General features: G+C 27.7%; 5 protein-coding genes across 9 annotated transcripts in view; 4 read left to right on the top strand and 1 right to left on the bottom strand.

Moving 5' to 3' along the window:
- The first annotated feature begins 1,312 nt into the window (after positions 1-1,312).
- On the top strand, positions 1,313-6,454 carry LOC119681760 (tetraspanin-13). 2 transcript variants are annotated; one of them, XM_038095035.1, is made up of 4 exons: positions 1,313-1,652; positions 2,028-2,195; positions 3,304-3,642; positions 3,750-4,195. In XM_038095035.1, the coding sequence occupies exons 1-4, from the start codon at positions 1,593-1,595 to the stop codon at positions 3,822-3,824; spliced, it is 642 nt and encodes a 213-aa protein (XP_037950963.1). In that variant the 5' UTR covers positions 1,313-1,592; the 3' UTR covers positions 3,825-4,195. The 2 variants fall into 2 exon arrangements, with proteins under 2 accessions (XP_037950963.1, XP_037950962.1); XM_038095034.1 differs by lacking the exon at positions 3,750-4,195 and adding an exon at positions 6,108-6,454 and having other exon boundaries at positions 1,315-1,652.
- Positions 6,455-18,634: 12,180 nt separating this feature from the next.
- Positions 18,635-52,947, top strand: LOC119678757 (uridine phosphorylase 1-like). 2 transcript variants are annotated; one of them, XM_038090799.1, is made up of 7 exons: positions 18,635-18,853; positions 28,826-28,920; positions 49,751-49,874; positions 51,452-51,799; positions 51,860-51,998; positions 52,072-52,265; positions 52,351-52,947. In XM_038090799.1, the coding sequence occupies exons 2-7, from the start codon at positions 28,868-28,870 to the stop codon at positions 52,531-52,533; spliced, it is 1,041 nt and encodes a 346-aa protein (XP_037946727.1). In that variant the 5' UTR covers positions 18,635-18,853; positions 28,826-28,867; the 3' UTR covers positions 52,534-52,947. The 2 variants fall into 2 exon arrangements, with proteins under 2 accessions (XP_037946727.1, XP_037946726.1); XM_038090798.1 differs by lacking the exons at positions 18,635-18,853; positions 28,826-28,920 and adding an exon at positions 43,383-43,612.
- Positions 52,948-59,796: 6,849 nt separating this feature from the next.
- Positions 59,797-64,142, top strand: LOC119678756 (uridine phosphorylase 1). Of its 2 annotated transcripts, none has more exons than XM_038090797.1 (7): positions 59,797-59,962; positions 61,978-62,096; positions 62,973-63,104; positions 63,157-63,366; positions 63,454-63,592; positions 63,650-63,843; positions 63,904-64,142. In XM_038090797.1, the coding sequence occupies exons 2-7, from the start codon at positions 61,989-61,991 to the stop codon at positions 63,994-63,996; spliced, it is 876 nt and encodes a 291-aa protein (XP_037946725.1). In that variant the 5' UTR covers positions 59,797-59,962; positions 61,978-61,988; the 3' UTR covers positions 63,997-64,142. The 2 variants fall into 2 exon arrangements, with proteins under 2 accessions (XP_037946725.1, XP_037946724.1); XM_038090796.1 differs by having other exon boundaries at positions 61,975-62,096.
- Positions 64,143-67,498: 3,356 nt separating this feature from the next.
- Positions 67,499-70,279, top strand: LOC119686232 (uridine phosphorylase 1-like). 2 transcript variants are annotated; one of them, XM_038100753.1, is made up of 6 exons: positions 67,499-67,733; positions 68,640-68,771; positions 68,829-69,038; positions 69,099-69,237; positions 69,309-69,502; positions 70,097-70,279. In XM_038100753.1, exons 1-6 carry the CDS (start codon positions 67,620-67,622, stop codon positions 70,202-70,204), a joined length of 897 nt encoding a protein of 298 aa, XP_037956681.1. In that variant the 5' UTR covers positions 67,499-67,619; the 3' UTR covers positions 70,205-70,279. The 2 variants fall into 2 exon arrangements, with proteins under 2 accessions (XP_037956681.1, XP_037956682.1); XM_038100754.1 differs by having other exon boundaries at positions 67,649-67,733; positions 68,653-68,771.
- A 926-nt stretch (positions 70,280-71,205) lies between these two features.
- Positions 71,206-72,089, bottom strand: part of LOC119676172 (sperm-associated antigen 1-like) — an 8,393-nt gene continuing 7,509 nt past the window's right edge. Inside the window, exon 5 of the mRNA XM_038087406.1 lies at positions 71,206-71,709. Coding sequence (XP_037943334.1) covers positions 71,206-71,709 — 504 coding nt within the window. The remainder of the gene's footprint in view (positions 71,710-72,089) is intronic.

Genomic DNA, 72,089 nt, shown 5'->3' with positions numbered 1-72,089 from the left:
TTATGGTTGTTAGGTTTGCGCTTAATTTTAGCTGGTTTAGTGTTCAATTGGAGTGGGCGTATAAGCGACAATACTTTGTCTCTTATATAAATTTTTGAACTGTTGCAAGCTTACTATCGTCTACACTGGGTTGTCTTTGGCAAGATATCTATGTTCTAAAATAAATATTTAATTTATACGAATTTTTTCTGAGAACAAACATTCGTATGTGTTAGTAAAAACGTGTGAGTGTATGCAAAAATTTGTATCAAAATCCAACCAACGTGGACATAATGTTAAAGTTTTTGTAAAGTGCCGTACTTCTGATGTACCAGAGCTCATTCACTATTCTTCTCAAAACTACGTTTCAACAGATTATGATATTGATGATAATCGTTTTGAATGCTTATCCATATGATACACATCCATATAGGAGGTTTGTGACCTTATTAGTGTTTTGTGCCATATAATTCGGTTTGTAGTAATTAATTGTCTGAACTGTGTTAATTGACGCAACGTTCGTGGCATAGTAGAACATTAAACTTTTTTCTTTGTGATAAACGTGGTTTCAAGACAAGAAGTAGTTTCTCATTGTCAGACCCCAGTACAAATATTGTTAATTTTCAATTTATGTGATTATTGTAAACTTTTATGTTTGATAAAGATTATTTTTATATCCTGTGGATTTCATCTTATTTTCCATTTATTGAAGTAGTTACTTAATAAATGTATAAAAGTGAAAAAAAATTGATGGAAGTGTTAACTTTTCTGGCAATATAACTATAAAATATATGAAATTGAAGAATCGATGCCCCGTAGTCTGCTACTTTATTCATTAAAAACCAACTTAAAGTACTTACCAGATTAAACAGATCATATATATATCACTTATTTTGGAGATTGTCATTTGTATTGATATATATTTAGATATTTAATATATAATCTTTGAATATCTATGTTTAATATTTTGAAACTCATTAAATTCTCTAACTTGTAAAACTATTCTCACTTAATTTTCTAAGTGATATCCATACTTTCAATAAGTAACATTATTAGAAAAAAATTCGAATAATATTAATATAATAAATTTTATATAATAAATCCAAATCATTAAAAATAATATATATCACATCGCTGTATATATACTTAAGTTTTTACCAATTATATATTATTTAATTTTAGAGTTCTGGCAACTCTATTATCAAACATATTTAAGAATTTAATTTTGTGTATAATTTTAATTCTATATTAATTAGTAAAAGTTTTGATAAAATAATATTCCTATACCGTCGAATTTCAAAATAAGATATATTTTTTTATAATTATGATTTTTACAATATGAAATAAAACTATATCGTACAAATTAAAAAAAACCCGGCATCTAGCGGTTGTTAGCAGAAGTGCTTAGATAACAAATAGAGTGAAAAGCAGCACAAAAGACAAGACCAAAATTAAAATTTGTTATTGTGTATAAGAAAGCAGCAGTGACAACAGCTGTGCCGTAGATAAAATTGGCCTTCGATTAAGAAAATAATTTATGTTTTAAAATATTGAAAAATTGTGTAAATTGTGTTAAAATTTTAGTGCATTTAATTTAACATATTTATAATAAAATGTGTGGTGGATTCACTTGTTCCAAAAATGCGCTTATAGCGCTGAATATTTTATATGTGGTAAGCCAGAAGGAAAAAAAATTATGGTATATCAAAAAATGCGTGAAGAAACAGCAGACAGAACCAATCGAATCTTCAATATTGATTTTTGTAAATAAATTTAGTATTGCCAACTTCGTTTTTGTAAACAATGTTTGTGTATAAAAATATAATGAATGATATAAGGCGGAAGTATTTTCACAAATTAAGAAAAAAAAATATGAATTCCTGTTTTGCAACATATTTTGCGTTTTAATATACGAAAAATTTAAATAAATATTTATATATAAAATAACTGATAAGAGTGACAATGAGGTTGGCATCGCGAATTCAAAATGTTTCGTTAACGTTATTTGTTTCAACTAAAAATATTTATTAAAATTGTTTTTTTTTTAGATGGTCGGCTTTCTTTTGATTGGAGTTGGGGTTTATGCACGTGCTGCGTCGATTGTAACGAATCTTCCAATAGTCGGTGGCATATTGGCTTGTGGTGTCATACTGATAATGATATCGATGTTGGGACTTGTTGGAGCTGTTAAACATCATCAAGTTATGCTCTTTTTCGTATCCTTTACAAAGAAAAGACTTTAATCCTTTATTATAATTATAGGTTATATACAACAGGTTTATATAAACAATATTTGATGAGTTAAGTGTATGTAAGAAATTAGGAAAGAACATGAATTTTCAAATTAGTATAAATAATATTTAAGTAATCTATGTATTTATATGAACCAATTTTATATTTTCAAAAATTCTTCGCATTAGTGATAGTAAAATATTAACCGTTTTAAAACTTACTTTACATCGCTTATCAAACGCAGCTGCTGCTTATCAGTAACAACCTATTTACTTTCATAATACACGATCACCCAGGCTGTATTTCAATTGATAACACCAAAGATTTTAATGAGATTTATTACGTGAAAAAAAGCATTTCCTAAAAGTAGCAATCAACGTTTTGCGTAATGCAATGACGCGGTAATTTCTGAGATTCTGACCAATTTTAAACCACAAGTGAAATGTAAAAATATGTTTTTGCATTAGGCCATGAATCTGCTATTCTGTATTTGTTAAATTTGTGGTGGTTTAACATGTGCAAAATGTATATAATATTCTTAAAGTTGTTGGCAATACAGCGGGTCTATAGTTTACACATATTAACTCCTAATTAACCTAGCCGGCTCTAAGTACCGAAACCATTCGTTTACATAAATGACCAAATTGAGTGTACCAGTTCCAAGAGGGACAATAATCATTGGTCTCGAATTACAGAAATGCCATCCGTATTTTTAGATAGGTAAATGAAATTCACTTATAGATTTTTTGGAGAAAACCTTAAATTTTGTTGATTGTATCTTATTGTTATTTTATAACTAAAATATTGGAACTGATTTTTTCCATTAATATCTTTGTGAAGATTTATATAGATCGATGCAGATTCTGTTATATCTGCTATATCAATTATTGCTTGGGTTATTATTGAATAAATTATTTGTATTAATATTCCATCATAACATAGTTTACGAATAAGTTCAGAATATACTTTCGATCACTTCTATAATCATTGACTGGTAAAATAGATTTACATAATTTATTTAAACTACAATTTACAATAAATTTGTTTTCAAAAAAAGTTTTCTTAAATCAAAACCACAACTACTACGCACAGTACATGATAATTTTATTCCTATTATTCCTCATACAATTCTCGATCGCGAGCTCATGCTTAGCTGTAAGTTCAGAGCAGCGTCAAGAATTTGCGGAACAAGGCTGGAATGAAGTATCGGATACTACACGTAAGCAAGTTCAGGACAATTTCCTTTGCTGCGGCTTTAATTCAACTAGCTCTGTACCTGACGGTTCTTGTGAGCTTATCAACAAGCAATGCTGTGCTGGATCCGATGTAGAAAATTGCGCTTGCGATCCATGTTTAACGAAATTGGAAGAGAAAATTGATTATGCTTTCAAATTGTGCGGTGGTCTCGGCATATTCTTTAGTTTTACTGAGGTAAAGTTTTATTTAAATCTAATCATACTTAATACATAATTGAGAAATTAATTAAATTGTATATTATTAATCATTTTAACATGGCATTTATTAATATTTTCGTTTAGTTCTTTGGTGTATGGTTAACAGTACGGTACCGCAATCAAAAAGATCCACGTGGCTTACCCAGCGCTTTTCTTTAAAGCTTACAACCACTCACCGAGCACATACACACTATACCTTATAGTGCATAACTGTGCAATATATACAAAACAATATACATATGTATATAAATATATGCATATATATATACAAAATTTCATATGCATTTTCATACTGTATTTATATACTAATTTACATTTATATTTTAACAATAATACGGTTTTAGGGTTTCCTGCGCACCAACTCATATACATATAAACTAGAAACTAGAATCAATCATGCAACTAAATGTTTTCAAACTGTAACTCATCACTATCTTAATAAGTGTCTGTACATTATATGTGTATTTACTCAATATTTTAATATTTTATTTAATATACCTATGACAGAAATGTATTAATATTAAACTAATCATTAACATACATCATACACTTATACTTATATACAATATTTAAAAATATATATTAAATATATTATTTATTTAATAGCTTAAGTATTTGTAAGCGTCCAGTATTAAGACGTTATTTAACATTAAGTTTAGAATGAACATAACTTTATAATATTAACATATAAATTACTTGAGTTTATTTATTAACACATACCCGTTCGAAATGTAACAATTAACATAACAGAGACAAGGGTCTCACCAACTTAAAAGTGCATTAAACGCATTCGACTTTCGATTATTTGGGTAAGCATTTTCTTACTTTAAATTTATTAATTTGTAGTACAGTTTCAATTCCTACAAATCTTTAAACTCTATTTAAAGTTGGTATGATTGTTAGTTAAATGATTTTGTTACACATTTTATCATTTTTAGTTCTATTTAATCACTAATGCTTATTTTTGATTCTATGTCTTAAAATAGTTTCTTATACTAGGTTTACACTGTCAGATTTAAAATAGATTAAATGATGAGGTTCAAATCTAGACTGAACTTTAATACCTCCAGAAGACTGCAAAATAATTCTGTTTGTTTATCGAATGAATAAGTTTGTGTATAAAATTAATTTGCTTCTGTGAAAATATAATTTGTTTATTAAATTAAGTTAAGAATAACTATTAAAAAAAGTTTTCCGTTATCAGCAGACGGAGTCTTATTTCGATTAATAATAAATTTTTAAATATTGTAATAAATCAAAGTTAAAAAACTTAAAAGTACTCCCAGGAGTACTATATAGCAAGAATATATATTTTCAACACTGATAATGTTTCATTATATTTTTTGCAACACTTTATTTTGAGAATAAATCTTCAATATGAATTTATTAAACTTAGTTTTCTTAATCTCCTAGTGTAAACATAGTATTAATTTATATTGCGAATTTTCATTCTTATGGACTACTCACATTCAATTCTGCTTTGTTAAATAATGTTTTTTTATTTGCTATTATGGATAATTCATAATCATAACTTAACCTTTCTCTTGCTTCATACCTTTCTATTTTAAAATTTTCAATCATTAGCGTAGTTAAGTAGGTCTATCACGAAATATTTCATAAAGAAACTGGGGTCCATAACTCGAAATAAATGTAGTATTCTTCTATTGTTATTTGATGAAATTCAATTAATGAAATGCCTATGTAATCATTGGCTCCTAGTTCTTATCGATACAGTCGATAAGATGTTTTTTTGCTTATCTCCTGCATTTGCAATGCATTAGGACATACTTAACATTTCTTTTATATAGAACCAGGTCATATATATCTTTACAAACAACATCTTCTATTTTTCTTAATCACCAAGATATGTATATTTACTATAATGATTTAAATTAAAACTTTTTAGGCTTTTATAATATACAAATGTAATTTAAAATACCTATATTTTAATGTTTTAAGTACTAATTTCACACAACAAAATGGTTTGACTTCAAATGTTTTTCAACTTATGTACCATATGCTTACAGTTTTATTTAAACTTTTTACGTTATTACACATATATTATTTAGAATACATAAACCATTTTAATCTTCTAAATGTTCTACAAATGCTCCTTTCAATTATATTATTTCTCTCAAGTAGACTAAATAAAATATTAAGCTTACTTATTGATTTAACATTTACTAATATTAATCATGTAGTTTCCCACAATATCCCAATATATATTAAATGCTTTTAATTTATTTATAAATTTTTTTTAATAAAAAATTATTTATTTGCCAGAGTTAATCATAGTAAAATTATGAATATGTCTACATCTTTTCCATATTTATTTTCTTTTTTATTTTTCAAATTTCACCTTATTTATAGGTTTCTGTTTCATATATTATTTTAAAAAATTTAATAAACTCAAACTACAAACTTCTATTTTATTAATTTTAGGTATTTGCAGTCTTCTTAGCACGGCGTTATCGCAATCAACAGAATCCTTATTATTTACAAGGGCGTACTATATACCCAGACGATTATATTTATTAAACTAGAAATTCCAAACGAGAAAAATTATTGAATTAAATTAATTTCTAATTTTAATACGTAATAATTTAAAATTTTATTTTATTTTTAAAAATAATTTGTTCCTAAGTTTGTTTAGTCAATGAATCAAGGCTGAACATTATAAAATATTTGTATTTGCTATTTCAATTTTTTTTCTAGTACAAACATTATTTTTTTATATTTCCAATGAGATTATTAAGCTTTAAAGTATCGCAAATTTTAATTATATATTTTTTAAATAATTTTATTAATTTAATTAAATAATAAAAAATAATTGTAACATTTAAAGAACACCTTAAACGAACAATTTATGTACAATACCATATTTAAAAGCTTATAGGTATACTATATATTTATTTTTAAGGGTTTTCAAACGAAAACTCAGTTTTTATTATTTTCATTATTGTTTATGTGTTTAATGAGAAGGAAATTTATTTAAATTTAATGAAGTATTTAATTGTATGAAATTAATTACAAAAAATATTAATAATCTATATGTCTTAGTATTCTCTTACATACTCCTTTTAAGAGTTTTACATATAATATTTAAGCATCCTTACAGTCATAAATACCATTTAATATATTTTTAGTATAAATCATAAAGCGATAATATTCTCTATATTCTGTGCTGTGATTGAAATAAATATGATCTTTAAAAATTATTGATAAAATTATAATATTTAATAATTTAATGAAGAAATTGTAAAAATTGAAGTAACTAACATATTCATGGTAGACCCATCTTAATAAACTCAGAGTCGTCTTTAGTAGAATTTATAGACTTTGAAGAGAAGAATAGAAGACCCCAAAGCAAGTGCTAAAAAGGCATGATGCACTAATTCAAAAACAGACGATAAGATGGTTTAGGTGAATACATGGCGTCTGATTATAAAATAAAACTTAATAAAATAGGACAAATACTAGTACTAAAAATAATACATTTCACTCATACATTTTATATAGTCGAAACCTTTATCATTTTAATCTAATAAAGCGATCTAATAAAGCCGTAAAGCGATAGTGCTTAACTTTATTTATACATATTTTTTATATATTTCATATATTTATACATAGGTGAATATATGAATTCCCTAGTTGGATGCAATCAACTTACATTTACAATTCCAGTCGGAGTTTCATTGTTCGTAGAGAAGACGAATCAAGCAGATAACTCCAGAAAAAATACAAAGACATCCGAACAGCTCAAGTTATTCAAAATATCAAGAATTGACAGATTAATCTGAGTTAAATTTTAATACATTACTGTACCATGATTTTAGCTAATCTAAAGCAGTTTCTGGAGACAGTCATACAATTTTCTAAGAAATGAAATGCAGATGTGTATACAAAACATACATCGCTACCACAGAAATAAGTTTGAAGAACTATTATAGACGAAATAAATCGCTCGTCGAACGGTTGGTATCGTATTTATTCTTCAAAAATATTAGAGCAGCACCGAGTAGATGCTATTACAGAAATATCATACGTTAGGCAGGAATACCTATAAAATACGACACTTCATGCTTTATTTATAAAAATACCTTAATATAAATAAATAGCTTTATATTTGAATACGTTCTTGAAATGAAGAATAAATGTTTGTATTAATAAGTGAAAAAAATTTATTACATACATAACATAGGTAATATATTATTTTCCACCATATATAAATTTTAAATAAAATGAACACGATTCTTAGATTTATGGCTTTTGAAATTTCATTGAATGAAATATAATTAAAACCAATTTGATGGAAGACAACTAATTTGTCATTATAATAATAGATTAGATTAGAATAATAATAGATGTACAATGAAGGAATAAATTTCTCGCTTGATTAGTTAACAAAAAATTGTTAACAAAACAAATGTAGCATCTTTTGTAGTTAAAATCCACAAGTAACTGTTGGAAAACCATTGCATCCACAAAAATAATGTATGGTGTACTATTTGATTTAAAGGTATACTGCTTTTCGAATGACAAATTTCATGTGCTTTAAAACATTTTAACGGAGATCGGAGTTATTACCAGCTAAGTATCTATAAGTAATCGAAAATTATATCAAAAGTATCCAGTACTGTAAGACGCTCCATTATCCCCCACAGGAGTGGAATTCATTTGAATGGTATTGTATTTAAAACCTGGTTAGACCAAACAATATATTGATATAAAATTTTTTTCGAAGTGATAATCCCAAGTGTATCTTATTTAAATCAACTTTCAGGACCACAAACTAAGTAACCCTGTACAATCTTCACATTTCGTAAAAAGCCCCTTTACATTACTCAAACAATTATCCATTGTGGAAATTGTAGAACTTACATACTTTATATAAAAACTAATGAGGATAATTTAAAGGATTCAAACAAGTTTATGTAGATCACATAAAAATACGTGATATCTATACTGACAGTCACTTGATGAATGGTCACGGTAATTTTATGCTCTTTTTGGTCTTCTCTTGTGTATCTCTTGTGCCTTGATTGTGTTTAAATTAAACACCAGATCTTTTTTGTATAGATATAAAGGATATTCACACATAAATACAGAAATTTACTTTTAAAAGGCTCAAACTCTCTCATTTATTACTCAGGGATATAATGCAAAATTGTCGTAAACAGAATCTATTTCCAATTTGATTGCATCATTGTTCATTTCTTTCAAATGGACGAATTTTATTACTGAACGATATTCAATTCTTTCCAAAATCCGCAAGGTACACTATTTCAATTATTTGCAAAAAGCTAACCAAACATCTAATGAAGTTGAAATTTTTACAGTTTTCGTAAAAACTTACCAAATATACAAAATATAATTGATATTGTTCTGGCGTTGCTACCGGTTGTGAAAGTCAGGTACTTATCAATCCACCTAATATGTATAAACGGTTTATAGATCCCTACACTATTGAGGATTTAAAGTTAATCTATAATTTGTCTTACTACTATTTTACAAATGACAAAATTTTTATATATTCAATAAAATTATAGTTATTTATTTTTCCGAATTGATCTATTCTTACTGAAATGAATTACATTATAAATTTTGCTATATTAATTCCCCGTTAGCATAAATTTTTAAATATGCGATCTGTATGAATAATTTCCTTAACATATAAACTTTTTAATTTTATTACAACGTATAAAAAATATTAAATTCTAGTACAAAAATTTAAGAAAATGTGATGCAAACTAATTTAATTCACATTTTAATCCGATTTCATGCGCAATTAAAAGCTATTAAAATGCCAGAAAAATTATAGGAGAAATTACATTAAAAGCGGCAAAAAAAAAGAAATTATGTCCTCATATTTAACCGCATTCGAACGCTAGAAAACTTTTACTTTCACTTGTATTTCTTCTCTTTTTTTTATGTCAGTGGAAATTTTTTTTTCATACCCTCCTCAGAACCATGCTAAACATTTTCCATTAGGTTATGAGAACCGCTCGATTGTGAATATAAAATAGTTTACAAACAATTCATCGAGTGAAGGAAATTCTTTGTTTTTTCTGTATTTCTACAGAATTTAAATTGAAATGCTAACATGGCACAGATGAGCTTGAAGCTGTTCCCATTTCCATATCTCATTTCCTTTTTAGTTCTAGCACAGCAGTACGGATCCTTCCTTGTGGTAATTGTAAAAATTAATCAAACTCGTATGGCATGAAAATGGAATTTGAGAGTTTTGAACACAACCGAGGGATGCATTGGCATAGAGATGAAGTTGTCTGTAATCGAATTACCCAGCATGCCTTTCTCAACACTTCACATACCTTCCCCGTTGAGTTTGCTGGCATTTACGGAATTTTTGTGCTGTTTGGACCAGTTTTTTTTGAAAATAATTTTTATTTAGTGCTTTCTTATCTAAAACTGACTCACAGCATCACTGCACATTAGCAGTCATATTCACGCTTTTGTTATTGTGCATTGTGTTTTCAGTGGTGAAGCCATCACTACACTTCCTTCTCTTGCTCCATAATAATTTATGTTGTGTTGTAAGATATATCTTACACATAAGCAAAATGTATAGAATTCATAGTTAAGATGAATGAAGAATTGTTGAAAATAAATGAAGGAATATGACAGCTCATGTAATTTACTTAAGCAATTTTTATAACTTTAACTAAAATATTTTTGAAAAATGCATAATATTCATTTATGTTGGCTTAATGGTGAGCACTTTGTAGATAAAATTGATCAACAATGAAGGAAACTTAGTTTTTTAGTTAATGCACATAATGTACTTAAATTTTCATTCTATCAATATAATTAAATACAAAATAAATACTTAAAATAATTGCAGGAGATTCAAAAAGTTCCTTGTTAAGTAAAAGTTATTACTATTAAGGAAACTGTAGCTTACCGAGTAATAGGAAATATATTAAAAATGAATTTATTTATACTATTAAACAGTCTAGCCTCTTTGTACTTCTTAAGTTTAATCCAATTTACATATAAAATGGATCTTTACTGATAAATTTCGCTGAATAAAATGGCGAAGCTGTTTCATATTTCTCTTTTCTGCTTCTCTCCTCCCGACCTTATCTGTGATAAAGCAGATGAGCTAGCCAGACAAGATGACTTAGAAATATTTTAAGAAATACCTTAAGCTAGTATTATTGAAACAATTATTGATTTCTTCATTTATAAAACTGTTATTTACTAAACTGGAATGATTAACGATATGCAGCTATATCGGTATGTTAAAAAATAAACATGTGATTTTATTAAAATGCTCGATATAGATATTTGGCATTTAGTGAATATGCGAATATATTTTTTTATATTTTTTTTCAAATATTTTTTTTTAATGATTCTTCCCCAAGCTTATAAAAAAACGAAGAAGCGTTTTAAATTTGCTTTAACACTATTTAAACCATGAGCTACAGTACAGAAACTTTCTACAGACTCTAAATCAGCTATAGGACATATCTTATTTAAGGTAACACATGGTTATAGTACAAAGTGGAACTGTCAAATTACCGCTAGGAGTATGCGGTAAAAGACTTCACAATCCCATATACATTTGTAATTAATAGCAGTTCATAATTATAATTAACTACAAAATATTGTCACAAAATACAGAATGGCTCATTACATCGAATAAAATTCGAATCCTGATATTTTATTTATGATTTTATTCAAGTAGCGTGAAAAGAAATACACCGCCAACGAATCTACGCAAATGCCCACTAAGTAGAAGTTACTATGATGAATTCGAAGTAGAATCCAGCAAACATATTCTGTATTTTTACTTAGGATTACCAATGAAGCGGCTGACGAAAGTTTACTTATCGGATTCCCTTAACAATATCTGCAAAATTCCAATAAGCAATAGTTGTCTCCGAGTTAAAATATTGATGTTCACAACAACACGCACATTTTAAATCTAACCTAACGTAACCGATAAGACAATTTATACTACGATAGTTTTGCATTCTCTTCTATTTGACAACAGAAAGGCAACAATAAAAACTTACGGAAGTCAGTAGTGCTTTAATATTGATGTCTGTCTGATAAATTTACGTTCAGATATAAAACTATGAAACCATTTATCAGTCTAACTAATAGTATTTCAAGAGGTCATAACTCCATTCGAAACATATTTTGTTGTGCAATATCAACATTTGCATTTATGTTTTAGGGTTAGATTAGGTTTTACATTCCTTAATATATTAAAATTATATATTTCATATATAAGTCTGTTAGAATATATAAAAAACCAGCTAGTTTTTTTTTTTATACTACATACATATTACAGTTTAATATAATACATAACCAAAATAGGTGTTTATACAACAAATACCAAGGATTCGAATCAGAGTCCATAGGTCTTTAATAAAATTACCTGCCATTAAGACTAAAGACCACATGTGTCAATATAATGCACTGATAAACGCCCCTATTGGCATTTATCAACATTTCTGTCGGTACCAGTAAAAGCCTTACAGATCTCTCTCCTCACAAAAGTACATTTTTTTAATTCAGCAAACCATAGAGACAATAAGTCTATATACAATGGAAACTAAATATAGCACGTGCGATATAACAACATTTAAGAATGTTGTTTAAATGTAATCATTATTAGTAATTATTATTTATAATATTATTAAATATATACATATATTTCACCGTGTATATCTATGGATATTTCAATAAAGAAAAGTTGAAGTGAAAAACTAATATTGAGATAAGGAAACTTGTGTAAAAAAAAATAGAATTTAAATCTTACAGATTTATAAGAAACATGTAAGATATTATGTAAGATATGTAAGATAATATAATTTTCTATTTAAAGATTTTTTTAAAGGAAATTTATTAATTGTATATAGATTTATTAAACAGTAAGTAACACATACGAATGAATGGTAGTAAGAAATCTTAAAAATAATTGAATTATACTTTATTTATATGTTATCTGTTGGATAGTTTAAGATGTTTTTACAACTTATTTCATATTAATTTGGAGTTTTCAAATAAGTATATATTATATGTATACATTTAATATTCACTTTTGTTCTTTGTAGTTATCGTATTATATCTTAAATAAATTATTTTACTTGCAGACACAATATTTTTTTGGAAAGTTGATAATATAATCCAAAATTATAAATATTTATTTTTCATAAAATTTTATATTCGAAATATCAAAATTGTACTCATATTTAGTGTAATTTTAAATGAAAATATCCTCTGCGAAGATATCAACAAAACAATTTTAATGCCAAAAAAAAACTTCAATGTCAATAAGTATGGTGGAACATAGTATCGCAATTATTACAAATTTTAATGAATTAAATTGTTATCTATGCAACTATCATTTGAGTGATTTTATTGCAAAGAGTATTTGAGTAATTGAAGTGACACTCAAACAACATCTCAAATTAGGCTTACCAGTGAGAAGTTCATTGCACTCAAAAGCTTACAGTTCAACTCAAAATGAAGTTGACATAAGAAAAATTATTTTCGTTACGACTCGAAATGGACTGCAGGTATCTTACATAATCATTACTGTTGAACTGCGTATCCTGTTGAGCAGTTCTGCAAGTGACATGGCAGATACAAGAAAAGTGGGTGTGGTGGTGCCATGTGCTTAAACAATTTAAATTATTTGCAGTTTTTTCTATCTTCAAAAAGAAATGCTTTGACGTTGTGTTTATATCACTATTGTCTTATTCTTTCTACTGAAGCGGAAGTGGTCAAAAACAGCCTAATGCCGCTAATACCATGTACAAGAAAGAATGCACTTATTGTTGTATATTTAATCATATTCAGCAATTTTCTTTATAATCATTAAATATTTTTCTAAAAATATACAAGAAGATTATTATGTTAAGAAAATAATGTGAAAGTGACTGAGCCTTTCAAATGGATTACAATAAGAATCTTTCCACAAATAATAATAAAAATGCGTTAAAAATAAAAAAAATATAAAAACGCAAACTAATAAAAATTTAACTGGTTTTTATTTCACTAGCAGTGTTAAGCTTAATATCCATCTTTTTTCTTCAGTCCGCGATTATGCTTTCATTTTTGAATTTTCTGCAGGCAAACAAGTCTTTATGGTTTTACGTCCTTCCGCTTTGCTGACGTAAGTAAAACACGAGCCCTTTTCGTACTGCTTAAGTCATTTGACTAACAAAAACGATTTTAATTAATTTTTTAACCCTTTACATACAAATTATAAGAATTTTACATTATGTTTGTAAAGTATTCTTAAATTACATGAAAAGTTGAATTGATTCAACTATGTACGCATGTATGTGTGAGCCTTAATTTAGAAGTTAAATTTAGTTATTTTGAACGATTTTCGATCGAAAATTTTAACATTTAAAAAATGTATACACATTTCAAATGAATTTCAAATACGCAAGTGGCAATGCCATTCAGGAACTCATCCTTATCCCTGCTGAGGTAAGAATCACTTCTGTACTTCTACACCACCAAAGCTTGTAATTACCTGTTTTAGAGTATTTTCTGCAGTGTGGATCACTTTCGCGAGAAGTGCAATTCCCTTCATTAGTTTTCGACTTCTCTGGACTGTTCCATATGGCGCGACTATGGACAGTCTAACCATCCAGTTAATTTTTGCTGCTTCAAATTCAAGGATTTGAAAAGTGTCCACAATGATATCAGTCCTCATCAGATATTCCTCTAATTTTGTCTTAATTTTGATGTGTCTTTAGCTTCAGTAGCTAAATCCCAAGATCCCAAAACTTCTCCTCTACCGAATGACGATAAATTATATTTATTATATTTTAAAGGGCTCAAACATTAGCTGTTCGTCATATAGTGTCCATTGAAGAACTATTTTATCCTGTCCTACTCATAATTACCGAAGGTTTTCTTAAACTTCACCGGTATATAGAAAAGTCTTAATTTTTTACCGATCAATGTTCTACCACGCAGATTAGTGGATCAACTGTTTGTGTTTGTAATTCTTTAACAATATAGGACATTTTATAAAAGCAGTGCATTCTCCAAGAGTATGACAGGATGTTTCTATACCTTCCATACATAGTTTGAATTTCTTGGTTGTCCATAGTTCTAATGCATTGGCTTAGAACAATAGTTCTAAGGCTTATTTAGCCTTTGTGTATGTCCTCCTATAATTTGAATTTTTATCTAGGGTTAAATCTGCATTATATGGATTCGAATTTCAATTCAAAGGTATTGCAATTATGAGTTTTTGTTGTCTTTTTAAACACAAATTTTGTAAGTACTGAAAAACTCGTTCCAGTCAATGACAATTGAATGTGTTTAAATGTAAACATTTGTTAATTCTAAAAACGTAAATATTCAAATGTATATAAATGTATAGTATATAATAAATATAGTATGTAATAGTATGGTATAGTTTAAAATCATTTTATGGATACACGCAGTCAAAAAACCGCAATTATTTGTAGTAGAAATTAATGTTACTCTATGACAATTAAAATTAAAATTTAATTGCTTATAATTAACTTTTTCATTACTGTTACAATATCAATAATTGGATTTGAAATAAAATTTTTTATGCTCAAACCCTAAAATATGAAAAAATATATTTACGTATTTGTCATAAGAGCTTCGAATATACGTTCACAAAATCTAAAAACGAGGAGGCATAATACGTCAACGCACTGTCACCTTGAACTTAACACACCCACTTTGGTGTGGGTGGTGCCAGTTGCAGATTAGTCGCCGCTTTTTTATCAATCGCCAGACAGACCATCAAACGGCGATTTTTTAGCTCTGCTGTAATATTTTTAAATTTCACAGTCATTAAGAAAATTACGACATTTTTGTTTAAAAGTCAATTTAATGTCAAAATAATTACTAAGAAAATACCCTAATTACAATCGAATCTGTATGTTATTTCTGGTTTCTGGTACGTTATTTGTAGTAATTTGCAAAAACTAATAAACAATAATTTAAATTAGTTTTGAACTGTTACTTAAATATAAATAAAAATTTTATCTCTATACCAAAATAGATGTCTAATCATCACGCCACTAAATTATTTAAATAAAAAAATTAGTTAAATTTATATTGGAATAAAATCTATATTTTCCAATTTCTAATCATTTGAAAAATTCCAATTTCCACGGAACTACAGAAAATTAAAATCTAAAATATGTTTTTCTACATTGAAAATAGAACTCAAGGTCCCAGCATATTTTATGTGCTCAAAACTTATGATTTCTGTATTTAAGTATAACAATATATGTGCGTACCCGTCTACATATATAAAACAATAAAATATTTTCTACTATAAAACTAGCATGTACACAAAAAAAACTACAATAAATCTAAATTTATACACATTAGTTTATCAAACGATTTAGGTTTTTCATTGTATACATATACCAAATGTTATACATATAACATATATTTTAGTAAATTTGCTAGGTGAGGAAATTTTAAATATAATTACACATTACTTAACAATATTCGACTTTAATCATCAATATAAATAAAAAAGAAATTAATAAAATAAAAACAATCAGGCTACTTCCAAGCAACGAATAGATGAACAACAACCATAGTACATCTTTTGCGCTGCCATCTCACCCTAATTGAACAGAAAACACACATCTATTTAAATGACAACTAAAATATCTCTTATTGATGATTTCCTAATATTAGATTATTAGATAAGTATTTTCCTTTTGAGTCAAAATACTGGACTGGAAAATAACAAACAATATAACTTCAGCTCTCATCTACTTTCTATAAAAACCGACACTTTATTTCTACGAAGAGATCCGTCATATAACCTGCCAACAGTTTCAACTGTATTGTTCATCAAAAGTAATTATTGTAGCACTTAAAGTATTCGAAGCTGAAGTCATCAATATAGGTATATGCTTTGGCGTTTACTTTTCTCATTCTTCTCTCCCGTCCCTTCCAGAATTATCATTTTGTAGTTTACGAACACATGATAAATTCCGGAATCTAGATCTGGAAAATATACTGGCTTGAAAAAAATGTAAAATACATATTTAATTCGGCCATGTATGTCATAGACTTGCGCTGTCTAAATAACAATAACATTTTGTTGTTGTTCCTCAGGGAACGTTTCTCTACGATTTCATCCATCAAATACATTAAAAACAAATTAAATCATCATGGATTAGTGATATAATATTTTTAATTATGGAATAATGTTTTTATACTGCTCGTATTCTAAAACATTGGTAAATCCGGTCGACAGTGACGTCTTTGGTATGACCTTGTTTTGTGTTTGGAGTGTATAACTTTATTATCACATATCACATAACTTTATTCATCTTATAACGCTTTAATGTGTCAAATGTATTAAATTTAAGCACCAAACACGAATCATTATACTTACTTTGCTGATAAGTTTTCTTGTGTTTGAAAACGATTTTGCGGATTTTTTTTTAAATATCTTAATGTCCTTTTAAATGGTAAGAACAAAAATTTTATAAAAATTTCAACTCTTTTTATAATTTCGTAATTAAATATAAACTTCAAATAACGAGAAAAAGTATATATATGAATTTTTACAATATTTTTAATGATTTAAAAAATATTAGATTATTATAATCAACGTTTTTTTAAATTATTGTTGTTCATTAGCATATTCATGTAATTACTGAATTAATATAATAAACTAATATTGCTCTAATTAAAATCCATAATAATATTTAAAAAATGAATACGATATTTTTATTTGTAAGTTCAAAAAAAATTAATTTTAATTTTATTAAGTTAAATTGAATGGGTAATCATTCTAAAATCTATAGAGGCAACGGTGCGTATGAGAAACAATTATTACTTATGCAGAGAAATTGAAACAAAATGTTTAAAACATTTTCAAAATTAAATTAAAAGAACTTAAAATTTATTAATAAAGCTTAGTAAATATATACGAATGTTAATAACATCTAATGTTTTCATTATAATGAAACATAACATATATGTACGGTCAAATAATATTTCAGTATCAAGAAATAATGTAGCATAACTTTGTGGTTTACATAGAATGTACATACTTTCTAAACGGATTTTTAACCTCATGTTTGAAGGAAACATTCCCTTTATAAATAAAGCCAAAAATAAGAAATAAGTTAAACAGTTCCATATTATAAACTCTGCAAATAGTGAGATAAACCATAAAGGAGGGAAAAAACGCATATTACAATATATAAAACTGTCCCAAAGGAAATATAAATGAGCAAAAGCACATTGACGTCAGAAAGCACTCAATTTTATAAAACACGTGCTTTACCCCAACGTATGAAAGTAAAAAACTTAATTTTTTTTTGGCTCAGTGAAATTTCTTTTCCTAATAAATTCATTGTTGTTGCAGGCTTTCGTTTGGTTGCCATAAACATTGGTTGCTATGCATGTGCTTCATTATTTGTTATTGTGTTCACGTCATTTTGTTTGCGAGCCAAATGCTAAGGCATTATTGCTTATCAAATGAGAGTAAAGCTAAGATTGTATGGAGAATGCAGTTATAAAATGGCTAACATTTTTTATTGCCCTAAAGCGAATATTATTGTCTCGTACTAAAATTTTTTTTGATGTGTTTGTTGTTTTTGTATTAATGCGAATAATTTTGTTTACATTCAGTCAGTTGAGTGATGAGTTCGTACAACAGCAGTAACAACAGAAAAGTGAAATAAGAAAATTGAGTCAGAAATTTTATTTTGAGTTAAATAACTGTAAATATATAAGTGATAGTGTGTGCGTAAATAAACTTTTTGAGTGTAAAACGCGCAGCAGCTGCAAATTTTACACGGTTTTGTGGAAAACATAACGTGTTAAGAGTTTTGTACTTTTCTTCTACTCATTTCAATTTGTTTTCTTTTTACTAGTTTGAGGCATAAAACACTCAGATAATTTTCGGTTAAGTAGTCAGTTTTGTACATTACGGGGTGTTAGACGTAGACGTGTATCCAATTGGTCATTAAAAATACGTTAAGTAAAATAAAACTTTAAATCATATCATAATAATATACACCAAATTTGTGACATCACAGTATTGTGCATAAAATAAATAAAATTTAGTATTGTGCTTAAAATAAATAAAATTTATATAAAAACAGTTTGAATGAAACAAATTCTACAAGGACATTAAACTGCCGCTAATTAAAAGTCAAATTTAAATTTATGTAAGTAATTAAAAAAACGTTGAAAGAAATTTCAATATAGTTCAATATAGTATTAAATAAAAGCATTAAAACTATAAGCAAAAAAAGACTGTAGAATTATCCTTAAATCAAGTTGTCTGCAACTCATAGATACAGAAAAAAATCATTACTAGTTGCCAAAAAGAAAATATTTTCTTTTCATAGCAAGGAAAGAAAATCAATAGTTAAACTTCTGATGTTTCCCTTTTTTATTTCAATCATACAAACATTTGTTATAATATAGTAATTGCTATATAATTCCATAATTGTTGTTTTTCCTTTTCAAATTATTGTATATACAATCGAAACATGTATAAGAATGGCATTCAGTTACATACTTTTATATTGATGATATAAGTGAGTTGTTTCTTGTATTATTTATACATACATAAAAATATATTTCTGCTCTACTCTTTATGATTTACTACTTATCAAAATGACTATTTTATTTAAGTTTATGCTCATAAAATTGTCTGCTACTGATGATAAATTTATTACTATTATTATTGATAAATTATTGTTACCTTCGTGTATCGGTTATAGGATTTATTATACTACTGACACATTGTGGTACACATTGTGGTATATTTTTTTGTATTTATTTAGAAATTACATACCATAACTTTTTAAATATCCTTGATGTAAATATGTTTTTTTAAGTTTAAATTTTTTATTTTGATCCAAATATCCAATCGTTCATATATCCTTTATGTAAACATAGCACTTTAAATTTAAATTTATGTATTTGTATATGTTATATATATATATTTTACCAATAAGTATGTGAATGCAACTGAATACATATTATACAATATATGAGTTCATACTTAATAGTGCAATAACTGTTTTCAAGGTTTCATAAGTATTAAGAGCAAATATTGCTGTTACTAATAAAGGATATGCATATAAAATTGGGGCAGTGTTATTTAAAAATAAAATTTATTTAATATATCAAGTATCCTAGCTGTAAACATTAAAACAAAGTACATAGAGTAATTTTAAATGATTAATGAGTATATAAATCTGTAAACATTTCAATTCATAAAACCTTTCTATTTGTTAAGCAATTACCTACAAAAAAATTATAATGTCCTTACCGAAAAAATGAATTAATAATTTATATAACCTAATACATAATTTATAATAATAAATCAAACCAAAAAAGTAACTCAATTTAAGACAAGCAAAAACTGTGCGCTTGGCATACGGAGCATACATTTAATTATAAGAACTGGAGAGTTATTATGGTAACAGAAGGTTAATAACAAGGTCCCTCATAGAAAGCAACTGAAGTCAATCAAATCATTATTATCTTGGATAGTCTATTAAAACGTTATTCCGCAATGATTTGCTAAAGTTATTGGCAATTAAAAACGAGATAATGATTTGCTCATACTACCATAGAATTGATAGTAACGAAACTACGAATAATCTTGTTAGTTCCGAATTAGCTATTCAATTCTATGGGCTGGAATCTCATTATTCAGTCTGTTGGTTCCTAATAATGTCTTTCATATAATATTGGCAATTAAAGTCACCACATTACAAATACTATAGTGGGCCATCGCCATGTCGAATCCTATTTATCAAATTTAAATAGTCAAGCAGCAAACAAATCATAATTATTTTTAAAACTCATCTGAAGAATTTTGGCGATTGATCACTACAATTACTGGCAAGTAACAACCAGTTAATGAATTGCTGAATTATTGTTTGTAGTACTCGTAGAAAGGTTAACAATGGAACTTAAAATAAACTCAAAAGACCGGATCATATACTAAATACACTAAAACTAGTACAAAAACTATGATCATCTGTCACCAAGGCCTGCGTGACCATCTCAACAAAGTGAGCTTAACTGAGACTACAGAATACTGTTTCTTTTGTCTAGCTCTACAAAAAAAGTCTATTGGTGATAAATGATATGATATTGGTGGCCAAATTCATCACGAACAGAAAATCATCCGCGAAATAAAGCCAAAGTAAAAGATATCTTCAATTTCTCGGAAAAAATCGATTTGTTGTCATATAACTTTATCAAATGTATAGTACAAAGCAAATCCAACTCATAATTTAGTTACTCTTTAAGGTAAAAGTGCTACTACTTTCCACTGCTTTTGCATTTATGTAATATGTATTTGTAATTATATTTATATTTAAATCTATACTTAGCATATATATGTCAAAAATTCAAAATATATATTAGCCTTCTATAAATATTTTATATTGTACTCGTAAAACATATCAACATCATTACTATCAAAATGTGTCACGAAACTTTAATACCTAATTTTGTGCGGTTATATTACTGAGTCATGTTTAGAAACTTGATGCAAGAAAAAACAATATATGTAATGTTTTATTCATTATAACATTATATAACTGTGTTTGCGTGAAAGTATATAGTATATATATATATATAACTCTACAAAATAAATATTAACATTGTTTTCTGTTTTGTATGTTATTAAGTTTTAATGAGCTTATACCTATTTTATATTTTTTCCAAAATAAAATAATTGCTTTGTTTTTGTATTGTTAATAAAATTATATTGTTTAAAAATAAGTCGGTCTGTCCGTCAAAAAATTAGCGGCGCTTTTTCCTCTTAGTTTTCGGCATGTATAAATTAACAAAGCGACAATTTAAACAATTAGTGTGTGATTTGGACGTACCGATTTATTTTAACACATTTAAGTGTTATTTATATTTATTGAAAATACTTAAAAAGCAAGCGAAGCAAATTTCCTAAGCGTCTTTGGAATCACATCACTATTGACAGCTATAAATTCGAAGTTGTGAAAGAGACTACAAGCTGACCTCAAAAAAATTGTTAAGAGAAAATAAAATGAAAAAGTCATCTCAGACGTATACATTGTGACCGAAAAGTTTCCGGTCACAATGTACAAACGCAAAATTCTTAATCTTCATCAATATTTATTTTATCTCCTTCAAAATATGCTCCATTAGAAGCGATACACAAATGCCAACGTTTCTTCCAATCATCAAAACATTTTTTATAGGCGCTTTCCGGTATGGCTTTGAGTTCCCTCTGCGAATTCTGTTTTTCGTCTTCTATGGATTCAAAACGCGTTCCTCTGAGTGGTAATTTGAGTTTGGGAAACAGGAAAAAGTCACACGGTGCAAGATCAGGTGAATACGGTGGCTGTTCGATGGTATTTATTGAATGTTTGGCCTTAAAATCGTTGATAATGTTGGCTCGGTGCGAGGGAGCATTATCGTCATGAAAAATCCATGAATTATCCTTCCACAATTGAGGCCGTTTACGGCGGATAGCTCTCACGACCGATGCCTAGCTCTCGTGCTATCTCTCTAACACTCACATGAGGATTTTGGAACACGATTTCCTTTGCCTTTTCAATGTTTTCGTCGGTGGTAGAGGCCGAAGGTCGTCCAGAACGCGGCATGTCTTCGACGGTCGTACGACCGTCCTGAAAGGCTTTGTACCACTCATAAACTTGAGTTTTCGATAAAACTGATTACCCATAAGCCTTTTGTAGCATTCGCAACGATTCTGCACACGAAATTTCGTTCGAAACACAAAATTTGATGCAAACTCTTTGTTCAATATTTTTTTCCATTGTTTTTTCGCAACGCACTACTGAGGGGAACTGGTTTCAACAGCTGCCGTAAACGAACTGTCTGACAGATCGCGCTCATTTTTGGCATAGTAATTAAGGACAGTGCTGCCAAACTACATAAACTTAAAATATCGAAAAATATACAGCGCGCGAATTTTAAATGAGAATTTCCGAAAACTTTTCGGTCACAATGTATATAGGGAATTAACAAAAATCTTCCTCTCAAGGATGATAACTCCTTTTAAGAGACAAAGCTTTTTGAACAGTTTTTACATATATGAAATTAATAATAATAATAATAATAATCGTTATTTATAATATATAAAATCTTTCCTATTCAGATATTGATTATATACATTATAAAGATTTCTTAGCTAACTATGCTTTAAGGTTTGATGATACTGGACTTTGGTATCAAAAAATGTAACATTTTGTTTAGATATGCTATCTAGTAAAAGTTTAAAATGAAGATAATTGTGAAAACCAAATATCTTACTTTTTTAGTTTTGAATAAGTTTTCCTTTTGCTTTTTATTCACTGCAAACAACTTATAATAAAATATTATATAAATTAGTGCTGAATAATTTCTATTACAAACTAATTTATTATATCACATTTTTATTTTTGCTGCAAACTATACCAAATTGTTTTTTTCACACTAATAAAATACTTAGATGTCCACTTTTTCTGCAAATAAAATATTAACGGATGTTATTAAAAGTTATTGAGGAGCTCATAAAAGCTAAAAATACTTTATTATATAAAAAATTGCAAATATAACGTTTTTCAAAAGAGGCCAATCGTTATGTAAAAATAAATTGTAAGTCCACAAAAATTATATACATATAAGTATATATTAATATTCAACTACTATTATAATTTTTATATTTTGTTAATTTTTTTCTTAAAATAAAGTACAAATATTAATTCTTGTATTATTACAATAATGAAAGTGAAATAAGTAATCGATATTATGATTACTTTATATAACTCAAAAAATAAAATTTAATAACAAAAATAAATAAATAATTAAATTAATTAATAAATAATTTTTTAATAAAATAAATAATTTCTTATTGATAAAAAATTTGCATAAAATTGTTTTCTATTCAAAACCGTAAAAAAATAATAATATGTACATAATTTGTTAATAAAACATTATATTATAATTTTTATATATTGTTTAATTTTATTTTTTAAAATAAACTAAAAATGTTAATTCTTATATTATTCAAATAATGAAAATGAAATAAAAATGAATTGATTTTATCATTACTCTATACAACTCAAAAAATGAAACTTAGTAACAATAAATAATTGATTAATAAAACATATATTTAAAAATAAAAAAATAACTCTTTTTTAAATTTATTGATAAATAATTTGCACACAGTTTTTTTAAATTCAAAACATTAATAAAATTTAATAATAATAAATATTTTGTTAATAAAAAATTTATATAAAACTAAACAAAAATATTTTCCTTTAATTCTTTGAAAAAAAATTTGAATACAATTTTTTTTGAATCCAAAATATTAATAAAATTTAATATGAACAAATAATTTGTATTAAACCATATTTATATAAAATTATAAAAAAACTTACTTCTTTTTTTTCAAATTTATTGATAAAAGATTTGTAAAAACTTTTGTTAAATCCAAAAGATTAATTTCTATTGAATTTGAGAATGATTGCGGCAGTCATCGCAACTTCCTAAAAACTTTCAGCAGAAAAGTAACTTTCTTATATACAAATCATCAAACTGATGCTTAGTCAAGTTTGCTACTAACTCACTTAATTGTTAATTAAATTTTATAACTTTTTGATACAAATTCATTAAACTAATTAATTAACATAATTTTTTTGTCAGCACTGTTGGTTGTCAAATATCGTGTAAATAAGCACAACAAGTAAGCAGATTGCTTGATGTAATCACTTAATTGGCATCAAATAACTTTTAAGCAGACATTAATTACGAAAACATCGCAGTGGGTGTAATTTCAGCAGCAAGTATACAAGTATCTGCGACTAAAAATATATACCTAATTGATAAATAATTTTTAACAAAATATTTATTAAATAAATTTGCTTAGGCACATAAAATTTTAATGAATTAATTAAGGCGCTGCGGTGTATTTTTCATAAGCATTTTACTAATGACATGGCACAAAGTAATTTAGGGCTTAATTGTAATTTTGCAATGAAGTATAATAAAATTTAATCAAAATGTTTTAGTCTTAATTACGAGACATTTACCATATATAGTAGGAAACCTTTTGGCATTGTTTTATAATTCTTCTGGTTTAATTTTTTATATGTTAATTACATCTTAATTAAAAGCTACTGAAATTATTATTTCACCTTACGTTTTGTTATATAAAATATTAAAATACCCTGCGGCAGTAAATAATTTCTTGTTTAGTTGCATTTCATATCCTTGAACTTTTTAAGCACGTTAAGGTCTTGAATTAAAATTTTGTAGCCTAACTCAAGGGGCATAATCTCATTTGCGTTCGCATACAAATAACGTAGCTGAATTGTCGTTTACGTGTCTAATCTGTGAATCTGCAGCAATAGAGAAAAATGTAAGTCTAAAACAAAATAAACACAAAATAAACACAAAATATGAGAACACAAAATCGAGCCGTCCCCAATCCCAACATCATGCGTGTTACTTCTCGAGCTAATTTGTTGGCGATTTTTGTTTGTTTATCAGTCCTGCACGTATACGGCTAATCCGTGCTTCTTCGACTGGCGGCATATCCTGTGCGATGCAAAATTAAAAACGCTTGGCTGTTATAAATTCATAAATTTAATAAATTTTGTAACTTTTCCTTCCGACATCAATTGAACCTTTTACTCAGCAGTGCAGTGCGATAAAATTTTTGTGGCGCAGTGTCGTAATGCGTCAATTTTTTACTGCCGTATTTAAGCGGATTTTTTGGCACTTTTATTAAATAGCGGTAATTATTAAGTGCGGAAACCATTAAACAAGAATATTTTCAACAAATTCTAGTTAAAGGAAATGCTTACCACAGCATTTAAAAAGTTTTACAACTTTTGTCAATTTGATGAAAATTTATTTGTTTACTTAAGATTTTGGATAAATAAGCTACAGACAAGTCAGTTTTTCCTTTAATAGGTTTTCTTGCTTACTTATTTATTTAAATCTCATATTGACTTGCATGTACTAAATTTTCTTTAGTAAATTGTTAATCGATACACGTGTGTTATATTATTACAACTATAAGTACAAATTCTTGTTTTCATTTCTTTTTCTAAGCAGTACAGCCATTTTATTTTGCTATAAGTTAATTCTTGTCACATACTAATATTCTCCAAAAAGTACCTTTTGAATGCCGTGAATATTAATATATTTATCAGGATTACTTACGTATTTATTTATACGTCCTTTATGCCCTTGAGGTCTTATTTTAGTTTTTTTTGTTTTATCTGTATATTTTTTTTTTTGGCAACTGTCAACTACAAATGGCTAAATAATACAACTCAACATTTTAAACATTGACGTTGTAATACAAATATAGAATTTGTGTTAAGTATGATAACAACATGCTTATCAGGATTGTCAAAATATATGACATACATAAGTGATAAAATACACAAAACATTTTTAATGTCAAATTTGCACAACTAGATATTATAGAATACGTAAAAATGTTGCTGTTTTTTTTTATATGTATTATCAATTTATCAAATAGAAATGATGAAATTTATTTTATTTTACATACTCGTACCATGTTAAACTGTTCAATAAATGAGTTCAATAAATTCATATAGAGTTCTTAATATTTTGATTTCAAAAATAAATGTGAATAAACCGTACTTGCGACAAGAATATCGATCAAACTTTTATTTTAATATTCATATATCAATATTCATATTCACACATGAAATGCGTTCCATGTGGCATCTTACTGAATTCTAGTGCGGTAATTTTTGATGATTTATTGGTATAAAGCTAGCATAGGTTAGGTTAAGATTAGCCTTAACCCGAGATTTAATCGTTTTTATATTGTTGAGAGTTTGAAGATTATCCAAATAAGCACATAAACACAGTAATCGTCTAGCCAACAAGAAGCGAAACTATTGCTCATTCCATTCATTCTACTAAGTGGGGCACACTCTACCTTAGAGTTTTTTTTACCTTTTTTGTGATACACCGCACTTAAGTATTTAAGAAATTACTATACAAAAACAATTTGGATCTCCAAAAAATAACGATTATTTTTTTTATTTTACAACAACAAAAACTTAGCAGATTTTATAAGTAAAAAATTTTTATTTCATAATCTTTATCTATTTTTGAATTGTATGCTATTGCGTAAAATAAATGGGTCCTTAGATTAGATTAGGCAAAAACATAGTAGATGAGAGGCACTCCCATCGTCTTCTCCACAGTCTTCCCATCTTTTATTAAAAATATTACTACAGAAAGAACTCAGGAACAATTTGCATGATGTTAGTGATATGCTGAGATTATTTAGGTGTTCCGAGTGCGGTCCTGCAACACCCTTTTTGGCTAGCTCGGGTATGACGAAAGAGTTTTCCCTATAATTACTTTGTTTAATAATGGATTGTTAAATTTAGAATTTAGAAAATTATTGAAAAAAGTGTCCGATCCTATTGTCTTACCTGTATGAAATGTAGCCTTTAACGAATTTAGAATAATAACAAATATATAATTCAATCAAAAATTTAAACAAAATTTCAGCTTAATAAAGATATTTTAATTATACTGTGATTAATTTTATGCAGTACGAGAAATATTTGTTGAGTTATCCTTTTGAGCTTTATACATTTATTACCGCAATATATATCAGTTACAAAGATTAAATCCGAATTAAACTTAAATATCTTCCCAGTAAATCATTCTTCAGATTTGGTTGTGTCAGGTAATTGGTTGTATCTCAAAACGTATTTCGTCTAATTTGCAGTTACAATTGCTGGCGATAAAACTGAAGCTTTGTTGTGATGAAACTAAATTTTTTTCTTAATCTTATCTTTTGTTCTTCTAATGATACATTGAATTCAAAAATAATATAAAAACAGACAGTTCATTACCAATTTTGTTTCTACATCAAACGTGTTGCTGGTAATTTGCCAAATTTATCACGGTTTGCAATTTATTTACCATTTTTTTTATATCTATATTATAATATTCTCATTAAGTTAATAATATTAATGCATTACATATATTAATGTATTATATATATATTGAAACGTGTATATTTCTTATGTTGGAAATATGAACTTTTTTCATAATTTCTCTATTTAAGTTTTCTGTAGTATCGCCTAATATTGTCTATATATAGAACTCATAACCTTTATTGCATTTAAAACGGTTTTTATAATATTTAGGAAAAGCAAACCAGTTAATTACTCTCTCGATTTTGCTGAATAATTGTGTATCTATGTCAGCAATATAGTTATAAATAGATGCAGAAAATCATATATCTTATGCTGAAAGCCAAATTTGCAGTCACTACTTTGGGGTGGATACACGGTTATATTTTTGATCCATTGTGATTAAAAGTAGCATCCATATAGCTGACAAATTTTTAATAAGTAAATTCTCTTATAGTGTTTCAAAGTTCTCTTACAACAACAATAATGTTAGTCAACTTTATGTGGCTACCTTCTATCGACATATTTTGAATTTTATATAACACATTCATCGAAGAAGTTCATTGTCGAAGAAGTTTCTTTATTCTTCAAAAATGGTTATTCATTTATAAAGTTTTGCTTAATCCATAAACAAAATATTTTCTTTCCTCATTTATTAAAAATGACTAGAATTTTTACGTATTAAATAGATACCAAAAGAATCTCTTAAACTTTTATATATTATTAGATTAAAAAAGTAATAGAAAAATATTTTAAAATATTTTCTGTGCAGTTATTACCAATTTATTTAACAATACTTGTATTTAGTAATTTTTTTATCTATAAAAAATATTATTTTTAAGATATAAGGAATTTTTTAAATAACAGTTGTTTTTATTTAATATTTTTTAATTTTTTAATAAAGGTTTGAAAAAATTATCGTTAATACCATATATGTTGCTTTCATGTTGATAATAGAACATTAAAAATATGACTTTCGTTTTAGGTTGTGGGCTTAATGTAGCTACTCCCATACTTATGGTACATTGTTAGTATCCTATCTAATTAAAAGCAAAATATCAGAAATAAAGAAACATATAGCAATCAGTGTTTAATTAGTATATCTTTTTAATATCAAAATTTTCCTTTAGTGTACCTTTTTTTTTGCTTAAGTTTTAATTATAAATAATCAATTTATTATCAATAAACTTTTTATTTCTTTACTTGCAGCAACAAATTCGAAGTCATTTGCGTTAGCAACTATACAGCAACATGTCTCTCCTAACTAGTAATAGTCACTCGGTTTCTGAGGAAGAAATTGACGAGTAAGTAAAATAATAAAGCAATTTAAAAGGGTCATGAAAATATAATTTTTGTAATGAATATCTTTTCTTGCTTTGCTTTACCCTGCCTCCAGTTGAAAAGCTATTGTTTAAGTCAAAATATATTGTGTAAAGTACAAAAAATGTACGAACGTAACAACTTTTATGTCAAAACAAACTTTGAACTCTCGAAAAGGCGAGAAAACTTTTAGGAAACTGCACTTTCAAAGTTGAGCCAAGTACAATGATATAAGTAAAAACTTAAGACAAAAAGAAAGTTTCCATACAATTTAGCAAAAAAAGGAATGTAGGAAATGTATCAAAATACTTACACAGTTGCCTATGCCCATACATCAGTAAATGTTATGTTACTTTGCTTTTTTGCTTCGTGTTATTGGTGAAACAATTCTTGATTGCAAGCCGGAAACACACCCAAAATGTAACACATTCTTGTTTGGTCAAGGGCAAAACTAAGGAAAACCCATTAACCAGAGCACAAACAAGAACTAAAACATATTATGACAATAGATATAACCTTTAGGCACTGAATTGTGAAATTGATTTCACATCAAATGTGGCAACACCTTTGCGCCTAAATGTATGCTAAGTGGCTGAATTCATTAACTTTGCTACAATTTGCCAACACACATACTAATTTTTAGGAGCTTAACATAAATATATTCCGTCCAATAAATATACTAATAAATGCAATTTTGGAATAGTCGTGAAAACAAATTAAATCTTAGGTAAATTAGAAAATACTTAAGTTAAAAGCTTTTTTCATTAAAATAAATAAATATATATATAATTGTTTTCGTGTGAATAATTAAAAACACAAAATAAAAATAAATTGAAAAATATGATGTTTTCTATACATCATATTGAATGTAAATTTAAATTTAAATGTAAATACAAAATATATAATATGAAGTTTAACATAAGTATATTTATTATAACAGTACATGGTACAAGCCTACAATGTCTAAATCGGAGTAGTAACCATCTGCCTTCTTTTATTATGTGTTTTATTCTTACATTGTTTCTTTTTATTTAAGCTATTTATATTGGCATCATTCTAGTTCTTCCTAGAATTTTGCTTATTTCTATTTAATATCCATTTCAAATGACACAAAATGATTCTGTCATTGATTTTTTTATTTGGATTTCAATTTTAAAAGGTTTTTTAAGTGTTGAAAACAAATCTACGATAAAGAACAAGGGATTTTTCTATTTTCTATTGTGAAATGTTTAAACATGCTTGGCACAATTCATTTAAAAGTATATGGATATGCCTACATACAGGACATGGAGATGCTTTACTGTCATTTTAATAGATTGTCATTTCAAATTTTTTGTATGTATTTGCACATCACGTGAAATGAACATAAATCAAAATGTCAAAACCGTCATTATAATGAAATTCAATTCCTTAAATATTTTAGATGAAATCAAGTGGAAATTGAAACGATTAACAAAGTATCCAAATTTGGATTCAATGTTCATTTTTGTATATTTTTTCAGCTTATATTATAAGTGAAAGTGAAAATATTCATTACGAAGGGATTTTTTTAAATTAAATTTAAATATAGACATTATGAAAGCTGCAAATAATTAAGGTTTAGTTTTATTTAGAAATTAAATTGTTATATTGTATATTTTAAAATAAATCTATTATAAAAAATGTAATATCAAGAAAATTTCATATAAATAATTTTTTGATAATTGAATTTTTTGACCTTTCAGTAAAACTCTTTCAAATGAATATTTATCTTCAGTGGTGTTTGGAAACATCAATTTTGTTGCTTGGCCAAGTATAATTTTTATATTGCAAGTGTCAAAAATTGAGACCTTTCAAATTTGAATTGTGGATCCGAGAATTAACACCCATAGCGTACGTGCACTTAATTTGGAATTTAAATGCAGTTTAACTATCAAGTTTAGTCCTAGTAATTTAAAATTAACACATAAACCACAACTTTTAAAATTTACTTAACAATTAACATCTGTCTGGAATCAGAAAAAAAAAATTTAGTGCTTGCTAAAAGCGCTGGGTTACTAGTTTAAACAATAATAAAATATAACAGATATTATCAAAATAATAAAGTACTTTTTTTTAATTGTATTTGGCACCATACACCATCCGTTTTTTAATTTTGGAATGCCTCTGTAATAGGTAGAAAAAAAATTTGGTGTACTGAATACTTATATTATATTACAAAGACTCAAAAAACTTCATGATATTCCCCATTATGAAACCCCACCGTCATACAAAATTTTCAAAAAGAAATAGTTAATTATTTAAAAAGAAATGTTTACTTTTTTAGGGTATGTATATTTATAAAAATACAGTTTCAAATAAAAACAAGGAGAAATTCGCTCATAAGCTCTTAAGTTATTTAAAATTTTATGAAATTCTAGCCAAATTGACATTGGCAAAAACTATATTACATATTACAATTTGAAAATTTTATTTCAATATTTATACTGGTTCAGAAAATTCCAAATTTTCTACAGTCACAAATCTACAGTCAAGGCACTTCATACAATTGTTCAAATTATAAAAAAGACACTTAATCTAAAGGAAGCAGCTCTCGATGCCTTTATGGACATTGATAATCGATAATGCAAACTTTAAAACAATAGGTTAGATCTATCTATTCTATACTCTCCAATAGAGGAGCATATCCAGCAATAGTGAAATGGGTAACCAATATGCTAAACCAAAGAAAAATCACAGCCACTTTAGGAGAAGTCAATCTTAGTATTACAGCAGTAAAAGGATGCCCGCAAGGGGGAGTACTCTCACCATTGTTATGGTCCTTAGTAGCAGATAACCTAATACAAATCCTCAACAACAAAGGGCATAAAACGATTGGATATGCAGATGACATATCAGTAATCATTACAGGCAACCATAAAAGGACTATAAGGGACTTAATGTAGGATGCATTTAATACAACATGGAAGTGGTGTAGGAAAGAAGGACTGTCAATTAATCCAACCAAAACCACCATTATACCATTTACCAGGAAAATGGCGTTTGATATCCCCATACTAACAATAAACAATATAGAGGTGTCCCTAAAGGAAGAGTTAAAATATTTACGAATTATCTTGGATAAAAACTCACCTCATCATACTATGTGGGTCATTGATATGGTAGGGAACTAGATCTAAACTGAGCAAATTACAGAGGCTGGCGTGCCTAAATATCAAGAGAGCCATGAGAACTACCCCAACTGCTGGCATGGAAGCACTGCTAAATTTACCACCGCTACACCTAGCAATACAAGAGGAAGCTGCAATTCAAGCGCTTTCAATACACCTGAAAGAAAAATTCAAACCAGGAAATTTCACTGGACACCTACAAATCCTTACCAGAGTGGAAAACGTTACATATATGACCCAAGCAATTGACAACACAGACTCAGTACTCAATTTCACCAAGATATATAGTATCATCTTCCTATCAGGGGAGAAGTGGAATGCCAACCCAACATGGTTACATGACGATTCGCAAAAAAGGTATACAGATGGATCCAAAACGCTTGAAGGTGTTGAAGCAGGAAACCCCCAAGCACCATTACAATTTCCAATTACGAACAGTAAAAGAACTATTAATAAGCATTATAAATGTAATGCGATTGAAAAAACTTTATGAAATCATAAAATAATATATAATCAAAAAACTATTTAATTTTATTCTATATTAATTTAATTATTAAGCTTATATTAAATAAGTTTCATAAATGTAAAATGATTGCAAATAAAAGGATTTAATTTCCATGAATAAAAGAACTTCTTTACATTTATCGCCCTGCCGCACTCACCACTAACGCGATATTTGGATGAACCTTTTTCAAGAAGAAAAGTATTCTAACATCGAAAATTAATTTTGAATATTTGTCTTTGACTCCGTGTGTTTTAGTAAAAATGAAAAATGGATTCACTTCCGTATGTTCTTTCCTTTTCTCAAAGCAAAGAATATTATCCTGATAATTTAAGGCAGTTCTAATCGAAATAGCGTCTATAAAAAAGCAATAATATATATCCAAATAAATGCAAAAAAGTTATTAAAGTGGATACGAATAAATACGCATAATTTTTGTTTCAAAAATATGTATATGCTAAAATATATGGTATTCTATACATAAAGTATATTATAATATATAATAATGGATATAAAATAATATAATAATGGATATAATCTACTATTATATACATATTTGTATTTGAATCTATCACTAATTAAAATTAAATTTCGAAGTACACCTTCTGCGCATAAGTAATTTCTTTCATTTTTAACTTTATTTTATTGTCAGTAATTTAATTTATTAACTAATTTCATTGAGTTTAGTAAGTTTAATTTAATTAGCAATTTTGGTAACTCACGAAAAAAAAAACCTATTAAAATGTCATAGTACAACTAATAAAAAGCGTAATTTATCTATCCTGAGTCACATTTGTATCTTTTGTTGCCTGATTTAATGGATTATAGTTACATCGCCCAATGAGCAAGCATAAGGACACATTAATTTATAACCAAATCCAAGGTTACCTTAACATGCCAGAGTTCAAGCACATTTATTTGGAATAAATATCTTACATTTTATATGCAAATAAAATGTGTTTATATCAACCAAACTATGTTCGAAACAGCATTCATACATACATATTTCTACGAGAAAAGATTAAGGAATGTACAGATATTTATGAATATTTACATTTTTTTTAAAAGAAAACTCATAGGATTTTGAATACAATTTTAGTACAATTTCGAATTTTGTATGAGAAATTGAATTGATAACCACTTGAAATAGCAAATATTGCAATATTGCAAAGAATATATATTGATAGGTTGAATTCAATACCAAAATTGATTAAAAAATAACTCGTATTTATTAAATATAAACGAATATTTACCCTGTTTGAAGTACACTCTAAGTATATATCCTATAATATGAAACCTTATGTACCGATGTTGTAAGTAGGTACTATTTTGGTTAATACAAACCGTGATTGAACTCAATCATTTAAGAGTAATCTTAAAATATTTCCAAAAAGTAGTCTCAATCCAATAATTCTAAATGCTCTATAGTAGCTACTTATTCAAATGAGATAAATAAAACAAAAAATCGAATGCTCTTAGATACATCTATATTACTAAATGAATTCATAAAACTAACTATGGTATGTAAGAATTCAAATGGCTCAAGTCTTACGACTAACTCTACTAATGGTTAGTAATCAAAATAAGATCAAAACCAGGCTTTCAATTCAAAACTAATAGATATATATATATGAATGTGTGTATGTATATGTACATAAATGAAATTTGTTTTCTTGTTTTTTATTTAAAATGATTTAAAATTAAAAATAGTTCAGTGTATTCTCCCATTTCTTTTTTTTTTTTTGTAATTAAGAATGTTCAATAAGAATTTTTTTAACAAAAGGTTGTTTCTCATTCCCCTTCATTATTGTTTCAAATTGTGTTTATATGTAAATATACTCGTACTTTGTTTAAAAATATAACAGTTAACCATTCCTTACCTAATAAACCCTTATAGTTCTTATATAAATGTTTGTTATTTAAAGAAAATATTAAGTTGAAAAAAAAAATAAAAACCTATTTATTGAATTTGTTTAACATGTGTATTATTAAGTATAATTTACAACAAAAAAATCCATTATTAAAAATATCTCAAGTTTGTCTAACATTTAACACTTAAAATATTTATTATTTAAGGCAATACAACGTTTTTTTAAGCAGCATACAAAATTTTGTACTGCAAAACACTTTACTGTATTTACTTACCATATATCATTTATAGTATATACAAGTATAAGTAATATCATTTATGGTACTTGCATTATTGTACTGATTTTCTATATGCAATCAAAAGTTAATCACATTAGTCGCAAATAATCTAGGAAATTTGTGTTATGTGTAATATGTTATCATATCATGTAAGTATATGTAAAAATGTGAGCTGGAAATCGGTGATATTATGCAATGTCACTGCTATGCAGTGCTCAGAGTTTTCGAAATACGGGAAGATGCAATAAGCAAAGTATTGCTTGCATAGAATCAAGTATGTAATTGAATAAATTAGAATAAGTGGAAAGGTTTAGCTGTGATAAAATTGTGATACCCTTCAACCAGTATTCTTAAAAATTTTTCATACACAATTTTTTATTTAAGAATATAACTAGAAATCTATCAAAGAGATCACAGTTTAAAATTTCAACTAATTTGTTTAATTTTTAAACAGGTTATTGTGATATATATAATAATTAAATAAAATTATTAGGTATTCGTGAAGAAGATATTTTCATATGAAAGTGATGAACAATCAAACATCAACGAACTATATTTCAATCGCCTGCTTTTTATAAAACTTGAATAGTTAATTTATATAATTTACATGATTTGATTTATTTTAAGTTTAGATATTATAAGATAAGCTTATTAAACTGCAGCGTTGATTTCGTAGCGTTGCCTAGTAGACGTCATTCTATTACAATATGATGGCAACATATGATAATAACGTAGTGTGACAAGAAGATTTATTAATTACGTTTCCCTAAGTAATTCTATGAATTCTTAACTAGTTCCATTGCCCTCAATAGTTAAAGAATATTGAATGGATATCAGTAAATTAATTTCTTGACTGATATTAATTATGATCGCCGGTGTTTCTGTCTATTGTACATGTGTGCATTTCTAGTGTCTTTTATGGAGACACAGTTTTGTCTGTATTGTAGGATCTGCATATGGGATTAAATAATATATCAATATATATATTGCTCAAAATGTCTATTTGAAACTGTGATAATTTTGTAACTTTTTATGGGAAATATCACAAATGTTGTTGTCCCAATATTTAAGGTAGTTCATCTAGAGTTTATGTTCATTTTATCAACAAATCAAAATAATATGAAAAAAGTTTTATTATCATATTGATATTCAAACCTGCTTATACCTTTAAGTGACTTTCAGTCAGTATAACTTAATGTGTTGCATAAACACATATTTTATAAAATATAAGCCAAAAATGTTTCTTCCTCTAAATAATCTCCAATGTACTTTTTATAAACATGTTAAGTACCCAAATATTATAAACAATTAGCCGTTTTTTCATTTTTCTCTGCTTTCTCCTCTTACTCTCTCTCTCTCTCTGTCTCTTAATTCTTTCTCTTAGGGTCATGTTATGTAGAGTTTCATAAGCTAAATTGTTGTTGTTTTCAATGCAAATTATAAAATTGAGAATGGCAGAAAACACAATATTTCACTTCAAATTTGGTCATGAAAGTCGAGGCTATCTGTGCCTCGTTACTTATTCAGTAATAAATATCAACATTTATGTCTTTTAGAAGCAAATTATTACAATTTCTGTGACAATCTGCATAACATGCATTTTCATCAAAGCCCAAAAGATATAGTTTTGACTAGTGTCACGGGCACGTCAAAATCAAAATTGTTGTTGCTTTCAATGCTAACTAAATACTGAAATAGAGAGAAAGAGAGAGAGAAAAAATAAATGTTGGCTTAAATTCGGTCATGAGATTCAGGGCTATATGTGGCTCCTCACTCAGTCAAAGTCGTATTTTATGTATGTATATTTAGTTGTTTTTGTCAACTATTTTATTGAGCATACAAGATATATAATGTAATACAAACTACTTTTTAATATCAACACGTACCCTTTGTTTGACATCGTGTTACTTATAGTTTTCTCTTATTTAGAGTTGCCAAAGTTATCCGTTTTGTGAAAGTGACATTCGACTGTTTGTAAGGGTTGCCATGTCGTTCGTACTGTTGCCACATATATAAATATGTATATATTTCCTTTAAAATTTAGGCACAACCAAAAAGTACAAAACTAGTAGCAAAAATAGAAAATTGACAAACTAATGTTACACTCTGCATTACATGTGTTTTAATATACCCGTAACACTCTACATAACATGACTTTGATAGGTACCCTAAATATAAACCTCAGTTTTTGGTTTTCTCTTCGTTTTGTTTTGTCCATCTCCCTCTTTCTCTATCTTTCTTGCTCTCTCTTCATTTCTCTCTTTCATTCTTTTTCACTTCAATGTCTTTCTCTCACCTCTCTTGCTATTCCTTTATCTTACTTTTCTCTTCACTTTAAACAACATTCATGTCATTCAATAACAAACAAACAACATTGTAATATAAGATATATATATCTAGTAACCAATATTTTTTCAAACTTAACATACCAACTTACTCCTGTCCTTGTAAGTTATAACAACAATATTTAAATGAAATAAATTCATATAACATAATGTGCATTTTTTTACGCAATTTAATCTTATATTTATGTGGCTGATGGTTCCTACAATAAATGTGTTACAGGAAATTATTTAAAAAAAAATAAATATAAATGAACATCAACAATCTGTATAAAAGTGATGATTGATGGTTGAATCTAATAAATATTTTTATGAAATCTATTAAATTAAAAAGTCTATAAAAAGTACTATACAAGAAATGATGGCGAAACTAAAGAAGAAATGACACTTTTTGTATCTTGTTTGTTGCGAATAAACGGTCAGTACAACTTATTTCATCGATATTTATGATCTACTAGAAATATAGCAATTCTACAAAGTTTAGTATGTACTAGGTAACAACAAAATTTGAGGTTTCATGCAATTGCAATTATTCAAAATGGCCAGCTTAAAAGCCTATTTTAGTTAATCGCAATACTTTTATTTATTGCAATAAATCAATACCAATTTTAACGGATTATAAGTGTTGTATATTGAAATATGTATTGTTTGGTTTGATGTTTTATGAATTTATTAAAAAAACATAATTAAGGCAAGATTATGTACTCAACAGAACTTTACTTAATAATACCAGACAGATACTTTCGTAAAGTGCATACCAAATATTTAATAACAATATTTATTTAATTGATAATATTGCAATATCTCTTAAATGTAATTTTTATAAAAATTATCTGAAAACTTGTTATCATTATAAGTGCATTGTTAAATGAATTAATTAAGACAGATTACGCACTTATCAATAATGTCGCATTTGATATTAGTAAAAAATGGTCTTCGTTGTGTTGATCACGTACTAAATTTGACAAAGTCCAAAACAAATAATGTACAAATTTTCATTAAATCTTCTTTACTCAACATGAGTATCTGATAAATCAGATAGATACTTCATTCAAAAAGAATACCCAGTAATGTTTTTGTGTGGCAAACACTTAAACTAGTCAATTTCGGTATGCCACACTGCAAAAGCCAACCTAATTTGAAAAGCGAAAAAAAATTATTATAAATTTTTAACAAAATGTACACTAAATAGTCTGTGGTTTCATTATTTTGAAATACCAGACAACAATTACCGCGTGCTTTAACTACTCAGCTAAGATTCTTTTTCAGAATTGATATATTATTTCTGTAGCACTTGAGCCAGTGACTTTTAACCATCAAAATTATTACTGACGACTATTAACTGGAATTCAATTTCGCTGAATTGACGCAGCTGTTAGTAATAACAACTGTTTGGATTGGATATTTTTTTTTTTATTTTGTATTTCATCTGACGCATATTTGCTATAAACAGCTAACGCAATATTAGTAATACTTAAAGAAAACATAATCTATTTTAATATGAAACTAAAACAATAAGTATTGTAAATAAGTAAAAATGTGTAAAAACCGTAACTACATAAAAAACACAGGGTCGATTTTTAAATCTTAAGCAAGCTTAAATAAACTGATAGTACAAGAAATATACGTAATTGTTATAATCAGCGAAGTTTAAGTATGCATACATATATGTGTACAATTTAAGTAATTTCAACCAAACAGAACTGAACCGCAACGAAAAGCGAAAAAAAGTTCAAGAACTTTGGATTTAGTACTCTACAATTCGGATCCTGCGTTTGTATGTTCATATTTTTTCAGCTGATAAAACTTTAATGCGTGAATGTTAAAAGTTCAAAATCACCTTTTATTTATTAACATAGAAATTTTTATACATAAATTCGTTAACTGTGCCTTTTAAAAATAATGAATAAAACGATTACCAAAATTTTGTTGTACTAACAACCGCAATCTCAACCGAACCGATATATTTTTTTTAATAAAGCCGAAACGGAAAAAAGTCCATTTCGATATTCAAAGTTTCTTATAAAGGTTTTATGATCTAAATTTATTATTTCACAAAAATTTAACCCTTTTTTTCTGCTTCCGTTTTTATTTTAATTTGCCTGCGAATATTATTAACATTTCAAGATCTTCTATTTTCTTTACTTTTTAAATAATTTTTAAGTTTTAGGTACCGCACTGACGTAAAATTTTCAATACTTTACTAATATATTATTTTCTATTATATTTTGATGACAAAAGAAAAATAATGTTTTGAAACTAATATTAAAAGACTTTAAAATATACCGCTTTGATAAAGGCCCAAAACATGTATATATATAACAAAAAATTGTAATATATATTTGTATGAAATATATATAAATGTTATTTTATTTAAATAAATATCTTGTTTAAATACTAGTATAGATATTTAAATACAACGTGGTTCAATATTAAACAAATTTTTATCTCTGGATTCTAATTTATTCAATTTTAGTAAATGTTTAGTAATTTAAATATTGTCAATGTCATTCCACAAGTGATTAAAAATGCAAAAGAATTTTATTTAATTTATTTATAACAGAGAAAACCGTTTGTTTTATTGATACCAGTTTTATTCTATTGAAATGTATAAAAATTTATAAGAACTTAATTAACTTCTACTAAGCTTTATCTAAATTACTTCAACCAAAATTGGAATTGTTTAATTTCATGGTGTTTTATATAAAAGGCATATTTTTATTTAATCAACGCTATTAGGTATATAAAATTAAGTATATCACGTAAATATCCCGTTTTAAACAATACAGTAAAAGTGATTAGTATATTTTTTATTTTTACAGCCTAATTATAAAGTTAAGATGGAGAAAATACTTTACATCTACTTAATAACTGTAGGTTGAATATTCTTGCGACTGACATCTAAAACACATAAGTCAACAACAGGTATATAATTTAATTGAAGGCCTTGAAAACAAGGAAAACAAGAGAACAAAATCTGGAAGATACATATGAGGTTATACTTTTAAGTTGGTCACGCTTATATGCATAGAAAATTGTAAAATACATAAAACATAAAAAAATAAAAACTCGATCCACTTTAACTTAAGCTAACTTAACACATCTTTCTTATGGATGACAGATTAACAGTCAAGTTCACAAACTATCGAAGATGTATTTCTTTGAAAATCTTTTACTTCTTAGCCAAAACTAAACAGCTACAAAGAAATTGCTTGATTGAATCTTTCTCATGTAAATTTCCACAACTTCTACAATGACAGTTAAAAACAACACACAGTTTTTTGCAGCATGGATAAGAAAATAAGGCGTATAATGTTCAGACGGTCCCTGTTAATGGATCCACAGTGTTTTATATTGCAATATTATAAGAAAATTAAATCAGTAGAGGTTAGCGCTTCCCTTGACTAACTCTAAGGAAACATAAATCACAACTCCCGAAAGCACCCTTGAGTAGCTCTACTCAAAAGCATATCGACCGTATGCAGAATAATAAAAACTGCCTGGAATTTACTTTTTCACTTCCTTGAAATTGCCTACGTTCGGGAACGCAGAAAAAAATTACATCAGCTAGTCCGTTTAGTCCGCTTTGCTTTTATTGTGGGAAATTGAAGGGCTTTAATTGTCTCTGGCCTACCATAATGAAAAACCTATGTATCTAAACATATGCCGCAATTATTTCTATCAAGATATTTTAAGACTTATAATTACACTGTTGAATTTATAGTATAAAACTTTAGAGTCGTTTATGCTACATGTGGCTTTAAAGGCTTTTGACACAAATCTTGAAAACGAACTTCTCACAAAAGTGAGTTATTTATATTTTGTGCAATTAGCCTCAATATCAATTATTATACTATATAACTCACTTTTTTGTATTTACTCTTTGTGTATATCAATGCAGTGTTGTAGTTAGTCTTTTAAGTTTCCACAGATGTGTGAATATTTTGATTACACTGAAACTAGGATAACTGCTAAAAGAGTTCTAAAAAAGCTGTTCAGTCCAAACTTTTGTTTTTTAAAAACACTTCATATTCTATATTTTCTATGTACTTATATACTTAAGTAAATTTTTGCATTTGTGCATTTCTGTATTTTTGTATTTTTTTAGTTCCCCAAATAAATTAGTTTTGATGCTTTATATCTTCCAAATCTACATAAACATATTAGGCAAAACATTAAAATTTTGTTTAAGATATTTTTGTTAGGATGAGTAATTGTTAGGATATGGAGAGATTTTTGAATATACATAAGTTTCTATTTTACGGTTACATTTTTCTTTGACTCCAGCCACATTCCTATTAATGTTTTTCATATTTTAGACCAAGGAATTATTTATGAATTTCATATATGACTTTATTATATTTAGTACTAATTTTTTATATTATACATATTACACTTTTAAATACATCATACTAAAACATTGGATATGTTAGCCTCATCGAAAAATATAGCTAAATTTCTGGAGCTCGAAATATCATATTATGTAATATGTAGTACGATTTAATATTTTTAAAAATAAAATAATACGATAAAATCACGTGTATAATATCCTTATGATTCAAGTTTTTTTTTTTGTGAGGTTGAATGGCGTTTCATACCATGGACCCCTAGGATATCATATGAATTTTGCATTTCTCGATACACGAAATATACTCATCAACATTTTTTACTTTTAGAGAAAATATTATAGTTTTTATTTATCAAATATGATTTTATGAATATTATATAAAATTTATAAACATTTGTTTTTAACTAAAATTAACGAATTTTTTAAAAAAAGTACCCTGTAAACTTAAACCACGAAAAATACTTCATGGAAACTAAATAAAACTTCATATATAAATTATATACAACAGCATGTCGGTATATATAATTTAAATTTGTCATAACTACATATACGTATTTTAAATGTTTTGTTTATGTATTTTCGTAACAAATACAATTTTAAAAACTGTGAAGTTAAACAAAAATGAATGAAAAATGAAGCACAAATTAAAGATAAAAGCTATAAAAAAGTGCTTTAGAGGCTCGTCATTTACGTTAAAATTGTTAACAGCTCAGAATATGTTAGTAAGTCAGTGTGTAAGTATTTAAGTATCTCAAGAGCGCTAATGCATGAATAACGTCTACTTAAATACAATACATACTACGCTTTTATATAACATATTTTGCACTTTTATTTATTTATGTGCAGGTCGGTACTGTAACTGAATGGTATAGTCAAAACAAAAAAGTAAATAAATATTTATATTAAAGTCCTACAAAACAATGCTCTTTGCTCACAAAAAGAACTAATTTTTGCAGCACAAAGCTATTTCACAAATGAATAAAAAATTACAAATTATAAAGTAAACAATTATACTGCAATATAAACAGAAAGAAGAGCTACTATTAAGTTTGACACTGGTACTGGTAGAAAATTATTTAATCAATAAAACAGAACTTAATAATCTTCATTAAAACTAAAAGTACTACACACTTCAAGTGTACCAACTGCCCCTACAAATACCGTAAACGACGGTATCATAATGCAATTTGTGCTTTCCCGTAGTTCAAATTAGTAGCAAATTTCAAGATAAGCATGTTTTGATTACGCATCTGCACAACTTAGTATTGTTTTTTTATTTGCTGATATTGACACTATCTGCTAATTAGCTAATAATTGTTAATTATAAAAAATCTAATAAAAATAATGAAAAAAGCAAACCGTGGCTGAGGGGTCCAAACTGATAACCGATTTCTTTTGGTTTTACTGGTTCAAGTCGTGTGTTTTTCTATTATGTTTTGTATGATGTTTTCGCTGAATTCTTTTTTCAATTTTTTCGTTTTGTTTTGCTCATAAAAATGGTCTCATTAGGTGGAAGTTAGTATATCTGCCAAAGCTATAGTCTTACAAACATATTTACCTACATACATACCATCTCATAAAACGGCGAATGAAACGACTACAAAGCAGTATGAGTCTCTATGACGAATATATGGCAATGTATTTGGTAGTTACGCTCCCAGCTACAGTGCAAAATACAGCTGACGTTTTTAGTTTGTTTAGTAAAAAATAACAAAAAAATATTTGAATTGTTTTTGCTTAAATGTGTTGCTAAATTGTGGTATTGTGTGCTTTACATTTGTCTATGTTTTGCAAGTACAAATTATAAAAGATCGCTTCGTGGCGTAAACACAATTCAGTTGGATTTCTACAGCTGCCGCAGTAAGACGTTTGGAATTATTTTAAACGAAGGAAAATAAAATCGGGAGAATTTATGAAAAGTGAATAAATATTATAATAAAAATTTCAGAAAATAAAACTGAATAAATTCTTGTGTTGTGTTTTTAAATTTCAAATTTTGCACAAATAAAAAATATATAATTAAAAAATGCCACCAACTGGACTTGTTATTGATGAAACAGACGCTCACAAACACCATGACTACAAACTGCATTTCGATCGCGCACACAGCAATGGAAATGGCACACAGCTGCTGGAACGCGAATTAGAAGAAGACGACATCTTCTCAGAGGTGCATAAACTCACAAGGTAGGAAGAAATAATTCAATAACAACTCACCTTATAAGAAATCATTTTAACAGATGTTACATGTTAGGATGTTATACAGGGTTGAAAAAAGATCCCTGTTATGTTTACACCAGTTATACTTAATTAAATTGGTGAGGTGATGAAATATGTTAAGTAATACGTCACTTTGGTACAGTCCTTAAATTTACTAATGTTATTTTACTGAAAGATTTTTAAATTACTTTGAAACCATCAAGAAAGGCCAGGTCTTGTAACTCAGTTATTTCAATCTACTAAAATAAATGAATTCAATCTAGTAAATTTTTCTGATATTTTCTCTGATAAATAATATTTTCTGATGGGACAGCAGTTTTTTTAAATTTCGTATTGGACACAAATTTATGTTCTTCCCCATTTTTAATTACAATTGTTATGCTTTCCTAATAAGTTCTTATGTGTTCTTATATTATGTTGTTTTTTTTTTAAATCAAATAACAATATAATTTTATATATTTTTTACTTAAAATTTTCAGTTTAATAAAAAAATTTATAACGGTCAATGTAATGAATTAAAAATATATAGTACAAAACCAGAACTAAAATAAACAAAAAAATAAATCAGACTTGTGTATTTTAAATTAATAAAAAATCGATTTAGTCGATTATAAAATTAAACCACAAAAATTTTTTTTTTATTTTAACAATAAAATAATTAATTTGTACTATTGAAATAAATAACTCTGTTCTCTAAATAATATTAAAAAAATATTTTATTTTTAAAAAAAAATGTAATACTGTGCTTAATTTCTATTACTAATCTAATACGTAAATTTTAATTACTCATACCTAATCTAGTATCTGTAAAATGCAATCATTAAGACTTCCACTTCTAACACTTATGATCTCGTTAAAGCTTCATTGATTTAAATAACACAGCTACACGTGCCACCCATGGGCATTTTAATAGTTTTCAATATGCATGTATATATATAACAAGAACACACTTTGTTAGACTTGTGAATTTAGTGATTTAACGTGATTATTATTGCTTTAATTGGACGGATAAACTGTTGTAGTATTATTAAATATATATTGAGCCATTAAATGTTGTCGTTACAACCAAATACTTGGCAGGAGTATTATATACTCCAGATATAGGCAGATATAGGACAGCGGAATTGATTAAAAATTTTGCGCAATAAAATGTAATATAAAATTAAATTAAATCTCCCTTTAGCCTCAGTTAAACTAGCTATACAAACAAAATACTTTAAAAGTGGACAAAACGCTACATGCAGATGCTAAACTAGACGTGGTGTGCCTATAATCATATACGATTGCAGGTTTCTTTAACAATGACTATAAAAACTGTGGGTCCGAAAACAAAAAGATTGAAGTTGCTCATCTGATCTGTAACCTACCAGTATCTCGATATAAGATATCTATCAAGTATGCATTTATTCTAAGTTCTCTTGTATTGATTGGTGTTAATTGTTGTTGCATCAGAACATTTATCTGACTCGGCACGCAAAAATACACACTCTGATCTGATCATAGTTTTAGATTATCGTATCGCGAATCAATTTAATTTTTAAATTCATTAAAATAATTTAAGAAAAGTAATATACAGTTTGTAAGGTAAAACTATTACGAATGTTAGACTTATTATTAAAAAATTTCTAATAAGCTAAACAGCACTAATAGTGTTTAAAATGATATTAGAAAATTATTTTTTATATTCAATTTATGTTTAATTTTTTAAAATTTTTTGTACTTTTTTTAAATAAATGATGTGTACAACATGTCACTTGTATGTTAAATAACATGTTTATATTTTAATATTTATATTTTATTAAAAATTATATAAAAAATGAAAAAATTATGCTCCCAGTAAGCAAGCCACATAGTTGTACGAATAATCTATCACAAATAATAAATTTTATTTTTATAAAAACAATTATATGAAATTGACTATGTATTTTAGTATCCAATATTAATTTTAGTATTATTTTTATGTTTATTAATTTAGTTTTCTTATAAAAAATAGAATAAATAAATAAAATCAGTTTATAAAAAATAGAATAGTAAATGTGTTCTCAACATTAACAATACACTTCAGGAGCATATAAACTTCATCCTGGAGTATTTTCAGAAATTAAAAATAAAAGTCAATAATGCAAAAACTAAGACTCTGTTCATTATGCGTAAGAGGAGACAGAACCCGTTGAGAGTGAGAGTGGGAGATATGGCAATAAACTGGAAGGATAGCATTAAATATCTAGGCATTACGATGATCAAACGATTCACATGGCTTAAACATGTTCAATTGAAAATAATAAGCTGTGCCAAAATTCTTCTTCACCTCCAACCACTATTCAAAACTGAAAATTTTAATGCAAAGAACAGGAAGCTGATATAATATATACTTTATATTGGTGTGTAGCGTTGAGTACTACTATTCGCCAGCTGGATTTTGTTCGCCAGGCTTTGAGAAGACTTTTTAAGGTGCCATGGTACAATAAAAGGTTTATCATTTGGTTTGTCTGCTAGCCGATAAGGAATTTTATATTTGAATAGCACAATAGAACGAATATCATCCTCAGGGATCTCAAGATTGATCCGAACAAAAAGTACATAAATGATAGAGCCCTCAAACTATATACGAAAACGGAACGAAACGTATTTAAAATGATTTGATAAAATGAAAAAAATTGACTTGAAATTTAGTCAAACAACAGTTTTGAGTTTATTGTATATGCAGTTCTAATATAAAAATTGTCGTCAAATATATATAGAACTATCAAACCTATCTACAAATCATTGTAATAAAATAAAATGATGATTTCTATCTATGTATATTTAAATCTCGTAATTGCATCTTTATAACGTATTGAAAATGAGAAGATAAAATGAAAAAAATTTAATTGCAATTAAGTAAAACAATAGTTTGGAATTTATTGTATATGCAGTTCTAATACAAAAAATTTGTCTTTAAACATAGGTATATAAAACTATCAAACCTATAGATAAATCATTGTAATAAAATGAAATGATGATTGCAATGTTATTTTAATATTCCAATTTGATGATTCATTTAGTATAAAAAAGTATTATCGATCTGATACAAATAATCATGCCATCTTTAGCTAAACGAAAAATAGTTAATCTGCAATAAAATTGATACAATTGGGTCATAATATTTAATAAAATTTACTATAATTATATGTCAATTTTGGAAATTATATTTATAAAAAAAAATCATTATTCATTAATCATTGTCATTTCTAACAAACTGGATTTTAATAACAGCTAGAGACCTGCAAAAAATCATAATAACTGATTTTAATTTCAGCTTAACTTAAGCAATTCATTGTTATTTCTATTGACTTAAGTAGATCAAAAATATTAAAGCACGTAAAAAAATGTTTTTTTTCTAAGAATTTAATCGATTTTTAATTGTCTTTCATTTAATGGAGCCGACTTTTATATAACATTAACAATGCAAATTTAGGGGAAAATATGGACAATTCTTTGCAATTAAGGCTTCCCCTAATGAAATTGTGTTCATAATAAAATGTCAAAAATAAAAACAAAAAAAACTTTGAAAACAAATAATATTATCAAATATTTGCCAAGGTTTGCGTCATATACAGTGAAACACATTAAGGGGGTGTGTCGGTGACACAAATACAAGCACATACATAAGCATTTTGCCATTTGCCAAAACAAAAACAAACATAGAAGAAGAAGAAGAAATTAAATTCAAATGTAATCGAAATGAGTAATGTGATTACTGTTAATGGTAGTCGGCTGACTTCTGCAGTCACGATGAAATCATTTCGAACGATAAAACGTAGATTTACATAAGACAACAATTTAAAAAAATAAACTGTGAATAAAGATAAAACACTTGACATAAACATATTTAACAAATGTTGGCCTACCAAAAATAATTTAACTTTCACATTGCGTCTTATAATAGAATTTATATAAAAGAAAAAGTACTTCGAACCGCAATAAAATATTCCTTAAAATGTTAATTAACACTTTTATTTGTTCTTCATTTATCACTACCAACAATTCATTTTATAATAAAGTAATTATTGAAAATATTATTGTTAAATACTTGGAACTTCGGCTTTGAAATTAGTTGGTTGTACGTGATCAACTGATTAAAGATTTTCTTTGGAAATTTGATAAAATTGCTAAATATTTCGTATAAAATGAATGTTAAAAAAAGCACAAAAAAACCTATGGTATTCAGCAAGTATGACAACGTTTAATTAATTTCAAAAATTTTTATTATGGTGTATGATCCAAATTTGACTTTACACATACGAGTATAAATTTTTAATATAAAATATTTAATATTAAATAGTCTGCAAAATATCATTCATTATTGCAGTCAGACAAAATTGCATATAGTGACTGATATGCATTCCAACCATATAATAAGTAACAAATGTACATAGAGTGGAAAAAAATATAAATAAGTTTAAATTAAATATGTTTATGAAGCACACTCGTATATTTAAGAATATGTTTACAACAATAAATTTAGATTTAAAATATAGTTTCGTATTGGTAAAAGAAGATAAACGTTTTATTCAGTTGTTATAATACCAATATTTAAGACGATTGATACAAAAAATTTCAGTAAGTGCCTAAGCCCATAAGAATGTTGTATTTACAAAAGGTGCGGTTGTTATACTCACAATCTGGCTTAGACCACTAAGTATAAAACCTTTTGACCATATCTCTTCCACTTCATTACTGAAATGAAATGGAGACATTGCGGTGGAATTGTTCATTCCTAAGAGGTGGTTTTAGTGGGTTCAAACACTCACAATAAAGAAGCAGGTAAATAAAAACAAATATTGAAGAATAAATTATCACAGTTCTTTGGAAATATAATATAAATATTTCTTACATATTAAACAAATCATGACATTACAGAAAGTACTCAGAAAGAGTACTAGATATCAAAAAAAATTACTTCATTGTTAATCTCAGAGAAATAAACATTTTTTTTTGAATTAAGAAAATAAACTAGCACTATTTTATATTGTATATGTTTCTTAACATTCTTCTTCTCAGTTTTCAATACAAATAAATCTATCATAGTATGTTCTAACGAAATTAGCAAATTGATGAAAATTGTCTTCTCCGATTAGAAACATTTCTCAATTGAGCAATTTCTAAGCGATTAAAATGATCAATTTTACTTAAAACAAAAATATCAAACATCAGTTATAAATTTGCTTAAATACTCAGTATAGAACATTTTACAGACCAAAACCATCACTAAAAAGTTTCAGAGTGTTTATACTTTCAGAAACGCGCTTTTTCGTGAATGGTTGAAGATTCTATATGTTAACATAGCGTTATTTTTCATTGATTAAAAGTCATAGATACAAGTCTTAATGGTGACTTTTTGAAAATTTGATTATTTTTATCATTTTTCCTATTAATTTAATAAAAGTCAATCACAAATAAAAATTAAAATATTCTAAAAAGTTCAAAAAAACTTAAACAATTATACATTTTTATTTTGAAAACATTATATTTAAATTAAGTTATTTAAATTTATTTTTGTTCATGTTATAATTTTTTTATGCTATTACAAATCTATTGTTTGATAGAATATCCCTTTCAATACATACATATATACTCCATAATCTTTACATTTTAAGGAAAGATTTCTACTACATAAAAATTCAAATGTTCAAATTTGATCTGTTTTTTTATTTTACAAGGACTTCCTACTGACATTTGTTATTCTTCTTTAATATATATATCTAGACAGTAGGGAGTCTAAATACTTATACAAAAAAAAACATCAAATTTGAAAATTTGAATTTTTATGTAGTAGAAACCATAACAACACATTCTTTAATATATATATAAAGTATATTAACTACAGTGTCCCTCAACGTTATTTACAAATGTTCCCAAATCTTTAAAATTTTGTTTATATTTTTAAATATTATTAGATAAAGAAATATATATTTATTAGTTTATTTTGTAATGTTCAAATAAATTTATTTAATAACAAAATAAAATGAAAAATTGCTATATAATTATATTTATTATTAATTAAGAATCATTTATTCAAATAAATAACAAATTATATAACCAATATTTTTCGCAATTTTTTAGATACTCTGATGGTACAGTGAAATTACGTAATTCAAATATTGAACTTATGGATCAGGATATACTTTATCATTTAGCATTAGGCAGTGAAAGTCATGATTTACAGGAAATGTTCGGTGATGTTAAGGTGAGTGACAATAACATATTGTAGATAATAATGAAATACTCAATCATTTTGTATTTTAAAAAATCATAACAAATATGAACTTGAACTATCTGCTATGAAATGATAAGTAGAAAAACATAATTTGCAATATTTTTTTTAAAATTTCAAGTTTTCTATTACTATTATTTGATAAGCAAAGTCAAAAAAGCTTCAATAATGTTTATTATCAATAAAGAACAACGTTTCAGATCTTTGCTGTTTGACGCAGTATTTGGAAAAAAATTTTTAATGTGCAGAAGAAGAATAAATATATACATGACATAAAAATTTATTTGTATAAGTAATTTTATATAAATTAATTTGTTATTTATTATATAATTCATTTGAGAATTTAGAATTTAATTTTGAGTTGAAATTGTTTTTATTGTATTTGAAAGATTTCCAAATTATTGCACAGTTCCATCAAGTTTTAATGAGGCATACTTTTAGGTAACTCCACTACTGAAAAAAATAAACTTTTAAGTTAACTTATTCTGTGTGTAATTTAGTATCTAAATTAATTAATAAACCAATGTAATAATTTACTCTTAATGTGGTTTAGTCTCTTAAGCTAAATAATAATTAAAACTTAATAAAATCTAACACAACTGTATCGGGTCATGGTTATTACAACTATGGCTGTAAATGATTCAATTCATTTCTATTTTTCAATTCATTACAAAGTTCTTTAAGGTAACCACAGCTTTAAATTAAATTGAAGAGCCATTTGTTTCAATGCTATCCATTGAAAAGTCTTTAAATTTCAATTCTTATGCAACTGGCCAGCGGAAAGACAAAGTTCGACGCTTAATATGGCTATTACAAACATTTTTGGCATATTCTATTAAAAAAATTTTTATTTAATTTATTACTATTTCATGAAATATTTATTCTTAATAGATCACATATTTTTGGAGATCATAATTATGTATGTTATCTCTCTCTCTCACTCTTATGATGCAGTTGAATTCGATTTTATAATATTTAATATATTTAAATATTTAATATATATAATATTTAATTTATAATAGTTAATATAATTTTTAATAATCAAACTAAATAAATATTTTGAACAACGCTTAGGAATAATTGGATATAAATACAACTTTTGCAAAATACCTTTTAAAATAAATAATAGTGAAATAAAAGTATTATTTACATATTGTGAAGAAAAAGCTAGTTTAAATGCATTAATAAATATAATTCAATCAATCTATATATACATACATTTTATTTGCGTGAACAAGTCGCAAAATGCAAATTTGACAAAACTGGCTTAAGTCGTGAAATTTATGTAAATGGTTTTAAATATTAATATACTGAATTTTTAATTCTTGTTAATTATAAAAAGGTGATTTAAAAGAGAAAAAAAATGAACATAAAAAAAATTATTACAATTATAAATAACACAACTAATTAAATCATTGAATATATACAGCTTTATTTCGAGTTATATTTGTTTTGATTTTATATTTATTTTTAATTCTTTATATATGTTTTTATATATGTTTTAAATATATGTTTTAAAGATTAAAAATATTTTCAATTCTTACTTTTAGTTTGTTTGCATGGGCGGAACACCAAAGCGCATGGAAAACTTTGCACATTTCATAATGAATGAAATTGGTTATAAATTACCTGCAGGGCATCAACTGCAGGATATAAGCGCCTATTCATATCGATACTCAATGTACAAAGTAGGTCCAGTGCTTTGCGTTAGTCACGGCATGGGAACGCCCTCAGTAAGCATATTAATGCATGAAATGATTAAACTTATGTACCATTCCAAATGCCATGATCCAGTATTTATACGTATTGGCACTTGCGGTGGTATTGGAGTTGAGGGTGGCACTGTTATCATCACCGAAGATGCATTAGATGGTCAACTTAGAAATTCACACGAATTCGTAAGTATCACGTTTTTAAACTATTGTAATATGTAAATATATAGCTTATATAATTTATAGACAATATTAGGTAAGACCGTTCATCGTCCTGCCAAATTAGATAAGAAATTAGCGCGTGAACTTAAGTCATTAGCTAGTACTGATGATCCCTATGATACCATCATTGGCAAAACATTGTGCACAAATGATTTCTATGAAGGTGAGTGAAATAGTAGCATTTGCATTAAATATTTTGTATTTAAACATTAAATATATATATTTTTTTATTAAAGGTCAGGGACGTTTGGATGGTGCTTTTTGTGAATTTAGTGAAAATGATAAAATGGAGTATTTGGAAAAATTGCGTGAAAATGGAGTTGTAAATATTGAAATGGAGAGCACAATTTTTGCAGCATTGACATATCATGCAGGGATCAAAGCAGCAGTTGTCTGCGTTGCACTTTTAAATCGCCTAAATGGTGATCAGGTTAGTTTTATTTAGAATATATATTTATATGTACAATATGTACAATATATATAGATCATTTATTCAATTATTATGTTATTTTTAGGTTAATTCACCCAAAGAAGTCATGAATGAATGGCAGGAACGCCCACAGATACTTGTCTCGCGTTATATACGCAAAGTACTTGCCCAGAAAGGTCAATTAAAAGCATTATTTGGTCATCAAGGATCTATCAAATCCCCACGACGTTTCAAATTAGTACAGCAAGAATCTCAGGCTCATGAATAAGTTAACTGTTATAATAGTATAATGTATTTAAAAATGTTATAAATAATTATAATATAAATTGATGTTATCTTATTTTGTATTGTGTATTATATAAGTATATGCATAAATATCAGATACTTTTGTATATGTGTGGAGAAAGATTTGTTGAGATCCACACTAGTAAAATTGTCCAATATATCAAATATGCACATATGATCTTACAAATCACTTAAGGATGAATGCATTCCATATCCAGGTATGAATGACATAAGTATCAATTGTATCTGAACAATATAGAACATAACTGCATTTTTGTAATTAAAATTATGCCAAAAATAGTAAATCGAGAATAATACATAAATTTTTATGCGCACGCGCTACTTTATTGGGTCAACACGAATTACTAACAACAAAAATATTTAATGAAAATAAAAAACAAATCTTGTGATTTTAATTTTACTCATTTTTTAATAATTGCTGTGTTAGTGTTAATTTATTGTGAATTTACAAAATAAACTATATTAAAAACAAAAAGTTATGTATAATATAAAAATAAAATTGTTTTGAAATGAAAAGGTTATAAATTCTAAAAATCGCATATTCAACGAAATCCTTTTGTATTTTTTGTCGTTTTATATGTGATTGTTACATTAAAAACAATGAATAAATTCATAAATAAATAATATAAAACAAAAAATAAAAAGTCTTTTAATACATATTATACAATGGAAAAGACAAACTCTTATTGCTACATTTCCAAAAATAAAAATAAAATATAAAATTAAAAAAATTATCTATAAAAAACGTACACACGTTCCAAAAACGCAAAAAAAAATTTAATATTATTAACTAAATATATATAATATAAATATTTTGATTTTTAATATTTGTAAAAAAATTATTGTTACAAACTTTATGTCTATGAATTTTTTCCAGCTCAATTTCTTAATATTCATTAGTTGTGAATGTGAATTAACGTTGCTAAACTTTTTGCAGTTACTCTTAAATTACATTTGTTACATATAAAAATATGTTGAATATAATGAATTATAAATTTATTAAATAATATTATAATTATTAAAACTGTATGCGCTACTATTGTGAAAATTTTGAAAGTATATATAGATATATTACATATCTGTATAAAGATTATATTACATATATATACATGGAAATTAAAACTATATATATTTATGTAATATAAAACAATACATATGTTTATATAATATAAAACTATATATATTTGTAAATATATAGAATTCTTAATATCATTATACAATATATATGCGAATATATACAAAAAATAAAAACGATATATAAAACTGCGTATTTAAATAAAATTATATTTTTAATTCTAATGTTTTTTTTTAAAAAACAATTATGAGATTAAATATTAAATATTTGTGAATTCATTTATATATCATGAAGTTGTCATTATTTAGAAGAATTGCCTTTTAAGAAATAACAAAGAATTTTTCAATTTTGAAGAACACAATTAAGTGTGACGTTGCATTGGTATGATATCATTGAAGTCTATATTTCAAATTTGACTTCGTTCGATTCTTCGTACTTACAGTACTAAATTATAAACAGATAACCAAGCAGAATTATTGAAACACAAATGGGTGCATCAACAGCACACAGGCGGGTAAATAGCGGTATTCCCCAAGGGGGCGTATTCTCTCCCCTCCTCTGGAATATAGTGATGAATGAACTGCTACAAAAACTGAGGAGAGCAGATTGCGAGACTATTGCATATGCGGATGACATTTCGTTAACATCTGCTAGAATATATACTACTAAGGGATATTCTGCAGAATGGTCTCAATATCCTAAATTAATGGATGCTAAATTGTGGCCTTGGAGTTAACCCCAGCAAAATTGAATTCTTAGACTTTATCAGAAATCATAGGGTTCCCAATCTTTGTCCACCCTATATTAGAGCTTCTGCGATACAATTCACTGAGAAAGCAAAATGTTTAAGCATTGTTTTCGATAGAAAATTTATTTGGAAAGAAAATATTCATAGCTGCTCTAATGTCTAAAATCTGGGGATTTTATGGGATTATAAACACGTATTGTTCAATTGCTATACACGGCTGTTATTAGACCAATACTTTTGTATAACATCACCGTATGGTGGACGGCCCTCGTACTGTACTGTACGATTAGTGCTATTAATTATAATTTATAATAATAATAATGTATAATAATTACAATCACAATTACAATAAACTTAATAACATAATTGCAATTAAACAAAGTAATGAAAATATAGTATAATATAATATGTTAATATTATTTTTTTATATTAATTGATTTTATTTGCCGATAGTGGCACGTTTTTATGACGAAAAGAAGCTATATAAAAGTTAGACGGATTTGAATAGCGAAGAAAAGACAAGGACAAAAATTTATTTAATTTAATTAAATTTGGCTGACCAAATTTGGCAAGAAAAAATTAACATTAAAAATTAGAATTATAGGAAATATGAATATTGTTTAGCTTTTCCTAATCGCGATTAACGAACTTGTAGAAAAACATCTGCATAGGTTCTTTGTAAAATTGCATCTAAAAAGGCGCTTTACATATAGTCAGTAAAAAATATGCATAACAGATGTCTCTACAAAAGAATAGCTTTGAAATAAAAATAGGCAACTTCAAAAATTAACTTTCAATTCGTTGAACGTGTGTTTCCAAATAAAGCTGTAGTTTATAAGCTCGTTTTAATTTAAAAGCACCGCAAGTTCTTTGGTTAGTGTCACTAATTAAATATAAAAGTGACAAAAAAAAAAAACAAAAAAAAACCTGGAACTTGAGCATTGAAGGTTTATGTAGCCTTGGCTAGTTGTGGAAAAACATGCTTAGTCACCACTTCTAATTTGAATAGCACGTGTTCTAAGCCTGGCACTAATTAAAAAATTCAATTATTTCCTAAGACCACTGATGATGAGCACTTGGCAATACTCGAAGCAGCGTTGTATAGTCAACCAAATTTCAATAAATTAAATAAATTTTTGTCCTTGTCTTTTCTTTGCTATTTAAATCCGTCTAACTTCTAAATAGTTTCTTTTCGTCATAAAGACGCGCCACTATCGGCAAGAAAATTTTATCATTTTTGAGGGAATGGATTTTCTTATCTTCGTGTTTGTATTTTAATTTATAAAACTTTATTTACGAAATAAATAAAATTATATTATGAGATCATTGCTTGCAAATGATCTTACGTGTAGAAATTTCAACATACGATTGATTAGCCGCTATGCAGATTCAAGATCCGAAATTGAATATGATCATTGCTATACTTCAACGTAAACTCGAATCCAATCAGAGGAAGCAAATCGAAATGGATTACATAGTCAACAATTCAAATCCGATGATAAAAATTGGGATGAAGAACTCCGATCACTATAGTGGATGCTTAACACACAAATAAACTCAACGACTAATTTTTCTCCAAATGATCTCATATTCGATTTTAAATAGCGAGATATAACAGCTTATATCTCGTTTACACGATTCTTTACAAGATGATACAAGATGATATGGTTGCCCGCCGACATAAAGCAGCCCAACGTATAGAAGCTGCACGTACCAAATGGAAACACCGTAGCCATAAGAAACCACAACGATATAAAGAATGTGATCTGGTAGTAGTTGAAAATGTTCCATCAGCTACTAGCGAGTCGAAAAAGTAAGAACCGAAATACCGTGGACCGTACGTGGTAGCGAAAGTTATTGGGAATGACCGCTATTTGATTGAGGACATGAATGACCTTAAAATCAAAACTCGAAGGTGTTCTCTATATCCTGACATTGACAATTTTAAAGATGATTCAGATTCTGAAGAAGACGAAATACAATTCGAGGCGACTTGCAGTCAGGAAGCCGAGCTGTCACCCTGTAGTTTGATTCCCTTACCATAAAAATTCCTTTTCTCTCATATTCATATAACAACGTTGTTATTAATTTTAGTTAGTAAAGTTAAGAAAATCCCAAACGTGTTTGTGGTTATAATAATTTAAAATAAATATAATAATGTAACATAATTATAATATTAAAATAAACGAAAATAATTTTAAAGCAGAATTAGTTGTTGATGACACTAGGAAACTAGATTCCAACTTTCAACAGCAAACACACCATTTTTTAAATTAATTATTAATATTTAAAATATATCAATTATATATAATTTTGGAACAGAGAACTTAAATTTCTTAATCATTTTAAGTTATCTTGTAAGTTTTCGGAGATATAGTTTGAAACTAAATTATAAGTAGAAACATGTTGCTATAATTAAAGTAAGTCTTACTCTACGTGCATTTTATAATTATAAAAAAAGTTAGGTTTGTTTTACAATAAAGTAGACTTAAGTCCTGAATTGCTACATTCAATTGAATTGCTATATTCAATAATATCGAATATAGGTGAAAAGCATCGACAGCAACAGTGTGAGACTTTAACCCACTAAAACCACATTTTAGGAATGATAGCGTAAAAATGTAGCCGCGTTGAGCGGATTAACCCCATTCCAGTAACCAACGGCAGATTGGAGAGCAGAAGGGCTTAGTATTTAAGAAGCTAAATTTATCAAAGCCGAAGATGGATGCATTCAAGAGGGAGAGAGATTTACTCAAAATTGCGGGGGGATGGGTGGTCTAATTAAGAATAAACTCTATGCTCGGGTTTATATAAGCCACGGTTGTAGAGCGGAATAGTGAAGGAAGATCAAGCTCCTCTTCAATATAGTGTGCTAGGAATTAGGGGGCATGTACCTCATGGTCTTAAGCAGCATTGTTAGGAGGGGATCTACCTGTAAAATGTCGGGGGCTCTGGATGGCGTATCTTACAAGGTGAGACGAGGTTGTCTTTGGTATTTTAGCTTCTCAAGAAACTGAATGGGAGTGCCATCAATTTGTAGCGCTAACTCGGAGATCATAAAGCACCAAACGTGGTCGATACGTTTGCCGATAAGGGCTGTTGTAGAAATTTTGATGGGGATGAGCCTAATCTTCCATTTACCGTAGTAAGCGGAGAGAGCATTAAGCTCAATGGAGATTCTGTGGGGGAGGGGGGACCTCATGTAAATGAGGCAATCATCAGCGTAGCATATTTGGTTAACACATGGAGGAGGAATGGGAAGACCTAGGACTGAGTCCTGAGGGACACCAGTGGATTTGGGGTAGTTACTAGAAATGGTTGAGCTAATGAAGGATCTATTGGTGAAAAACTGGTAGATAACGCTAACGCCGGGTTGGAGTTTCACATACAAGGAGTATGTTGACTTAGCCTTCGGGCCACACTGTTTCAAATGCCTTGTCGATATCTACGCTAGTTGCAACAGTGGATTTCTTGTTGGCAAAACCAACAAACACGTCATTCTGAAGATGGTGCAATATATCCGCCGTCGACGTTTTGCTTCTGAAACCGAACTGAAAGTTCGGAAGAGCATGGGTTTTAGAAATGAAAAAAACTTCAGCTTGCTTTGTATGAAGGTTTCATACAGTTTGCCTACTAAATTAAGGAGGGATATGGGACGGTAAGATTTGGGCTTCCCACTTTTGAGAATAGGGCGCACAATTGCCTTTTCCACTACTATGGACGAGTTTGTATGCATGATTGAAGATCATGGCACACGAATTAAAAAATATTGGTGACAGGCGGCGCAGTGTATAGTAGAACGCTCGAGGAATTTTTGAAAGTTTTGAGGGAAAGTAACTCCTAGAGGCTAGATGGGGTTATCAGACCATTACGGTCGTTGTTGTCAGTGCAGACGGCTGAGTAATGGGGCGAGAAGGTTACAATAATACTACAGTAGGCACTGATGAGGCAATGGATGTTATTGTTGGTGGCTGAAACAAAGTCAGGGTCACCATCAACCCAATTTTTAATTACGTTTTATTTTGGTTGAAATTATCGTTTGATATTACAAACGATTTGCGAGAACAGAGAAAAAGGATCGCCATATCGAACATAATGTTAATTTAACTGTGCCCGTTCTGTTTGAAGGTCAATAAGTTATTATTTATTTATAGTCAGCGCTAATATCGCTTCAGTTAGTTACAAATTACGTTATTAATATGTTATAATATAATAATGTGTTAATATGAGTGTTCATTCACACTTGGGGTAGTATTTAAATACTTTGAGTGTTTGAATGCTTAGCATCATTCTAGCCTCTTAGTTATAGTATACAGATAATGATGGAAATATGCAGTGCAGAACTATGTACATTAGTTATACAATATTGTACAATACTTTACAATACACAAAGTGTATACCTGGTTTTACACAAAAGTATTATTAAGATGAAGCACCATCTATTCGCAAATATCACCATCTATTCGCAACAGAAGTAGATTTTGCAGGAATAAAAGAAGTTAGAATTTAAAAATGTTGTCAATATTATCGATATTTAGGTAAATATAGCCCAATCTGGCATAAACATATAAAACCAAACATTTTTCATTTCACTTTTCTTTTTTGGAGAATGTCAAGAAGGTTTTTATGTACATTTTAAAGATTTAGTATGCTAAATTATTTTTCAATATTATTTTCTTCAAATTCGAACAAAAGTATAAATTATGATTACATAATTCATATTGACATTGTTATTAATTCTCTTCCTCTATAACAAAATTGGTATAAAATCTATTTCTCCATAATGCAAATAAAATAAATAAGGAAGAAGTTTTAAATTGTAAAATCAATTTTCACTTATCACGGTGTTTAGATAGCCGTAGTTTAAACACATAAAGTCTATAAACAAATTAAAACATACGATTGGATTAATTAAATAAAATTAATTAAATAAATTTATAACTTATAGAAATATAAAATATTACAATATTAACTTCTGACTTTTATAATTGTTTCTGTGGAAAAAAAAACATTATACCATAAAAGTAATAAAAGAGAATTAACAAAGATACGCCACTTTTATGATATCTTTTATAAATATATGTCATTACAAAATCCATAGTAGAAGCAAGAAATGAAATAAATATTGAATTCATAAATTCGCAGAAATCGGTAGCACTTGTTCGGTAACTCATTGCATTTTTGCAATGAAAAATTTAAACAAAAAGATACTTTTTATATTCTCATTACGCTTGCAATTGGTCAGAGTAACTAATTTCTCATTGCTTCATGAATTTTTAGAATTTATTTATGTTTTATTCTAAAAGAAAATTCATTGTAAATTTGTTGTTATGCAGCGATACGATAACCTGATCGTTTTTCTTTATAAATATTTTTTCCGCTCTCTGATGGATGAATTCGATTTTTTACTTTGCGATCGGTCAGTGCGTTTTTAGTCGTGAACTTGAAAAGTCTATTGTCGTCGTTCTGAACCGCCAATACGTGTGCTTGGGTTACTAATTAATTTTGTGAGGATCAACCTTGTCGCCGATCGTTTCGGAATTTTTATTTCATTGTTTTTTTAACTCAGTAAGTAATTTTCATGATATGGAAAATATTTGTTGAGGCGTGTGTTATTAATATTCAAAAGAGATTTTAATTTAAAAAAATATATATGTATGACGTTATTTTTAATATAATGTGTAGGGCATATTCTTTAATATATAAAATATTTTCAAAATATGAATACAAAGATAAAATTAAAGAAACATAATGAATGATTCATAAAAAAGCTGTAAAAATTTGATGTTTGAAAACATAGGAAATTTTTAATATATGAAAAACGTTAGATTGATCTTGTAAAATGAATGCAATGATCGACATTTTACAATTTTACTACATTATAAGTATCTTGTCAAAACTCAATATACTTCTTATTTACAACAGACTGAAAATATATAAAAATATGAAAACAAAAAACACCACATTTACATCAAACAAACAAAACCTATACAAACCTATACTATCCTTTAATGAACAAATTGCTAGCTGCACCACAAATGCTTAGATTTCCCAATTTGCATAGACATCTTCGTATCGATAGCAATATAGATACTTGAAGCACTTAAAATTTTTTCCACCATCAACTCACATTCGAATACTACCTCTCTTTGCTGAAAACAGTTTTTATCCACAGTATTAAATTAAAATCTTTCCGTCATGTTCTCAATACAGTCAGGTACTAAGTTTCACAGTTGATATAACTATAATTATTTGTTGATTATTGATATAATATTTTATTTACTGTTAGATTATCACGAAACACACTCGGAATAATAAATTTTCATAATACATATTTAAGATTGCACTTATTGGTTATCGGAACTTTTACTTTACTTGCTGAATTACAATGCTATACTAATTACAGACTCTCGCCCTAAGCTAGAAATATGTTATCGTATTTACTAACTACATTTTGCTTCTATACGCTTTATTCACAAAATAAAATAATTCTGCAACTGTGTCAATGTCAATTTTTTGAATAAACAATTTAAAGTACTAAGTGATAGAATAATAATTAAAGAGTGAGATCTTACAATACTGATATATATTCCAAGGATTTTTTCTTATTCATATTCTGAGAAGTTCCTTTTCTATCGAAAAGTTGTCGAATAAATGCGAAAATATAACGTTACAAATTGTATTTTGTTGCAAAAATAAATCTAAATTTCGGATATGATCTAAATTATTTCAGTAATGCAACTGGATTTATTTCATTTATAAATATCACACAGTGTTATAAAAGATGTTAATGGTTTCGGTTACATTGACTATATTTCTGTGCTTTTGTAAAATATTTTGTGTTTGGACTAGTTTTGATATAAAATATTTACTCTAATCATACTAAAAAAAATTATATAATTCACATTTAGTAATTAAAACGTAGTAATCAAAATTCAAGGAAAATAAAAGTCAATAATGTGGAAATAGAGTGAGAGAATAATGTAAAATACTAAAGTTCGACTTTTGACAGGAAATACACTTGGCTAGAGAGCAAAAAAGTATAAAAAACTTAAAAAATATAATGGTAATATAACTTCGAATGATCGGAAACCATTAACACAAGGAAAGTTGAGTGTGAAAAATAAAAATATTTAATAAAAAAGACCTAAAGTACTTTATGGCTACGTTACGTATGGCAATGCTCATCCAACCACTATTAGAAAACTTCGAACTTGTCGGATTATTATACTGACGCGTATGCTAAAAGCTCGATGGTATATCAGAAATGAAGATATACACAAAGACTTTAGAGTCGAGACTGTGCAAAAATATATCAAACACAAAGCGCTGAAATTGTTTATTTCTATGGTATGAAATGCTGAACAACTCATTATAATTAGTGGAGCACCCAAGTAGATACAGACACTATTGAGTGAAAGTGTTTTAGACACTAACTCTCATCTCATCAAGAATGTACAATAATTTAATTAAATAGATATAGAGTTATTATACGTAATAGTTTAAATATTATATATTTAATGAAAATATTGTTAGTAATAGTGTTTCAACGTTTGACTTATAAATTTTTTTTTTTCTAGCAGTTGTCATCAAAATGGTCAATCCCAATTTACTTAACATGGATGAAGATTTTTTATATCATATTAATATAAAAGTTGATAAAGATACTAATGATATAAAGAAACAATTTGGAGATATCAAGGTGATGTTAATAATTAATAATTAATCTATACAAAATATATGTGATCATATCTCTGCTAAATATTTGCACCCATTTGCGTTAAAGTTTTTTTTACTAAATATAATTTACAAAGACTGTTGTTGTACTTACATATGAAATAAATATTAATTATAGATCAAAAAAATATTATCTATATTGATATAAATTATGTTTAAACGAAAATCTCTCATTTCGGTCAAATGAACCGCTTAAGAATTTAAAATTTAATGTGCCATTTCTTTTTTACAAAGAAAACAGGAATAGTCGTTTAGTGAACCATTATATGAAGACACATATTTATTTCACATGAAAAGTTCCCATTATCATATACTAGAGGTCCATGAAAAATTAAGAAAAATTATTCTGTAACAATTCGAAGATTAATTGAAAAAAAATTTGTTGTGAAAGCCTGTTTCAAATAATTATATTTTTCCCTTGCTTTCGAGCCTTTGAATCTTACCCTTTTCAAATATTGTATCAAGAGTTCTAGTTAATATTTAATTTTTTTATGAACTAATAATTTTTCCGGGTAATGAATACTGGTTTGATCTAAATTAAGAGACATGCAACTTTCAGATCAAACAAATTTCTTATGTCAACAGATCATAAACAAACTCGTAGATCTGCATAATCTCTTTTTAAATTAATTACATAAAAAAAAGCTATTAGTTTGCAAAAATATTGTTGATTTTAAAAATAAAATACATAAAATAAAAAAATTTCTCGAAAATAGCTCTATCTATCATAATTAAAGGAGTTAACTGTTTTTGTAAATATTATATAATAATACGAATGAACTATTTTTATTAAGCATTATTAATATGTAAATTTAGTAATAATAATTTTTTTATTTCATAGTTTGTATGCTTGGGAGGCACCAAATCTCGTATGGCAGCATTGGCTGAACATTTACGTGAAGTTCTTCAAATAGATCAAAATAAGGAATTGATAGACTTAGGTGAATCAGGACATCGTTATGCCGTTTATAAAGTATGGAATGATGAGAATTGAATTCCATCCTTAACTAATCATTTTTATTTAGGTTGGACCAGTTTTATGTTGCAGTCACGGCATTGGCATGGCATCAATGAGCGTACTATTGCATGAACTCATAAAATTAGTTAAGTATGCAGAATGTATTGATCCTGTATTTATGCGTATTGGCACGTGTGGAGGACTTGGTGTACCACCAGGTACTGTCGTGGTAACTAAGGATGCATATAATGGTTATTTGCGTAATGAACATCAAATTGTAAGTTGTTTATTAATTTTTTTTGAACTGCATTCGTGATTTATACAAATAGCAAAAACTTTAAAAACATATTTCAAATGCTTACAGGCAGTTTTGGGTGAGAATATTGTACGTCCTGCTTATTTTGATTCGAGTGTTAATAGTAAAATCATTAAGTGTCATGAATCAACTGATAATTTTGAGCTTGTTATAGGTAACACATTGGGAACCGATTGTTTTTATGAAGGTACAAAAATAATATCGAAATAGAAATTTCCGTAAAATGAAAAATAATATTTTTTAGGACAGGGTCGTTTAGATGGTGCTCTTTGCAATTACACACTTCAAGATAAGATGTCTTTTTTAAAAAAATGTTATGAATTGGGAATAAAAAATATTGAAATGGAAGCAACAATGTTCTCTTCATTGGCATTAGCCACTGGAATTAAAGCTGCAGATATTTGCGTAACAATTCTAAATCGTTTAAATGGTGATCAGGTAATTAAGTTATTTATCAACTCTATTAGTTAATAATTGAGTGTATTTTTGTGTTTTTAGGTAATTGTTACTATGGCTGAAAAGGTGGAATTTGAAAAACGGCCTTTTATTGTAGTGGGTCGTTATATTAAACAAAATTTGCAGAGCAATTAAATAACTACTAACTGATACCGACACTTTACTTCAATGTCGACTTTTAAACTTACATTTAAACTAGGTCAGACCTATTAAGCCTAATCTGGCCTTTTGGTTGTATTAAGATTATTCTATTAATTAATATTATCAATGTACAATATTTATTAAAAAGTACAATATATATAATGTATTTTAAAATGTTTATTATGTTAATACCACAAAAATACTGTAAGTGTAAGCAAAATATTGCCATATTTATGGCAATATGTATTTGATTTCTACATCTAGGACTATAGGATGCGATTATAAATTAATTACGAATTATTGTAATGTATAACACCCTAAGTAACTCCCGGTCAACTTCATTACCTGACAATAGGGAATTAACGGTTTATTGTATTTAGTTTGCATTTAATTAGAGTAAAAATGAACTAAAGATAATGAAATCAATCTCTCCAATATTTTTACCACATTAACTGCAGCATAGGTATTTTCCATCTTATTCTATATTGTATATAGAATAATATAGCAATTAATGTTTTAAATTACATAAAAGTTATCCTTAGGTTAATTTATTCAGATATCACATTTTTATTAGTTTCATAAAATATAATTATCGTTTAAACCTAGCATATAATTGAAACCAATTTCTAACCCTATTGTTATAAAACTTTTTCAATGAGGGAGTGTTATATTAAATGGAGAAAAAAAATGCAAAATATTCAATAAGGTCATTTTACACCGCATCAACGAACCAATTGACAGCCAAATGAAAAAGAGTAAGCTGAATAAGCAGAATAAGTAAAGCCCGTACTGCTGACGCTAGTCTGTGCAATATTTGACTTTCAAATAACTTTCTACTACGACAAAAATCAACGTGTACAACATATGCTATGTACTACTCTATTGCTGGCTAGTCAGTGCTGAAATCAAATAAATGCGCAACATACTTAAGATCTGGTGGTCTAGTGTAATTTCAAATGAAGACCTACTTCAACTAACAAAACAAGAAGATATTAACACCAAAATAAGAAGAAAATACGATTGGCTGGGTCACACGCTCAGGAACCCTTATGAAGAAATCTGCCACGCAACATTAAAGCGAAATCCAATGGCTCCCGAAGGCGAGGACGACCACGAACCACTTGCGGAAGGATCATCTTAAATGAAACCGGTAAGTCCTTTAATGGCTACCGTAAAAACGAGCAAAAGGAATGGTTGTCGGCAAACTCTTTGGAGCTCATTGCTCAAAGAAGGTGCGTTAAAACGAAAATGTTAAGCGAGGCGGACCCGTTCAAAAAAGCCGAATACAACATAACGTACAGAAGTCTCAGTAGGCAGATCAAGAAAGCAGTCAAAAGCGACAAGAGAAACTATTACGTTGAACTAAGCATGAAAGCACAAGCAGCATCAGAAAAGGGCGACATGAAGGAGCTGTTTAAGTTAACTAAACAACTAGGTGGAAAATCTTTCCAAAGCCGCGCTCCAATTGAAAATGAAAATGGACAGCTGGTGTTTGCTAAGAACGAGCAGGCAGAAGTATGGAAAAGACATTTTGAGAAAACCCTGAATATCATACACAACGAAAGTGGCGAGCTCACAATACGAAGACATCTAAATCCTAACAGACAAATAGATACAAGGGCACCTAGCGTTAACGAAATAAGAGGTGTAATCATTAACATGAAAAATGGTAAAGCACCAGGTAATGATTGTTTACCAATAGAGTGTTTTAAGGCAGACCCCAATGCTGTGTCCAAACTTTTGCTCCCCTTGTTTGAGAAAATCTGGGAACTAGAGTCATTCCCTCTCGAATGGAAGGAGTCTATCATCGTCAACATCGTCAACGCCGAAAAAAGGCGATAGAAAGAAATGCAGCAACTGGAGGGGGAATTCCTTTAATACCAGCAGTTTTTCAAATTTTCAACAAAATAATTTTAGAAAGAATCGCCGTAACATTAAACGAGCTTATTCATAAAACTCAAGCTGGTTTTATTCGAGACGTGCAGGAACTCGAATACCTGGGGAGTATAGTCAACAGCGAGGGTGGCACGTCAAAGGACATCGGCAGTAGAGTGAAAAAGGCAAATGGCTCTTTCGCATCGCTTAACAAAATCTGGAAAGCCAACAATGTAAGCGTCGAAACTAAAACCAGGATATTCAACGCCTGCGTCAAATCGACATTATTATATGGGTGCGAAACATGGTCGCTCACGAGGGCCTCGACTCAGAAGATACAATCCTTTGTCAATAGAAGCCTGCGGCATATTCTGAACATATGGTGGCCTGCAAGAGTCTCCAACGAAGAGCTATGGCAGCGTACCAAACAAAAGCCAATAGAGAAAGAAATTTTGAGACGCAAATATGGCTGGTTCGGCCACACACTTAGAAAACCGACAGATGCAATTGCCCACGCAGTCATGGAATGGAACCCGCAAGGAGTAAGGAGGCGAGGTCGTCCCAAAACCACCTGGCGAAGAACAGTGGCAGCAGAAACAAACAAATCCTTTAACCAGTTACGTTTTACTGCCAGAAACAGAGAGGAATGGATATATTTGTGAATAGACTAATTTTTAAATTTTTAATTTAATTTTTTTAATGAAGAACATGTCTTAATAATAATAATAATAAGTCCTTTAACGAACTTAGATACTTAGCTTCAAATTAAAATAACACGAGAATTTTTTAAATAGCCTACGTTCCTGATGCAATACGACATAAAATATAAAATATTATCATTTATCGAAAGACTGGTAGCTAAATATAGCTCTGCGATGTCATAACGAACCTTTAACATTAAAACTTTAGTAAGCTTGGTATGCCTTATTACTTCCATCTACAATTGTATATAATCTTTTAGATTTTAAAACATATTAATCAAACCAATATCTCTCCAACGTTCAATTAATCGAACAACTAAACGATTAGATATTCATAGCTTAAAAGTATAGAATTTTAGTTCTATATGTATTGTGTATATTGTATATTCTATATAATATACGGTATAAAATCGTGAATATTTTAGAGATTATTCCTGCAAAGTTTTCATTTGTTATTTGTAAGAAACCCGTGAAATTACAGTTGAAGCTATTCCTGATCAGATCATTATGACTGGTTCTTCTAGAAGATGGAAAAAGTAGCAAATAAATAATGATATTAAATTGTTAGAAAGGCAAGCTTTATTTATTACTGTCAGACACCGTTGCTTCGGTAGTTGGTGAAGTTTATCAGTTAAAAAATTGTTTTTGGCATTTATGGATCGCCATGTTTAATTCATTCATAATTCTGTCGGTAATGCATAAAAAGTGTAGTGATTTTCCATCATTGCCATACAAAAAAAATATTGTGATTCGAAAAAACTTTTCAGTAATTATCGTATACGAATATTCGCTTCTAATGACTACTGAGGAACAAATATAATCAAAATCACAATAAACGATTTAATTTATATCTCAGCAATCAAAAATGATAGTATGAAGATTTTAAAAATAGTAAATTAAATATTAAAAAATACAAATATTTTTCAAAAATGTTTTAACAAAATTACTTCCCCTTCTGTTTTGGCACAACTTTTGACAAATTCTAAATTTTATGTGTAAATTTTTTTTTGGCAAATAAATTTGGAAAAATCTAAAAACAAAATGAATAACCCCCATCTTTGTTTAATGCCATCTGACTTTCTATATCATTTAGATATAAATATTCCGAATTTGGACGACACTACAGACATTGAGGACACATATGGGGAAGTAAAGGTAAGGGATTTAATTGTATTTTTTTTATACACCTTAAACATTTTAGGATACGCAATGTGGAAGTAGAAATGTCATGGTCTTCTTTTTAATTTATAAATGTGATTATATAATTAGGGGAAGTTTTATATAGGCAAAATAATTTTTTGGAAATAAATGAATTCATTTTACCGTTTTAACTTTCGTAAACTATATTATGAAATACAATCGCTTTCTAACTATCAATTCACAGGTTAGACTATTTTTTGTTAAGCATCTTCTAATATTTTTCAAAACGTGGATAAAAAAAAATCAACATTATTTTCTGATAGACAAAAGTGCACTTTTGTTTTTAAGAAACTCTACCTAAGAAAAAGGGACTTATAGACATAATAACAAACGATATCAAACATATCGTTTGTTAATATCAAAACAGCATAAGAGAGAAAACCACTATTTTCTAAACAGAAATTGGCACTCAATTAAGTTAACAAGAATCAGTAAAAGTCACCCAAATACACCTAATGCGTAACAGACAAGCAGAAATGTGAAGGCCTAGGTTTTTTTGTGGTTGTGCATATTATAACATCCATTAATTACTTTAACAGCGAACAGAGCATCAATGACATTATTGATGTTCTTGCAGTGTAAAATTCAAAAAAAAAATCATCTCAAAATAAAGAAAATGACTTTCCCATCAAGATATCATATTTGATGATAACGAGTGTCATATTATTCGAATCATACTTTGAAGTGCTCTCCTAACTTATCTCAAGAAGTACAGTTTTTAAATATAAACAATATTGTGCATTATCTTTTGAATAAATAAGAGGACCAGTTAGGAACTGTGTCCAATAACTATTGTTAAATCTTAATATAGCTGTCAAATTCTAAGTTAAAACTATATTAATATTATGAATATATATTCAGTTCGTTTGTGTAGGTGGAACTAAGCCACGCATGTGTTCATTGGCCAAACAATTGCGCTGTGCTTTGAAAATAGATCAACACTTGCCGCTCGTAGATATAAGCGCAGCAGCACATCGGTATAGCATGTATAAGGCTAGTAAAACAAATAAAATAATTTATAGAATCGAAAAATAATAACTGTCTTCACAGGTAGGACCTGTTTTATGTTGTAGTCATGGAATTGGCATGCCTTCATGCAGTGTGCTGTTGCATGAACTCATCAAATTGGTGAGATACGCTAATTGCGTTGATCCGATATTTTTGCGGTTGGGTACATGTGGCGGGCTTGGAGTGCCTCCAGGTTCTGTAGTTATATCAAAACAAGTATTTGATGGTTATCTGCGCAACGAATATGAAATGGTAATTAAAAAAATTTTTGGAATAAGTGAATATATAGTATATAAATATTACTGTCTCTAGCCTATATTAGGAGAATGTGTACGCCGGCCAGCAAATTTCAATCCGATAGTTTTTAATGAGCTATTAAAATGCAAAGAGAGAGATGATAGATTTGGTATATGTCTTGGCAACACAATGTCAACAAATTGCTTTTACGAGGGTATGTGATAGCAAATTGTTCATATATGGTATTTTTTTACATTTGTGAGTCTACGTCTACTTTTTATTTAGGTCAAGCACGTATAGATGGCGCTGTTTGTTGTTACTCGCTTGAACAAAAAATGTGTTTTTTAAATAAAATTCATTGCATGGGTATTAAAAACATCGAAATGGAAGCTTTACAGATGGCTGCAATTACATACCATTGTGGCATCAAAGCTGGTGCAATATGTGTTACACTTTTGAATCGGTTAAATGGCGATCAGGTAAGATTTATAAAATCGATTTCTATTATTTCTAAATCTATTTTAATTTTCTACACTTTTAAAAAATTTATTTTTTTATTTAAAATATTGAGCAAAAATATTTGTGTATATAGTGTATTTGAGTTTTTATATGAATAGGATTTTGTAAATATTTGTTGGGATTTTATAGAATAGAAGAAAAATAAATAAATAAATTCATAACTTTGATTAACTAGTCACACATATATTACACCAAAATTTTATTTTAATTAATTGAAATTTTGGCTAACAGCTTTTTCATGAGTAATCTTTGATATGTTCCTTGTTTTCACAAATCCTGTGTTAGACTACAAGTCCAGCCTTAAAATTCTGAACCTATCAATTTAGAAACAACGGCTTTGCTTGTTTTAACCGAACGCACTAAAACTGCACGAAACTTTCTTTGTTCAAATTTCAAGTCTTTTTTTTCTGATTTATTATGGAATAACAACTGAAGCACTCATAATGCTTTTTATTTAGAACAAGTTTATAAGGCAGGCCTTTTTTAATCAAGAATAATAAATTGAATCTTAAAGCTCTTTTAATTTTTTTTTTAATTTTTCTGTATTATTTTAGATCGATATAACAAAAGAACAACTCGATGACTTTCAGCAGCGCCCTCTAACAGTTGCGATTCGTTATATAAAAAGAGTTTTAAACATTAGCAATTGCGCAGACGAATAGTGTTTCCTATTTATTACATCTGAATAATTTTTGTTATATTTCGTTTTGTTATCTGGTAATCAAAAAATTTAAAAAATTTATTTAAATAAACATATTTTGACTTACATAGACAAATGATATATTTTACTTCCAACTGCCTTTCGTGAAGTGTAAAATACTACAAAATGCATATAAATAAATAAGAACCATATTGGTTAAAAGGAAATTGTCAGATTATTGATACTTTTATTCTCCTGGGAACGCAATGGAATAAAGAAGAAAAAGGTTCATATTTTAAATAGGTATAAAATTATGATTAAACCTGTTTTTAAGAAACATGAATTTCCCAATTTGGCATGCGGATCTCATGTAACCAATACAGAACGTAAAAACGTGAAAGCAACTTGAATTCATGTGAAAATAATAAGATAAGATCTCCCCAATAGACATAAATTACATCGGAAATAAAATGTTTGGGTCGGCAGAATAATGCAATTTATCACCATTAGACTTTTTACGGAAAGGATTGTGCTTATACAGTCTTCGAATTCTAGATTCTTTTAAAATGTATAACTATTGGTTTATCTTGAGTTTCTGTCTATTATGTGCAACGAAAACAAGTCAACGAAAACTATCTATAAAGGATGTTAGAATACATTTAAATAATGTTGTTATTCATGTTATTCAGGTAAAGGAAAACATCATTGAACAGCTTCATTATTCTTATTTGGAGCTGCTGTCAATGAAGCAGCATCTGTTCGCAATGTCGCAAAAGGTTTCCATGATGTTACACAGCATAAAGTTGCAATCACAATACACTGACTTACTGACTTTTCATTTCAGTGAAATTATTAACTATAAAACATTCATACAATAGCCTATTCATAATTGCTAAAAATTGATAAAATTGATAGGAATGATAAAAAATAAAAAACAAAATAATTTTATTAAATACAAATTTTAAATTTTATTAAATACAAATAATTTAAATTATGAAAATATTTTTAAACATTATTATCTGTTTAAATTTCCTCAATGAGTTTTTTTTTGCTTTGAGGAGATTTGTTAATATTAGTTGGAAAAATTAACTTCCGTTCTGACGGTTCAATTGGCTGAGGTACAGGACTTTCATCTTTAGCAGCACATAGTGGTTTTGCAATTTTTTCTAAACTCTCAGCTGCTTTCAAATACTTGTTTGGAACAATTTTGTTTGGTTTAATCAACTCAACAAGATCGTAATCTTTACATTTTGATTTGGTTTTTCCACTGGTTTTATCCACATCACTTCTGATATCTTTCTTCAGCTCAGTTGTAGATTTTATGGTAATTGTTGGATGGTTCTGTTTAACATTGTTTGTTGTTGGTTGCGTGATATTTTTTGTTACCTGACAGTCTTGAATTTTGATACGCGTTGTATCGGGTGGTGGAGGTATGTCTGGTAATTGCAGACGTAACTCATTGATAAATTTAAGCGCAGTTTTCTCCTTTGGGTCCACCTCCAAAACTTTTTGAAAGTAGTCGTATGACTGAAATATTAAAATAAATATAATTACTTATTTTAAATAAATGATTTTTTATATGTTATATTAATTTAACAAAATGTTTTTATTTTAATCAATAAATATATCAATAACTAGCGGTCCCGACAGACTTCGTTCTGTCAAAAAGATTTGGAATGTGGCAGTTTTTGTGCCTACCTATTTTATAGTCAGGGCAAAAAAATCTCCTGAACAGAAAAGTCACACTGGTGTGTGGGCTTCAGCTCGGGTGACCAAAGTATCTTCTCTTCCAAGAACTTTGGCCACCCTTCTGGAATCCACTAAAAAACCCTGACTGGGATGTCTGCCAGAGGGTTTCAAACTAAGAGGCGAACTTAGGGACAGTGGAAACCTAAAGGTGACAAATA

Source organism: Teleopsis dalmanni, chromosome 2, assembly GCF_002237135.1.
Source record: "Teleopsis dalmanni isolate 2A chromosome 2, ASM223713v2, whole genome shotgun sequence".
NCBI lineage: Eukaryota > Metazoa > Arthropoda > Insecta > Diptera > Diopsidae > Teleopsis > Teleopsis dalmanni.
The sequence above is the reverse complement of the archived record's forward strand: the minus strand, read 5'-3'. Positions and strand labels throughout refer to the sequence as shown.

Coding starts and splice junctions, on each gene's coding strand:
- LOC119681760 (XM_038095034.1), top strand. CDS start 1,593: ATGTGTGGTGGATTCACTTGTTCCAAAAATGCGCTTATAGCGCTGAAT. Junction 2,196..3,303: donor ATCAAGTTATGCTCTTTTTC/GTATCCTTTACA, acceptor TACTACGCACAG/TACATGATAATTTTATTCCT. Junction 3,643..6,107: donor TATTCTTTAGTTTTACTGAG/GTAAAGTTTTAT, acceptor TATTAATTTTAG/GTATTTGCAGTCTTCTTAGC.
- LOC119678757 (XM_038090798.1), top strand. CDS start 43,452: ATGCCACCAACTGGACTTGTTATTGATGAAACAGACGCTCACAAACAC. Junction 43,613..49,750: donor GAGGTGCATAAACTCACAAG/GTAGGAAGAAAT, acceptor GCAATTTTTTAG/ATACTCTGATGGTACAGTGA. Junction 51,800..51,859: donor TTAGAAATTCACACGAATTC/GTAAGTATCACG, acceptor TATAATTTATAG/ACAATATTAGGTAAGACCGT.
- LOC119678756 (XM_038090797.1), top strand. CDS start 61,989: ATGGTCAATCCCAATTTACTTAACATGGATGAAGATTTTTTATATCAT. Junction 63,367..63,453: donor TGCGTAATGAACATCAAATT/GTAAGTTGTTTA, acceptor AAATGCTTACAG/GCAGTTTTGGGTGAGAATAT. Junction 63,844..63,903: donor ATCGTTTAAATGGTGATCAG/GTAATTAAGTTA, acceptor TTGTGTTTTTAG/GTAATTGTTACTATGGCTGA.
- LOC119686232 (XM_038100753.1), top strand. CDS start 67,620: ATGAATAACCCCCATCTTTGTTTAATGCCATCTGACTTTCTATATCAT. Junction 69,238..69,308: donor AACAAATTGCTTTTACGAGG/GTATGTGATAGC, acceptor CTTTTTATTTAG/GTCAAGCACGTATAGATGGC. Junction 69,503..70,096: donor ATCGGTTAAATGGCGATCAG/GTAAGATTTATA, acceptor GTATTATTTTAG/ATCGATATAACAAAAGAACA.